Here is a 72,089-nt window from a genome sequence, read left to right as displayed (position 1 = left end):
TTGCAAAAACAAATAAAGATTGTAATTTTACCCATTAAGATATTCAATTCTTGTCCTATTAATTTGTGGAGCCTGAAAATAAGATTATAGATTTTTCTAAGAAACATCGATTTCTACCAAGGATTTGATTATTTCATAGAAATAGTGATCAATAATTCATTGAAAGGGTTACATTCATATTTTATGATTTTAATTTTGAATTGATTAATTTTCTTGTCATGTCTTCACTATTTATGTTTTGACTATATCATTAATTTAATCGAATCATTGTTATCACTCTACATTTGATATTTATTTGTTTAATAATATTGTTTGTCGATATTTGACTTATTATTTGCTTGCTTCGTTGTTTAATCAAGAGATCAAGAAGAGATAGGATCAAGTTTTGTTTCAAAAATATCACAAAAAATTAATATATAGATATACAAATTAAGTCTTATTTGAGACGATCTCATGGAGCTATATCAGTGAGACATGTCGACGTGAAAAACTAATATTATTGTCATAAAAAATAATAGTTTTTAATGAGTTCGAAGATACGTCTTACAAACTTGAACTATGAAATGGTATAATAAGAGATTTTGTTTAATATGAAATATGACTTGATATGGAGTTCGTTTTCTTTTTGTTGCTTTGGGTGTAAACCAAAATTTCAGAATAATCGATTTTTCTATCTAATTAAATTGTAATAGGGATATAATATGAACTTTTACATGAAAATAAATTTTTGGTTGCAAAAAAAAAAAAAAGTAGATATATAATGCCAATCACCACACTTAATTAAAAATCAACAAATCATGACACGTCAAATTTTCCCCACTTCTACACGAAAGTATGCGACCAAGCTGCATGATTCTCGAATGATTAACTTTTACAAGTTTATATTTTGTCGAGGAAAGTAAAAGTGGGATATAATAAAAATACTAACTCATTCAAATCATCAATATGAATTCAATTATTTGCTAGTATTATATATATGTGTGTGTGTGTATATATATAAACACACAAATTTACTAAAATATTAGATGAACATGCAGTATCTTAGTGTGTAGGGATATAAATGAATCAAACCGTTTACGAGCTCTTCGAAGCTCGGTTCGATAAAAAGCTCGTTTGAGTTCGTTTATTAATCATATCAAACCAAGCTCAAACTCGATTTTGAGCTCAAAAATTTAATCAAATCAAGCTCAAGCCTAAAGATATTCTATTCGTGAGCTCGCAAATATGTTTGATAATAGGCTCGCAAGCTCGAGCTCGGCTCGTTTAGGTGGCTCGTAAGCTTGAGCTTGATTCATTTGTTGAGTTGACAAATAAAAATATTATTACTAATGTTAATGAATACAAGACACATAAAAATATTAGTACTAATGTTATTATGGACTTTGCATGATAGTTGACTAGTTTTTATTGGAGATGATTTTGTAATTCCTGATTTTAGTGGATTCTCTAACGTCCTCTCTACTTTCTCACCAGACTTAGTTGAGGTATTAAAGAGGTGAAATTATTTCATTGTTATTTATATGGTGATATTAGTGTATGATGAATAATCTAGATGTATTATTTTGGAATGTTCAATAACATACTGATTTATGTTTTTTAATTCTTATTTGTGTCGTTTTGGTTATTTATGAATGAATTTTCATTTTTATGTCTGATTTAAAATTAGTTTATAGATATATTTAATTTTTAACAAGCTCGAAAACGAGCCGAGCTCAAGCCAGACTTATTAAACATGATAAACGAGCTATTATTGAATCAAGTTCGAGCCCGGCTTGATTAACATGCTAAACAAGATTTTAACGATCCGAGCTCGAGCTTTTCCCGAGCTTCGTAATTTCAAGACAAAACAAGCTCGAGCCTGATAATAAAAGCTCGAATCGTGCTCGAGCTTCAAACAATCTTAAACGAGCCAAGCTCAAGCCTGATACTGTTTGGTTTAGTTTGTATAGTTTATATTTCTATTAGTGTGAAGTGGGTATAGAGGTAGGCATCAGATCAAAATTATACACTTCACACTAAAATATCGCATATTCATCTAATATTTTAGTAAATTTGTATGTTATGTATATCTTTCATATCTTAATAAAATATTTATTTATTTTTATCTATATTGTTTAATTTTAAAATTAAATAATCATAGGCTCGCAATATAAAAAGTTATCATAAGGTTGTTTATCAATCAACAACCCACAAGATGAATTTCCGTAAACATAAAAAATTGAATCAAACCGATCGAGTCTAAAAATAAAAACGAATCGAAGAAACAAAATAATTTTAGCCGTCATGCAATGAATCAAATTACAGTTCTTGGGGAGTTTTTGGAGAGCTTTTGGTTATTTTAAAATGATTATTCTAGAGATTATTTTGAAGTTGGTGTTTTGAAATAAAAGTGTTTAGCTAATAATGTTGGATCTCAATTTTCTCACACCAAACACAACGGAAGTTTAAAATTTTTATTTATTTTGACAATCAAAATATTTGTTTGAGCACTCGTATGATTTTAAAGAACATAACATTCATAGGGTGTTAAAAATTGTACCTTTAGTGAATTAATTCACTTGTCTCCAATTATTCCGGTATTGACGAATATAGCTCTCGTTGAATTTCCCTATGAATTTTCTTTGATATCCGAATTAGGTCCACGATTGGATTACTTATTTCTCTTTTAACTTGCACTAGAAAATTAGAAGAAATTTTACGTAGAGATAAAACATGAAGAAGAAATCGATCAATGCTATTAATTAGGAATTGCCGAAGACTTGTTGCAAAAAGAAAAATGAGAATTTGAGAGCAGCACCTCTTTTTCTTTTTTAAAAAATTTCGGATGCCTTTTTTCAAAATAAGAAACAAAATCTTTATTGTTATTTTTTTAATCTTTTCTTTACTTAATTAATCCAATTAATCAAGTTAATTAAGGATTCTAAATGCATCTCATATCATGGCAAATCTCGATTAATGCATATATTTTGAGAATATCATGCATCAAAATCATTTTGCTTTGTGTGCAAGTTTTAAAATTATGGTATCATGAATATTTCTATATTATATAAATCAATAACATATTTTATAAAAACTTAATGAGCTATATCTTAACGCAATTATAATATAATTTAATCATTAAAGCGCATTTGAACTTTAATAAATCATTATGATGAGCTTATACTCTTACAAGCCCATGTTCCATGCTCCAATTACATTAATCTCATCATAATCCCGATCGATGATCCAATATCATTTATGTGACAATTTCAACTTATTTTTTATTATGATGCACAATTTAATTTCGAGATCACCAATGTCCAAATAAGACAGGTGTACTCCTTTTGACTGTTTTTGTAACGCCCCGAAAATTTTAAGGTCCACGCAAACCACGTGCATGCGATTATTAAATTCTCTTGTATTTTAATTAATTATTTTAATTGTATTAATTAATTATGTTGTGCATAATTATATGTTTAAAATATATTTTTGCTATATGATTGCATTAAAATCGTATTTTTAAGGATTATTCAAGTGACGATCGAGGAACGGGGACCGAGGGCTGTAAAACGTAAAATATTTTTATTAAATAATTATTTTTAATTATTTAAAAGATGATCGATGCTTTTTAGTATTTTTGAAAATGAAGGGTTTTGAGGTGATTTTATACGTCGGGACGTAAATTTTATCGGTGTTGGTTTTTCAACAAAATTACGAACTCTTTGGCAACCCCGGCTATTTAATTCACAAACTTATTTTTACCCAAAACTATTTTGTATTTTAATTAAAAAACTAAATGATCACTAATGGGCCTAATTATATGTTAAAGGGGCATAAGCCTATTTAGTGAAGTAATTAACTATAAAATGCATTAAAAACCCTCCCCAAAACATACAAAACTCACGTCTCACACACTCCATATATTCTGAAACACTTCGGCCAGCCCTACACTGAAGCACACACACTACACTTTTGAAGGAAATATTTCGGTAGAAAGCTAAGGAAGGTGATAGCCGCGGTTCTCGCCCGTTCTTCGCAATCGTCAACAAATTTTCGTGCGTAAATTACGCAAAGGCACGCCATATTTCTTCTTTTACTCATCTATCACACCATAGTATTTATTTAATTGAGTTTTGAATGAAAAACAAGTTGCACCCTTGAATATTTTCGTTCATGCATCTTCATGAACTTTTTAAAAGCTTGATTGTGTTCCAAAACATGATTTATATGTGCTAGAAGGGGCTGCCATGATTAGAATATGTAATAGGAATGTTTTACACGAGTCTAAGGGGTCTTAGAACTACACAACATGCCACAAACAATAATAGAAACAAGTGGGGACCGAAATCGGAACGTATTGATCATGGGGCTCGGTTTAAGGGATTATCGATGCATGGCCTAGCTTGGGTCACAGCTGGGTCTCAGTTAGGGGCTGGGAAGTGGCCAAGGGCTGGGGAGGAGTCCTAGCAAGCTAGGACTCCACCCGTGAGTTTTAGGGGGAAGCATGCGCAGGGTTGCAGGTTTGTGCAGGGAGGAGATGGCTCGGCCTGGGGGCTTTGAGCTGGGCTAGGTCGAGTCATAAGGGTCCTATGGAGAGCCTAGATGGAGTGGTGCAAGGTCTGGTATGGTTTGGTTCAGGGAAAGGCATGAGCGAAACCTGTAAACATGAGAGGGGCATGAGTCGCGCGTTGCTGCCTTCTGATCCAGGTGGCTCACGCGAGAGTTCCAGGGGCTGGGTTGGTCTGGGCTTCGTTTAGGCGTGGTCTAGGGAAGGTTAGAGACGTGTGGGCTCGGTGGTGGCTCGGCTGGGAGAGTCCTAGTTGGGTTAGGAGTCCTAGACATACAAGGAAGCACACACACAACACAGCAGAATATTGGGTTGAGTTTCAAGCAAGTTTTGGTCGGGCTAGGGCTTGTTTTACGGGCTGGGCTTGCACAGTAGGGTCCCTAGATGGGTTGGCTAGGTTTTGGTTCAAGGTGGCTCGGGCGTGGCTCGGGTAAATTAGGAGATGGCTCGGCGTGTTCGTCGAAGGGTCAAAAACGAGACTAATTAAGCCAAAATTGATTCCATGGGTCCACGGGGATGGCTCATGACATGGAATGGTAGAATAAATAATGAAAAGGCTATGTTAAAAATTTGGGATCAAAATAACGAGTTTTCGATTTATTCGGGATTTAATCGCCACATGAAACGCTAATTAAATAACTAATTGAAACACCTAGTTTTATGCCTTATGAAATTATGAAAAATTAGGGTTAAGCTTAAATAATTATTAGAAGTCCAAGTTTTTAATTTGGGAATTTTATGTTAAGGTTTGGTTTAATTCGAGATTAAAACGTGTTAATACATCTTAATTAAAGATTAAATTAAAAGTCATAGATTTAAGCCAAATAAAATTATGGAAAAATTCATGTAAGCTTAAATAATTATTTGGGACATATTAGAGTCATGAAATCAAGGAAAAAGTCGAAATCGTAAAATGTCGAGTCCAGGGGTAAAACGGTCTTTTTACACCTAAAAATTAGTAAAGGTCATGGCAGTGCCCTAAATGCTGTTTTTATGATATTATGATCATTTATAATTGTTTATGAAATGTTCACGATTAACTTATGATTTTTAAATGTCTAAAGGATTTGTATGATTTTAAGAAGACATTTAAAATACATGTTGCATGCTTGGTTTCAAAAATGAAAAACGTAATGATATTCATGATTTTTCTAAAGTGATGTGAATGAAAAATGTTGAAGGATATGAAATAATTGTGACTAATTCGTTAATGTTGGCGACGTCTTGAGGGTTATGGTCCCAGTGGGAGCCCGACGATCGTGTTTCCATCATTGCGAATATGTGGTAACGGTTTTGTGGTAACGGAAGAATGTGAATATCGTGAGGGGAAAAGGCCCCAGAGGGAGCCCCAACGATCGTATTTCTATTCGAATCATGATAGGCCAGGGCCCAGTTGACCTGTGAGAGTGTTGCTGGTGTCCCCCGCCGCCCAGTACTGTGGTTTTATGTAGATGGATCCATCGACCCTCATGAGCATGATCAGGAAAGTCACAATTAACGATCTGAATTCAACAAAAGAAAAGAAAAATGTTCATGATCATGTTAAAGGTTTTATGTCATGTCATGCTGAGGAAAAAGGAAAAAGTTAAGGTTTATGATTGCATGTCATGAAAAAGTATTTTATGAAAATGTTTATGTTTAAAGTTTTATGCATCATGAAAATGTTTACGAAAATGTTTATGTTTATGCATCTTCATGAAAACGATATTTTAAGTACAAGTATTTTTCACCGTTATATGTTGACTGTATTACGTATTACTCGTTATAAAGATTATGGTGTGTTGAGTCTTTAGACTCACTAGGTGTGATGGATGCAGGTGAGTTTGAGGGAGGACTTGACGGGTGATTTGACTGGACTGAAGGCGCACACAACCCGAGGACCAGCGCTTCTACTTTTTCCGCACTATGACTTTTGACTCATGCTTTATGATTAAAGATTTTTAAGATTATTTATTTATGCATTTGAGAGATTTTTGAGAGGTTTAGTATGGGCTATTCTTTTCAAATTATTGCCTTTTAGGTTTGGTAAAATATGCGACGATTTCATTTGATCACTATTGCACTTGGTTTTTAAAATGCTAGTTGGTTAATGTTTAATTTTAAAGGGTAAAATATTTTTTAGAAGGTACATGGCCGAAAATTGAGTGTTAAAATAAAATTTTTCTAGTACTTTTAAAGCAATAAAAAGGGCAGGACGTTTCATTTTTAGTAGTTATGCTCTCAAAAATTTTTATAAGCTTTTATAAACTTTATTTATAAAATTATCGATTGATCATATCAAAATTATTTCTTATAAATTCAACTCATTGAATTTATATCTCAACGGAAATAAGTAAACCAGTGGTTGTGTAACCTCAATGGTTCAGAGAAACAGCTAGCCGTGGGTTCACAGCTCATTGTGATTCAGGATAATTTCCTTTATTCGGGCTTACCTTAATTTGCTCACATTTCATGCACCAAAATTTGATCATGAGAATGTCAGAAATCATATTTCTGATTAAATCTATCGAATCATGGTAAGAGCGTCTAGTAGTATCGCCCCATGATTCTCTAGGTATCACTGATAGTGTCTGCAAGAACCAATCGATTATGATTAACGTACAGTACAGTCCCTTCATCTCATATATCTCGATCGAATCTGAAACAATTGGTTCATCGAAGGTTGGATAATAATTCGATAACTATGTGACACATATCTGCGAATAAATAATGGCATCACATGTACAACTAGAGAACTCATTCTCTAACATACATCTCATACTCTGGCCAGAGATTTCATGCACTATTATTTCATCAGATCACATAGGATATCAACACCCGTAGGTGAGCGGTGAATTCCCGACTACAATGCACTGACTCCTACATGTGTCGCAACTGTATCCAATCTCACCACCTGATGACCCTCATGGAGTCGGTAAACGAGTCAAAGCACAACTCTAGCATGTAGAGCCTCAGTGTTGTACCGGTTCGTAAGGACTAATGGCGTACAATCATAACCAAGGACTTATCCTCTCGATGAATGATAACCACTTGGAAAGTCCGGGGGATGTTTGTTCAGTATAATCATCATATGACTACCCATCTGTATGTTTGGACATCTCTATCCCATTATCAATAAACGCGGTACACAACATCACAGATGCTAATGTCGAGCTCAAGCGACCTTTATCCACGTTTTAGGCGACTGAATCGACTAGGAACGAATTTAGATGATACAATTTTTACAAATGAGTTTCAACATCGAATTACGATTCATTTGTATTAAATTATAATCAAGGTCTTTATCTATGTTGATCACATGGATATAGAGATAAAGAGATAAAAAACCATGAAATAATGAATTATATTAAAATAAAGATTGTTTATTATAACTGAGTCAATAAATTCCCTAGCCAACAGTTGGCTTACAGGGAATCTACTCTTAATTACAAATACAAGCTAAAGTTTGAGTGTTTAGAAAATAATTGCTCCCAAACTTATTTTTTATTTATTAAATGACAACCATATTCTTAAACTATATAAAATTGACCTATTTTAATTATCTAAAATTTGATACTCACACCATAAACAATATGTTTATATAATTATTATTATATTATGAATATTATATGAAAATTAATTTATTTTACACTTCCGCAGCACGTCATCAAGAGCGTGCATTAAAAGCACGCTGCGAATACTATTTTTCACGGCGTGCACCCATATGTGCGCCGTTAATAGTGTTGCACTTGATACTATTAACGGCGTGCATTAAAAGCCCGCTGCGGATATTACTATTGACGGCGTGCATTAAAAACACGCTGCGGATAGTAACTTGATACTATTAACGGCGTGCATTATAAGCACGCTGCGGATATTACTATTGACGGCGTGCATTAAAAGCACGCTGCGGATAGTAATATCCGCAGACTATCCGCAGCACACAATAAATGCACGCTATTAATAATACTATTAACGGCGTGCATGTTTATGTGTGCTGTTAAAAGTAAATCATTTTTTTTAAAAAAAAATTGTGTTCAAACATTAACGGCATACATTAATCGCACGCCGTCAATAGTATTATTCACGGCATGCATATTATTAGCACGCTGCGTAAAATGAGTTTCGAATTTTTAAATTAGCGACGGTTTCGTAAAACCGTCGCTATTATAGCAACGATTTAATTGAACCCGTCGCCGATTTTACATCGGCGACGGTTTACTTTAACCGTCGCTAATAGACATACATAGGCGACGGTTTAATAAAAAACCGTCGCAAAAAATCACAAATTCTTATATCCGATTTTCGATTATTTTACTTCACATCACTTAAAATTTTTCTCTACTTATACGGTTTTAGAGCACTTAAAATTTTTCTCTACTTATACGATTTTAGTTTCGATTTAGATACGTGTTTTTGTTTCAATTTATGGTTAATTTTTTAATTGTTAATTAAGAGAATGAGTATTATTATTATAGTTGTATTGTTAGTTTTTATAAAAAATTATTAAATTATAAAAGTAAATTTTTTTTACGCAAAATTTAGCGACGGTTTTGGAACTGTCGCGAAATTATAAAACTGTCGCTAAATTTAAAGACCGTCGCTAAATTAGCGATGGTTTTGAGGTTTTTTTCCGTCGCCAAGTTGCGACGGTTTTGTCAAAAACTGTCGCTAATATTTTATTTTTTTCCACTATTAACGGCGTACATTGCACGCTGCGGAAAAGTGTATTAACAGCGTACATATGCACGCCGTTGATAATAGTATTAACAGCATGCCCGTATATAATCTTGAGTTTTTAACCGCTTGCAACTTTGCAGCGTGCAATGCGCGCTGCGGAAAGCCCATATGCGCGCTGCGGAAAGCCCATATAAAAAAATTCTGGAAATGCAAATTATATAAAAATGCTAAATATTATTTAAAAAATAAATGTAATATTGTAAATATTTCAAAGATATAAATGTAAACCTATAATTTTAAACTTTAAATAAAAAACAAAAGTAAGAAAAAACATAACTTTTTCACATTCATAAGCACTCAAAAACACTTTCATGCAGCTAAAATTTAGAAAGTGCTTCCTAAAAGCTCACCTAAACACTATTTTAATACGATTACATGTGTTACTTGTGCGCACAAAATAATTTATTCACATACGTCTGATTTAATTGCTTACATAAATCACAGATTTGTTAAGAGTATTAGATTCCTTCGAATGATTTACTCATTTAATGGGATTTTGGTAACACAAAGAAAATAAAAATTATTTTTCATTCACTTTTCGTTCTTCCGAGGTTTTTTTAATGAACAATTTCGAGTTTTGAACTTCCAATGTCTCGAAAACAATTTAGATTTCTGCAATATGTGAATTTATTCAAGTATAAATACCAGGTAAATTTGAATTTTTGATTCTGTATATTTGTGTTTTTTTTTTTGCGATTTTGGTTTTCTGTGTTATCAAATTCAATTTTAGTCATGCATCTATATATATTTTTTTGTCAATTTTAGTTTTTTTCACTATAGTGCTGATGTAAATTAGCATCAAATTAATGTCATATCAACGTCATGTCAGAAAAATGATTGAAACGTCAAAAAAAAAAAAACAAATAACAGAATGTAATTGAAATTGACTACATAAAAAATCAAAATTGCAAAAAAAAACATACAATATAAAATTAAAATGTAATTTTCTCTAAACTTAAGCACCACACAAGACTTGGTTTTATACAAATATTTAATTCTTGGAAGGACGTTGGACGTTGCATCTCCATGAACTTTATAAACAAATAAATAAATAAATAAATATATATATATTTGAATAAATGGGAGACAATGAGTGGCTTCTTGAACCTTCAACATCTCGAGCAAATGATTTTGGCCTTTGATGTTTCTTTCGTATTAAATTCGGTACGTGCATGTGGGTTGGTTTTTGATTACTGTTGAGCATTGAGCAGTATATTCCAATGTCAACTAGGGCTGTAAACGAATCGAATCGAATTTTATGAAATTTTCAGTATTCGAGCTCGAATACGAATAAACATATTCGAAGCTCGATTCGAAACTCGAACTTTTATTATTTTCGATTCGAACTCGATTCGAACTGAGGCTCGAGTTCGAATTCGATTCGAACTCGATTATATATATATATATATATAATATAACTATATATACTTAATAATATTATATATATATATATATAGTTAATAATATTTTATTTATTTTTTAAATATAATGTTAAAGTTTGCGAACAGTTCGCGAACAATCGAACAATATAATTTAAGCTTCGAATTCGATTCGAAAAATATTCGATCATGTTCGAGTTCGGCTCGAATTCGATAATTTCGAATGCGAACCAAATATTATTCGAACCGGCTCGAAAAGTTCGTGAACGTGTTCGGTTCGTTTACACCCCTAATGTCAACAGACAATGGCATGTTTAGATACATGCTAATGGGTTGGGCTATAGAGATTAGTGGGCTGGTTATGTAACGTCCCAGATTCGATGACTGTCCTCACTGTATCAAGACTGGTCTTTCCAGCGTGCTTATGTCCTCACTCACACGCACCCTGGGAAACTTCCCAAGAGGTCACCCATCTCAAAATTGTCCCAAGTCAAGCACGCTTAACTTTTAAGTTCTGATTTGATGAGCTACCGAAAAGAAGATGCACCTTCGTGATATGAGTAGTTGAGTAGTACAAATCAAATCTTTTAAGCCCTCTTCAACTGTACAGTCCATTACATTGAACAGTCTCGGAATCCCTCTCATTCCCGTGTGGGTCGGTTCATTCATGTTCCCTCCACCTAGAAGCCTGCCAGGAGCCGCTCATTGTCCGTGCAACTGATGGCACCGGCGATCACCCCCGGCCCTCTTCGGCCCCAGGCCTCACATGCCCACCAGCTTCCGCTTGGTTCGTCGCCGAACCACACCTTACTAAGAGAGGTCGGCTCTGATACCAACTGTAACGTCCCAGATTCGATGACTGTCCTCACTGTATCAAGACTGATCTTTCCAGCGTGCTTATGTCCTCACTCACACGCACCCTGGGAAACTTCCTAGGAGGTCACCCATCCCAAAATTTTCCCAAGTCAAGCACGCTTAACTTTGGAGTTCTGATGTGATGAGCTACCGAAAAGAAGATGCACCTTCGTGATATGAGTAGTACAAATCAAATCTTTTAAGCCCTCTTCAACTGTACAGTCCATTACATTGAACAGTCTCGGAATCCCTCTCATTCCCGTGTGGGTCGGTTCATTCATGTTCCCTCCACCTAGAAGCCTGCCAGGAGCCGCTCATTGTCCGTGCAACTGATGGCACCGGCGATCACCCCCCTGCCCTCTTCGGCCCCGGGCCTCATAGGTTATTAGATTATATAGTCTTGTATATAATCACCCATTAGTTCCGTTAGATGGACATCATCTTCTTCGTTTTACTTCATACCTGTAAACTTGTTCTGCTCTCTTTGATCGTCAATAAAGGCTTTGCTCCGAGTTCGAAGTGGATGTAGGCATTAAAACCGAACCACTATAAATCCTTGTGTTCTTTGTCTTTATCAATTGATATATGCTTGGCTGCTAATCGCTGTAATTCTTGTATTTACGATTCTTGATTGTGTCTGAGAATTCTTGTGGTTATGGAAGGTCATTTTTCATAACAAATCGATATCAGAGCCAGGTTCTTGGTGTTTCTCGGTGGTAATATTATCAAGAATGGGAATCACTCACGTCGAGATTGAGAGATTTGACGGAAAGACGGACTTCTCGATATGGAGGAAGATGATGAAGAAAATTCTGGTACAATTAAAAGTTGCCAAAGCTCTTGAAGGGGAAAAACATCTGTCAACATCTCTCACACCCGATCAAAAAGCAGAAATCCTGGAGCAAGCATACAACACTCTCATTCTGCATCTAAGTGATCGTGTTCTACATGAAATAGATAAAGAAAACCAGAATAACAGGTGTATGGGTAAAATTAGAATAGCTGTACATGACGAACAATTTTTACTATCGAATACATCTCAAAGGGCAATTATTCAGATTCAAGATGATGGAAGAAAAATCCATTGAAGACAACCTTGATGAATTCAACAAAATCATTATCGCCATGGAGAAACTTGAAATCAACATCGAAGATGAGGACAAAGCGGTTTTGATCATGAATTCTTTACCAAAATCTTATACGATCTCTATTGACACAATGAAATTCTCAAGAGACAATATATCTCTTGATGAGGTGGTGACTGCCATTAAAGCCAAAGAAAATCAGGAAAAGAAAGGAAACAATGATGAAGATGGCGAATGATTGATAATGAGAGGAAGACCAGAAAAGAGATGCAAAACCTACAGGAAAATGAGTAGAACTAGATCAAAATCTCGAACAAAATTGAAGTGCTTTCATTGCCACAAAGAATGGCACTTCAAGAGAGACGGTCCTGAGAGGAAATTCAAAGGAAAAGCAAAGGAAAACGAGCCAAATGATCAAGCAATGATCTTTGATGGGTATGAGAGTTCTGAAGTGCTAACAGTCTCAACATCCCACAATGCAAGCAACTGGATATTAGACTCAAGGTGCACATATCACATGTCTCTAAACAAGGACTGGTTCGAGCAACTAGAAAATTATGAAGGAGGTAAAGTCGTAATGGGAAATGATGCAGAGTGTGCCATTGCTGGATTTGGATCAATAAAGACCAGAATGATAGATGGTACATGTAAAACACTTACTGATGTGCGATATGTCCCTGGACTGAGGAGAAATCTGATATCACTTGGAATTCTAGATGCCGAAGGTTATTCTTACAAGTCTGACGGTGGAGTAATGAAAGTAAGCTCTGGGTCTTTGGTTATCATGAAAGGAATCAAAGAAAGTGGCCTATATGTTTTACAGGGAAACACAATTTTTACACCCTCAAGCTTAGCCATAGAGACTCAACCTGATATGACCAGGTTATGGCACTTAAGGCTAGGCCATGTGAGCCAAAGAGGTATAGATTAATTGAAGAAACAAGGTGCCTTTGGAAGTGGTGATGTTGATAGGCTGAGATTCTGTGAGCACTGTGTGCTTGGCAAAAAAACTAGAGTGAAATTCGATATTGCCAAACACACTAGTAAAGCGACTGTAGACTACATACATTCAGATATTTGGGGGCCTGTAATTGTCAATACACTAGGTGGAGCCAAATACTTCATCACATTCATCGATGATTACTCAAGGAAGGTGTGGTAATATGTCCTGAAACAGAAAAGTGAAGCCTTCAAAACCTTTAGACTTTGGAAAGCTCTAATAGAAAACCAAACAGGAAAGAGAATCAGAAGACTTCGGACTGACAATGGACTTGAATACCTTAGTGAGGAATTCACAGAATACTGCGAGGATCAAGGCATTGCAAGACACCAGACAGTCAAGTACACTCCTCAACAAATGGCATTGCAGAAGGGATGAATAGAACAATCCTCGAAAGAGTCCGGTGTATGCTAAAGTTTTCAAACTTAGGTAAGAATTTTTGGGGAGAGGCTGCCTCTATAGCAGTCTACTTGATCAACAGATCACCATCAACTACTTTAAGTCTCAAAACACCCGAGGAGGTGTGGTCCGAAAGGAAAACTGATTACTCTAATATGAGGATCTTTGGTTGTCCAGTCTATGTGCATGTGAATGAGGGAAAGCTTGAACCAAGATCCAAGAAGTGTATACTCTTGGGATATACTAATGGAACCAAAGGACATAGATGTTGGGCCAAGGATGGAGTCAAATCTAAACTCATTACAAGGAGGGATGTAATCTTTAATGAACAATAGATGTTGGTTGAAAAGCCTGCTCAAATTGTTAAAGAAAATGACAGAGGTACAATTGAAAATGAGGACAATCATGAAGCATCTGGAAATAAGGTGGAAATTACATCTACTATAAAGAAAGAGGCAACACGAGCTCATATTGAAGAAGAAGAAGAGAGTGTTGACCAAGAGGATTTAAGGCATTATCAGCCAGAAAGGGATAGAAAAAGAAGAAATACAAGGCTCCCTAACAAGCTTGGATATGATGAAGTTACTGCCTATGCTCTTATGACGGTAGCAGACTTTATGAGTAATGAACCAAGAACCTACAATGAAGCCATGAGTAGTGACACAAGTCACCTTTGGAAACTTGTTGTGGATGATGAGATGAGATCACCACAGAAAATAACATCTGGGCTCTAGTCCAAAAACCAAAGAATCAAAGGATCATTGGGAGAAATTGGATATATAAACTGAAAGAAGGAATCCCAGGTGTTATGGATCCCAAACACAAAGCTAGACTAGTTGCTAAAGTGTATGCAGCACAATAAGGCATGGACTTTAGAGAAATATTTTCTCCTGTGGTGAAACACATATCGATAATAATCCTTCTGCGAATGGTATTACATTGTGATCTGAACTTGGAGCAAATGGATGTCAAGGTTGCCTTTCTACATGGTAGCTTGGAGGAGACAAACTTCATGACTCAACCCGAAGGATATGTGATGAATAAGGATATAGATAAAGTTTGTCTACTGAAAAAATCGTTATATGGCCTCAAACAAGTACGTAGACAATGGTACTTGAGGTTTGATAAATTCATGACAGAGAATGAGTTTAAAATATAATGATGCATGTTTTATCATAAACACACTCAAGGTGATGGGGCAATTTACCTAATCCTATATGTTGATGATATGCTCACAACAAGCAACAAACAGAGTACCATAAGTAATGTGAAATGAAAGACATGGGTCAAGCATCTAAAATACTGAGAATGGAAATTCAGAGAAACATATTAAAGGGGACTCTACATATTACAAAGAGCAACTACATCAATAAGGTCCTGAATCGGTTTAACATGGCTCAAGCTAAACAAGTTATAACCCCGATAGGAGCCCACATAAAACTATCGGCCATGCAAAGTCCCACAACAGATGATGGCAAACAAGAAATGAAGGCAATACCATACACAAATGTAGTAGGGAGCATAATGTATGGGATGCTGTGTACACGTCTGGATCTTGCATATGCATCAAGCTTAGTAAGCAGATTCATGTCCAACGCGGGTCCAGAGCACTGGCAAGCTGTTAAATGGACACTCAGGTACTTGAATGGCTCTCAAGATATTGGATTTATACGAACAAGTGGAGTGACAGGGAGAAGATTGAAGGGTATGTGGACTCGGACTTTCGTTGGTGATCAAGACAGACAAAAGTCTCAAACAGGCTATGTCTTCACACTATATGGTAATACAATTAGCTGAAAAACAAATATACAACCCATTGTAGACCTATAAACTACTGAAGCAGATTATGTTGTTGCCATTTAAGCTTTCAAGGAGGAATTATGGATCAAAGGCATAATGGAAGAATTAGAAAAGAAGAAGCAGAATCTCTCATTTGGTGTTGATAGACAAGGGGCAGTTCAGTTGGCTAAGAATCCTATACACCATGAGAAGACAAAGCAAATATATGTGAGACTTCATTTCATTCGAGACATAATAGCAAGGGGAGAAGTCAACATTAATAAGGTTGCATCTGAAGACAATCCCTCTGATATGATAACTAAAGTTGTTGTTGGAGATAAGTTTCAATGTTGCCTAGCATTACTTAAAGTTGGTAAACTTCCTTGAAGCAAGGGGTCGGTTAAACTCGAGGAGCAGATGAGATATTGGAATAATGATCAGGTGGGGAATTGTTGACCATTGATCAGTATATTCCAATGTCAAGACAATGAGAAAGAATTAGCCTAATATATGAGTCATTGAAAAGGAGTTATGGGGCCTGTTTAGATACATGGTAATGGGCTGGGCTAAAGGGATTAGTGGGCTGATTATTAGATTATATAGTCTTGTATATAATAACCCATTAGTTCTGTTAGCTGGACATCGTCTTCTTCGTTTTACTTCACACCTGTAAACTAGTTCTGCTCTCTTTGATCGTCAATAAAAGCTTTGCTCCGAGGTCGAAGTGGATGTAGGCATTAAAGCCGAACCACTATAAATCCTTGTGTTCTTTGTATTTATCAATTGTTATATGCTTGGCTGCTGATCACTGTAATTCATGTCTCTATGATTCTTGATTGTGTATGAGAATTCTTCTAGTTGTGGAAGATCATATTTCATAACAATTACTCTGACCTTATATGTTACTTTGCTGATTCCACGTATTCGATAATTAATAAAGCTTACAAAAGAGGATGGTAAATGGGTTTAAAATTTTGGATGCAAGTAGCTAATCTCGTAACCAAATTTATAGCTATCATTGTACATGTAACGTTTTCTTTAACCTAATGATCTATGTACGATACACAATAAATTATTTAATTAAATTCTATTTGATCATAGAATATTTTACAAAGAACTAACACAAAAAGTTTTGAAACATATTTTATCACTCGCATCCAATAAGAATTTCCCGTCTGCTATCTCCTAGCATAGGGGATGAAATATAGGAAATTTATTAAAGACAAGAAGTATAACAAAAGTATTGACCAAGGACTCATGCATCATTCAACAGAACGACATTATACTCTACAATAGCGTCACCGGAAGTAGCATTATACTTCACCCTATTCGGCATCACAGAGCCGCGCGCTATTCAGAAAACACTAGAGCCACCAACAATCTGCAACTAACGATACTCATCCTTGAACAGATTGTGGCCTATCAAAATCAGTGTACTAAATTTAAATTTCCAACTTGTAAACACAAGATTATACGTCATATGGAAGCCAAGCTTTTCCAACACGGCCGACGAGAAAAACCCTTGGGCCCTGCTAGCTCTCTCTGAATCCGGGCTCGATCCTGAAGAGAACATATCGTCTATTGTGGCAATCAGGCCGAAATATGTAGGCGAATGAGTCGTGTAATTGGCCATAGCAATCGAGATATTAGTCGGATTCTGGTTGCTAACGATGTCATGAAGGTAGAAACGAAGGTCACTCACCCTTTGCTTCATGTGAGGGAGTTTTCTGTACCAAGTTTTCATTTCTTCGGGATACCTGCCAACGCCTATAGGCTCATTATGCCCGTGAACAACTGCAACTGTATATAGGTATATAATCGAACAAAGAATTAAAATAGAGCCCATCTTCTCCATTTTCTCCCTATGCTCCTCTCTAAATTTCCTGCCCAGAACCGCTGAAGTGTAGATTTTTTAACAGTGGAAAATGATTCAAATAGAAGCGCGGAATAGAAATTTCTCAGAGAAAATTATAAATCATAAAGAACTACAATTTATAAAGCAGTCAGCAAATGAAAATTACACGTGAAAAATGCCGAAAAATCAGCGAATGAGATCTGAGTCTCAATTCATGGAAGACGCCTCTGCATAAAGGCAAGCGAGTCACTTGCATACCATTCGTAGACCCAAAAACCGGTCAAGATATAAAAATACGAGGGATTCACATTATCGAAGAATAAATGTTTCTTATGTTGAGATGTGTTGATGTTTGAAAGACTCTCGAGACAGTGGAAGAGTTATTTATTCAATTTTTGAAAGTTGTTGAAGCATATGGGGATGTATTTTACAATGAGCTTAAATCTGTTTTGAGAATATTGGAACTTTATTTTAATGACATGTGAGGGGTAGAGTTATGATAATGGTTCAAATATGAAAAAGGCAACAAAAAGGAGTATGCATTAGAGTACTAAAGGAGTATTATAGAGCATTTTACACTCTATTTGGTTCTCATTATCTTAACCTGGCCTTTTATGATATGGCAATGAGTTGTGTTCAAGTCATATAATTTTTTAGTGTGATGCAAATAAATTATTCCCCGATTCAACAAACGGTGGGAGGTTCTTGAATCTTTTGTAAAATGTTGCAATAGAGAAGGACTTACGTTAAAATCATGGTGGGATACATGGTAAGGCCTTCTTAATAGCAAAAAATCTTTAAGATTTCAAGCTCCTCTAGTAAGAAATTCAAAATTTTATTTAGTAGAATATAGTGGTGATGCAAAAACAGTTATGCTGAGCCTTTAGCAAATTATGAATTTGGAAGCTTTGAATTCCTCGTGGGCCTAGTAATATGGTTTGAAGTATTGCACAAGGTAAACAAAGTTAACAAGATTCTCCAAAGAAAAGATATGGTTAATTACAGTAATTGATTTCATGAAATTCCAGATTTTTATGGGAGGAGTTCCGATGTAATTTGGCAACTAAGTATGATTTTTAAATAGAAAGGTTATATAAATCACAATTAAGACTTAGCTAATGACATGCACAATTGCCGATTCAATTAAATGGCAACATGGATATTTAGTTCTAATTCCATTTCAGTATGTGGTCTTGTTTAGAGTTTGGCTAAAGGTATATAATGAAAGTGTCCAGATTCAAGCTTTGTCATTTATATTCTTTTATAAATCGATTTATGATGTCTTGAGGTGAAAGAGTTTTGGTCCAAGTAGGTACTAAGTATAATCTTAAAACTTGATAATATATTCTCAACATTATGAAACTTGGCTAGAATGCTTCGGTCATCTGACTTTCCAATATCTAAGATATCATGTTACAAGGACTTAAACAGCAAGATATAGTTGTGTATGAGCTCTGTATATAGAACAATGATTTAGGACTACTTTCTAATCTAATAACCTTGGTTTATAGATATTGATATTGCTCGAGATTCCTGATTTAATATTCGGAATTAAGCTAAAAATCTCAGGTGCGTACACTCATATTCCGACATTATTTCGCAAATGAATTTGGATGCACATCGTTGTTATCGATGCTTAATGTTCCTTATATGTTGAAATTCTATATTTGGTTATGTTCTGGTGATATTCTGGATGATATGTATGTTATGTGAGCTACCTCTTAGTTCCTGCGAGTCAAAGTGCTGCATATGGGATACATGCGAGCCACCTCTTGTTTCTCTATGGTCAAAGTGCTGCATAATGGGGTCTGTAACGCCCCAGATTCGACGACTATCCTCACTGTACCAAGACGAGTCTTTCCAACGTGCTTATGTACTCACTCACACGCACCCTAGGTAACCTTCCTAGGAGGTCACCCATCCCAGAATTGCCCCAAGTCAAGCACGCTTAACTTTGGAGTTCTAATGTGATGAGCTACCGAAAAGAAGATACATCTTCGTGATATGAGTAGTACATATCAAATATTTTAAGCCATCTTCAACTGTACAATACATTACATTGAACAGTCTCGGAATCCCTCTCATTCCGGTGTGGGATCGGTTCATTCATGTTCCCTCCACTTAGAATCCTGTCCGGAGCCACTCATTGTCCGTGCAACTTCATGGCACTTGGCGATCACCCCCCGCCCTCTTTCGGCCCCGGGCCTCACATGCCCACCAGCTTCCGCTTGGTTCGGTCCTCAAATTACACCATACTAAGAGAGGTCGGCTTTGATACCAACTGTAACGCCTCAGATTCGACGACTATCCTCACTGTACCAAGACGAGTCTTTCCAGCGTGCTTATGTCCTCACTCACACGCACTCTAGGAAAATTCCCAGGAGGTAACCCATCCCAGAATTGCCCCAAGTCAAGCACGCTCAACTTTGGAGTTCTAATGTGATGAGCTACCGAAAAGAAGATGCACATTCGTGATATGAATAGTACATATCAAATCTTTTAAGCCCTCTTCAACTGTACAATCCATTACATTGAACACTCTCGGAATCCCTCTCATTCCGGTGTGGGATCGGTTCATTCATGTTCCCTCCTACCTAGAAGCATGCCAGGAGCAGCTCATTGTCCGTGCAACATCATGGCACCGGCGATCACCTCCCGCCTTCTTCGGCCCCGGGCCGCACAGGGTCCCATTGTGGATGTTGTTCTGTTCTGTTTGTCATGTGAGCCACCTCTTGGTTCCTGCGGGTCAAAGTGCTGCATGCAGGGAAGCATGTGAGCCACCTCTTGTTCCCTATGGTCAAAGTGCTGCATGTAGGGAATTCTTATCTTGGTTCTGTCATTCTAGTTATTATCTCATTCTGACATCATATTTACATGTGTGTTTATTATTTATTTTTTGTGAAAGCTTTTGTCGATATCCTTGAGATCGAATTAGTGGCTGGATACATGAGTGTACTGAATAATTTGTTTTCAGGTAATAATCTGAATGAGGAAGACGAATACATAGAATATATAGAAGAGATCATTGAGGATGGTGATGACATAGAGGATGTTTCGTAGATTTTGAGACTTGAATATTTTTATTGAGTTCTTTTAGGATTCGTGGATTATTATTTTTAAAATATTTTTGCTAGTCCTTTGAAAGACTGATTTATTTACTCATCGATATGATTGAAAGATTGACTCATTGTTTTCTTTTAATAAATAATTTATGATTCTTTATAAATAAGCCTTGTGTTGATTATATGTGCTATCGATACTTTAAATAAGGCATGACCTCTGCAAATATTGTGTGTGTTGGGTGTGCGATACCCTGGCCTTACAATTAGTCTCTTAAAGAGTTTGATTATCTTTTCGAAACAATATAGAAATACTGGTTTTGAAGCCGCAAAGAGTGAAACTGGAAAGATTGCTTTAGAAATATAGGTTGAACTCGTATTTCCTGAAAATCGTATTCGTCATTTATATTTTTTTTATAAAAATGACTGAGATAAACTAATACAAGGAGCTGAAGAATATTTTTGATAAATTTTTTTTTGCATATAGTTGATAATGATATTCTTCACTAAGACAAGATTTGAGAAGTTTAAAAAATATGAAGAGACTTTAGGTTTTTTATATAACTTGAACAAGTTAAAAGATTCAAATGATGAGAGTTTGAACAATTCATGTGCTACACTTGAAGATTTTTTGAAACATTAGGATGATTATGATATTAATGTGCTTGAACTATTTTCTGAATTGTAGTTACTCAAAAAAATATTATCGGATTGTATTACCAAACCACTTTAAGTCTTGAGGCAGCATTTCTCCTAACGATGATACATGTCAGTTGATATTATAATTGTCGCCAACCAATAACAGAATGATCAATAGCTTCTATAATACGAAAAAGTTAGTCAAATGCTTAGGTTCGCTTGTAGAAAAGATTGATTGTTTCATTAAAAATTGAATTATTTTTTGGAATGATGGTATTGAACTTACTGAATGTAAGATGTGCGGCTAACCTCGTTATAGGCCACACAAGAGTGAAATAGGGAAGAATAAAACAAATACATCTCAAGAAATTATGTATTATTTTCCATTAACCCCAAGACTCATGCATCTAGCGCACAACAATACACATGGGGTGGCATCATGAGCATGTGCATGGAGAAGATATAATGTTTCATCGCTCTAACTCTGCTGCATGGAAGCACTTAGACAAGAAAAATCCTTATTTCGTGATGTAACCATGTAATGTGAGCTTAGGACTTTAAGCCGATGAATTCCAGACATCTGGGTAATCGGGGCAACTTGCCCCTCCCCTGCACCAGTTACAACAATCCTGTATATGGCAGGCTATAAGATAGGTATAAGGAAATGTATAAGCTAATCAAATTTAGCCGTTTGGCTAGCGAAGAAGAAAATCTGGTACACAAATCTCGGTAATTACAGTAAAAAAATACGATGTTTATGCGACTTGTGTCCTTTTTTTTAACCTGCGGAAAGCTCCTCAACAAACTCTATATCCATCGTGGCTAGTCATATTAACGCCGTTAACATACCGCCATGGATTTACATTAAAGACGAATACATGTTTCTTATTATGCTTGTATCGGGTCAAAGAACTAGAAAGACAAGATATATGTGTTCCTATAACCTCTGATTGCTGAACTTAAGGACCTATGGTGTATAAGGGTGGAGACTTATGATATTGCAGGTAACCAATTTTTAGTTGCATGCTTTTTGTTATGGACAACTAGCGATATTCCGACATACTCAACATTGTTGGGATGGAGCATGGCAGGTAAGTTAGCACGTACACATTTCATGAACGAGTCTGATACATTTACGCTACCGCGTAATGGGAAGATGCCCATGTTTGATAATCATAGTTTTACCCTTTTGACCACACTTTTAGGCAAAATGAAAAAGCTTTCATAAAGAATCGGGAGGTCACAAAACATCCACCACACATTAATTTAGGAGAAGAAATCATCGAGGAAATAGACAAATATGGGTTGGTATCAGTAACTTAAAAAGAGTTCTAATGAATTTATAAATAAATATATTGTCAAGATATGTAGATGTGTTTGGAGGAAAAGGAGCATATTCGAGTGCCATATTGGAAGGATCTACTCATTAGACATAATATGGTTGAGAAGAATTTTTTTGATAACATTTTCAATTTTGTGATGAATTTTCCATGAAAAAACAAAATACACATCAAAGTCATGTGACTGAATTAAAAGAATTGTGTTATAGACCTAAGTTGCATTAGAATGAAACAACCAAAAATTTTCCATAGGCTTGTTACACATTGGAAAAAGAAAGTAAACAAACATTGTATAGTTGGGTGAAGGAAATAAAATTCCCCGATGGATATGCCTCAAATATGGCTCGATGTGTCTTTATGAAAAGTTGAAAATGTTTTGAATGAAGAGTCGTGATTATCATGTCTGGGAAGACGTATACATGTCATCTGGGAAAGACGAAGAGTTTAAGGCAACATGGAATTTGTATTATCAAGTACAATACAAAAATTATGGCACAAGTGGAGAAAAATGAGTCAGCCTCCAGAACATGTTCCTAATGTTGTGTGGGCTATATGACAGAGTGTTTGTAGCAGAAAAAGTGGAAAAAAAACTTGGGGACAACTAGAAAGAGTAGAAATCTTTCGCAGTACACATCTTCAAAAGGATGACAATTTCGTCGATGTTCGATCTCAGGCATCAAAACTTTATTTATTAGTAAATAACATATTCCATTTTTTGGTATGGAGGTTTGGTGTGTTGTCAATGTTTGGAGGACTAGTTGGAATTATATGTCTCGCTTGTTTTTTATTCTGACTTTGAATTTTTTTATTTTTATTTTTTATTTTTTTGCATTTATAAAATTTGCATTATATAAATTAAAGCTTCTATTGTAAGTTGGTTGAAATACTGATTTATTTTTCTTCATTGAATATAAATTGAATGTTAAGGAACCAATTAGTTCATATATTACATATTAATAGATAATATTTTATTTTACACAGGATAATATGACAACAAAATTTACAGAAACATCTCAGGCTTCTACAGATGGGAGGAGCCACATACTCTATTACATGATGACATAAATAACATATATTATGATGTTGTTGGGTGATGAAGAAGAGTCGCCTCTATGGCCTTGGCTCCCAGGCAAAATTTATGTTTCCTTAATGTCTACTTCAATCGGGTAAGGATCATCCATGCAACTCATACTGTTGCTATATAAGACTTGAGACCAAAAAATGCTGAGTTGAAAGCTCGTATTGTGGAATTTTAGAAGACGGGTGCAAAGAATATGGATTTGAGAGGTCTTATGGTAGACTTAGAGGAAACAATGTGCACATTTTGTCGGCTATTGATTGATGCAAGTTGTGGGCAATCATGGAGGTGCAATTAATAAGCATGCATTTGTTGAAAAGATGACGCATTTTGAAAGACCTCGAAATTTTACTATAAATAGGTGCATCATTCCTTTATTTCAAATCATCATTTCTTCGAGTTTTCTCTCATCATATAACATTTGAGTGCTTAGTTCTATAATATTTGTGAGGTGTTTGTTCTCCTGTATTAAGAGAATGTGTGTTCTCTTTGGAAACACAGTAAGTGAGTTGCCACAAAATATTATAGTGGAAATCTTTTCATCTTGCCCGTGATTTTTACTCTAATAATTTTTAGAGGTTTTTCACGTAAATTTCGGTGTCCAGTTTATTCTTTATTTTCGAATTTATTATCTCAAATTCCGCACGTGGGACCAACAAGTAATATAAGAGCTTTGATTTAAAATTTCTTAAAATTCTGAGTATGCTCTATGGTTGCAGCTTAGACTGATCTTCCACATCAGAAAAGATTTTTTGAATTTTTTTTGTTAAGGCGGGATTATTTTGTCCAGTCTACAAAATTATTGTAGACGTAATGGCGGGCAGGTACGAAATAACAAAGTTCAACGAAAGCAATTTTATGCTATGGAAAATAAAGATACAAGCAGTTTTAAGAAAGGAGAATTGCTTGGCGGCTATTGGAGAAAGACCGGTGGAAATTACGGACGATGGAAAGTGGAATGAGATGAATGACAATGTTGTTGCCAATTTACACTTGGCTATAGCAGACGAAGTATTGTCAAGTATCTCTGAGATAAAAATAGCCAAAGTTATCTGCGATACTCTGACAAAGATGTACGAGGTCAGGTCGTTACACAACATGATTTTTCTAAAGAGAAGGCTTTATACTCTTCGGATGGCGGAATCTTCATCGATGACCAACCATATCAACACAATAATTACTCTATTTGTCCAACTCACTTCCATGGGGCATAAAATAGGGGAAAATAAACGTGCGGAGCTTTTACTTCAAAGTCTACCAGATTCATATGATCAACTTATCATCAACATTACGAACAATATTCTTATGGGCTTTCTAAGATTCGACGATGTCTTAACTGCGGTTATCGGAGAAGCAAGCCGGCGCAAGAATAAGGAAGATAGGTTGGTAACCTCGAAGCAGGCAGAGGCTTTACCGATGATAAGAGGAAGATTTACGGACCGTGACTCCAGTGGGAGCCAAAGACGAGGTAGATCAAAGTCGAGAAGTAAGAAGAAAAATATTTACTGCTTTGAATGTGGCAGTAAATGGCACTTCAAGAAAGAGTGTATGAGTATCGATAAAAGTTCTCAAGGAAATGTGGCCAGTACTTTCAGGCAGTGGTGAAATATTATTCAGCGAAGCAACAACAGTTACAGAAGACAGACACAAATTTTATGACATGTGGATTATGGATTCAGGAGCAACGTGGCACATGACGTCTCAGAGAGAATGGTTCGATCATTATGAACCAGTCTCAGGAGGATCTGTATTCATGGTAAATGATCATGCCTTGGAAATCACTGGGGTCGGTACTATCAAAATTAAAATGTTTGATGGCACCATTCGCACCATACAAGAGGTACGACATGCGAAAGGACTGACGAAGAATCTTTTGTCCTTGGGGGAATTGGATGATATCGGGTGCAAAACACGGATCGAGAACGGGAACATGAAAATTGTGAAGGGTGCGCTTGTGGTTATGAAGGCGGAAAAATTTGCTGCAAATCTGTATGTACTTTTGGGAGAAACACACAAAGAGGCAGAAATAGTTGTTGCATCAATTGGTTCAGGAGAAGAATTAACAGTGTTATGGCATAGAAAGCTCGGGCATATGTCAGAACCGAGGTTGAAATTCTCTCAGAATGAAAGCTGCTGCCGAGACTTACAAAAGTGTCACTACTCTTTTGTGAGCACTGTGTTATCAGTAAACAACACAGATTAAAGTTTGGCACTTCTACTGCCAGAAGCGAAAACATATTGGAGCTGATTCATTCGGATGTCTGGCAAGCACCGGTTGTATCCCTAGGAGGAGCGAGATACTTTGTCTCGTTCATTGATAATTTTTCTAGGAGATGTTGGATGTATCCAATCAAGAAGAAATCAGATGTTTTCCAGATCTTCAAAGATTTCAAAGCGCGGGTTGAACTTGATTCAGAAATGAAAATTAAGTGTTTGAGGACTGACAATGGAGGAGAATATACCAGTGATGAATTTGATGTATATTGTCAACATGAGGGCATCAAAAGACAGTTTACGACGGCTTACACACCTCAACAGAATAGAGTGGTGGAGCGGATGAACAGAACCTTGTTGGACAGAACAAGAGCTATGTTGAGGACTGCAGGTCTAGAAAAGTCATTTTGAGCAGAAGCAGTCAAAACCGCTTGTTATATTATCAATCGTTCTCCTTCAGTGGTGATTGATCTGAAGACTCCGATGGAGATATGGACTGGAAAGCCGACATATGATTCTCGTTTGCATAGATTTGGAAGTCCTGTGTACGTTCTGTACAATGAGAGAGAAAGATCGAAGTTGGATTCGAAATTTAGAAAATATATCTTCTTGGGTTATGCTGATGGAGTGAAGGGATTTCGCTTGTAGGATCCTACTGTTCACAAGCTTGTCATCAGCAGGAATGTTATTTTCGAGAAAGATAAAGTAAAGGGAGACAAAGGCATGCTGAATACATAAACTACTATATTTCAGGTGGAAAATAAGACGGACTGAAGGTCTAGTTTCTTGTGAAACAGTACCAGAGCACGAAGAACAAAAACATGTTGAGTCTGAAGTTTCCAATGTGAGGCAGTCAACTCGAGACAAAAGACCACCTGGTTGGCTTTCAGATTATGTCACTAAAAGCAATATTGCATATTGTCTATTATTAGAGGATGGTGAGCCATCGAGTTTTCATGAGGCTACTCAAATATCGGATGTATCCTTGTGGATGATAGCCAAGAAGAATTGGAGGCATTGGACAAGAATAAAATTTGGGATCTTATTACATTACCACGAGGGAGGAAAGCCATTGGAAATAGATGGATTTATAAGATCAAGCATGATGGAAATAACCAAGTGGAGCGGTATCGTGCTAGATTGGTGGCAAAAGGGTGTGCTAAGAAAGAATGTATTGACTTCAATGAGATATTTTCTCCTGTGATTCGGCTTAAAACAGTCAGAGTAGTGTTGGCAATGTGTGCAGTGTTTGAGTACTGTATGCATCAGCAGTGGGAAGTTTGATGTTCTCTATGATCTGTACAAGACCAGACATTGCTCAAGCAGTGGGAGCACTTAGTTGGTATATGGAGAAACCTGGACGAGAGCATTGGAACACTGTCAAGAGCACTGTCAAGAGGATCCTTATACATTAAGGGTACCTCAAATGCTGTATTATGTTGGAGGATCAGATTTTACACTAAGGGGTTATGTCTATTCAGATTATGCATGTGATCATGATAAAAGAAAATCTACTACTGGTTATGTGTTTACACTTGCAGGGGGAGCAGTAAGCGGGTTTCAAAACTGCAAAAAGTTGTGGCGTTATCTACAACAGAGGCAGAATACATGGCAGCTACTCAAGCTTGCAAGGAATCAATATGGATTAAAAGGTTATTGGATGAGATCAGACACAAACAAGAGAATGTTCCTTTGTTTTGTGACAGTCAGAGTGCCTTGCACATCGCAAGAAATCCAGCCTTTCATTCCAGGACGAAACACATTGGAGTTCAATTACACTTTGTTCGAGAAGTAATAGAAGAAGGAAGTGTGATATGCAGAAGATCATCCATACAAAAGATAACATAGTTGATTTTCTGACCAAGCCAGTGAACACTGATAAGTTTGAGTGGTGTAGATCCTCAAGTGGCCTAGCGAAAACGTAAGCAGCAGAGAATGGCAAGATTAAAAGGTTGTGTGGAGATGTGTTTGATTCTCAATCAAATCTCCAAGTGGGAGAAATGTCGGCAATTGATTGATGCAAGTGGTGGGCAATCATGGAGGTGCAATTAATAAGCATGTATTTGTTGAAAAGATGACGCGTTTTGAAAATTGCAGACGGAACGCGTTTTATACGCGGTTTCACACCTCGAAATTTTACTATAAATATGTGCCTCATTCCTTCATTTCAAATAATCCCTTTTTCGAGTTTTCTCTCATCCTATAACATTTGAGTGCTTAGTTCTATAATGTTTGTAAGGTGTTTGTTCTCTTGTATTAAGAGAGTGTGTGTTCTCTTTGGAAATACAGTGAGTGAGTTGTACACCACAAAATATTATAGTGGAAATCTTTTCATCTTGCTCGTGGTTTTTACCCTAATAATTTTTAGGGGTTTTCCACGTAAATCTCGGTGTCCAGTTTATTCTTTATTTTCGGGTTTATTATCTCAAATTCCGCACGTGGGACCAACACATTTATGTCTCGTATGGTGTTTTCTCAAACATTAGATCGTTTTTATGCCTTTTCAGTTTATTCTTTACTTATAATTGATTCTGATGAGACTCAACCCTGGTCGCCACCGTATTAGCAGTTCAAGTTCTAGTTTTTCAATGGATGGACTTAGAAACATTTGGATGGTTATGCATGTTTTGTAGAATGACATGTTTTTGGTATGTTTCATACTTAAATAGTTTGTATAAATATTTGTTTTGATCTGGTGTTGTGGTTAAGATTAATTATATTATGTTTTGGTTGTCTTTATTTGCTTTATTGATTATCATATTGCGTTGTAATTGATTGATAGAGATAGGAGAAGGGTGCGGCAGGAAGGTTAGGACCCTAATCTTGAGACCTAATTGGAAACTTGATTCGTAATTAGAGACCGAAATTAATAAATCCGTAATTTAGAGATGAAATAAAACACATCAGTCCCTAAATTAGATACCGAATTTATCATATCGATCCCTAAACTAGAAACCGATGTTGTAAATTCAGTCGCTAAATTAGAGATTGACTAGTTAAACCTAAACCGGTCTCTAAGTACTAGCGACCCATGCTCATAGTCATATAATTAAGAAAATAAAAAATCTAAAATAGAATAAAGGGAAAAAGAAAAGTTGACGAAATACATGATTAAGATGCCTGAATTGGAGTTTCAGTACTTCATTCTCTACTTCATTTTTTATGGCCTAAGACTACGTCTTTTAACTTTATTTGACAATCAACAAGTGTAGTATTTTCTAAATATTGAAATTGCATTACAAAACACGTAGTCGTCACATTTGGTAATAAAGAACAAAAATTGCATAACACCAATTGAAAAGATGTGCAAATAAATGAAACACAATACTAACATAACCGTACATCCAAGCATGGTTTTTACATATTGTCGAGCTCAAATTTATTCGATTTTCCAGCAAGCATGCGTATGTGGGAGTAATCAGACGTAAGAAACATAAATAGTATATTCCAAAACACCGTAGAGTGTAGCAGGGTCGAAAGAGTAAGTGCTGGTGATCGCGAATCCACGTGCCATGCGGAATACTCCGGTGCCGCCAACCACCGGCAGCTCACGTGTGGCATTCAATATCTGATTTCTTCCTGAAATAGACACTGTACTTCCATTATACTGACCGGACGTAAAAACAAAGTTAAGGTTCATGGTTAATGCCGGTATCTCCAAGTCCGAGGAAGTGATCAACCCTTGAACCCTGCCCAGTTCCTCCGAATCTCTTTCAGGCCGGACTGTCAGCAGATCATCCACTACGCTAACTTGGCCGAACGTGGTGGGAGAACTGGAAGAGATGGAAGATCTTGCTACCTCGTATACAGTTTGATTTGGACCAGCTAAAATGTCTTGGATGAAGAAATGAAGCTTGGCTACCTTTTCCTTTTGATGGATTAGGCTTCGAAACCATTCCAAATCGTCATCCGGCCATCGTTTTCTGGCGAACGAATTCGGTATCGATATCAGTCAATGAGGAAAGCATCAAGATCACAACTATTTGGTTGGCCATGCATGCAATATAGAATTTACTAGCTAGGAAAGATTACAAGTGATTTGGGTGGATGATAATTAAAGGGATTATATAGCAACTGGGAAAATTTTAAATGGATTAATTAATTTTCACGCAAAGAAACGTTCAAGCCGGCATTGGTTCCGTACCCACAAGTACTTTGAGACTTTTTCCTACGAGAAATTAAAGAAACTGCGGCAACGAGATCTTACTCATTAAGATATTCAATTTTTATCCCATTGATTTGTGGAGCCTGAAAATAAGATTATAGATTTTTCTAAGAAACGTCGATTTCTACCAAGGATTTGACTATTTCATAGAAATAGTGATCAATAATTCATTGAAAGGGTAATTTTAAATTCTTTTTTTATGATTTTGTTTTTGAGAATGGGTTTTTTTTTTTTTTTGATTTAAACAAGATTAGCTGTTTGTTTTAACGTTTCAACACTGACGTAGATCTCTTTATCTTTCAATTGAATTGATTAATTTTATTGTCATGTCTTCACTATTCATGTTTTGACTATATCATTAATTTAATCGAATATTCATTGTTATCACTCTAATTTGATATTTATATTTGTTTGTTTAATAATATTGTTTGTCGATATTTGACATATCATTTGCTTAATTGCTTCGTTGTTTCATCAAGAAGATATAGATCAAGTTTTATTTCAAAAATATCACAACACATTAACATATAGATATATAAAGTAAGTTTCATTTGAGACCGTTTCATGGAACAATATCAATGAGACATGTCGACTTTGTCCATATATGTGATGAAAAGTAATATTATTGTAGTAAAAAGTAATAGTTTTTTATGAATTCAGAGATACGTATCGTAGAGTTGAATTGTAAAACGGTCTAATAAGAGCTTTTGTGTAATATGAAATCTGACTTGAGATGGAGTTCGTTTTCTTCTTGTTGCTTTGGGTGTAAACCAAAATTTCAGAATAATCGACGCTTTTCTATCTAATTAAATTGTAATAGGGATATAATTATGAACTTTTATATGAAAATAAATTTTTGGTTGCCTTAAAAAAAAAATAGATAAATAATGCCAACCACCGCACATAATTAATAATCAACAAATCATGACACGTCAAATTTTGATTAATTGCATGCTGATTTTTCATTCGTCTTGAGTTGTTTAAAGTCCTCACTCACTTTTTTCCATCACCTAGTTTGAATATGTTAAAATATAATAAAATCAACGGTCTTGTTTGTAGGAGCGAGCGCTTGACGCTGTACCAAAAACTATAGTCGATGGTAATGGTGTAACTCAAATTTTTTAAAATCATACAAAAGTTCAAGCACCACTTATCAATTACTCTACTCAGTAAGGAAAATTATTGCACCAAACAATCTACCTTCCCAATAATTGTACATCTTGCAATAAATGAGAATCAAATATATGATCTCGGCTCTTATACCAATTGTGAGACCGAGCGCTTATCGCTTTACCAAAAGTTATATCTAGTGAAAATAGTTCAAATAAAATATTTTTAAATCGTACAACAGCTTAAATACTACGTTTCGATTGTTTTATCCAATAAAAACAATTATTACACTCAACAATGTTTCTTTATTTTGTCTAACTCAAGGTCTAAGTAATAAATTTTATAGCATTTGAAAAATTGCCCCTAGAAAATGAATTCGACACGTTAAACGTATATAATAATGTATCACTAATTGACCAAGTACATCTTCCAGCCTCATGTAGCAAAATTTCTAAAGATGCCATATGTTTCAAAATAATACTACCATTTGGATCGTGAGATAAGATCATCGACGAAAGACGTATGATGAGATGATAAATCAATATGTGGATACCATAATAAATTATAACTCTACGTCTTCGCAAAACTTGAACTAAATGTCAGATAAAATAAAGATGTATAAAATGAATCAAATTATTTTGAATAAGGTATATAATAACTAGTGTCTTATCTTTTAACACTTTCTCCTATTGTTCGACGGGATGCTTTGACTTCCCCAGATATATTATTTATTTGATAATAAAGAAAGTGTCGAAGAAGTCGACGAGTTTGACATATCAAATTTCTGGGTTTTCTTTATAACATTAAAATTTCACAACAAATGTCAAATAGACGTCACATTTTGTAACAAAGTACAAGAAATTGCACGACACCAAATGAAAATATACACAAATGAATTGTATCGAATTAAGTTTCTACTGGTTCAAATCAAAGGCAAAGTTTAAATTTAATCTTATACCGAGTCAATGTCACACCCACAATGCAGGCTAAAATGCTCTGTCAAACCTTCCACCGTTAGAAATGGCGATTGTTTTTGTTGTTGTTTTTTATTTTTATTTTTTAAAAAATAACAATGCTTGCTAAAGTGTTAATTCCAAGTGATAAAAAAATATTCAGTCCATTGCCTCCAACTTTTTTTCACCTCAACATGTCTTTCATTGAAAAAATTGTCAGAAGAATATATCAGAGTTTTATCTTGACACTTTTAATCGTATTTATGAGGCATTTATAATCTCATCTTCGATGTTAACTCATTTGTTTCACATATTTATAACGTTTGAAGTGTTTGATGTGTGTTAGAATCGATGAAGTGTTTAGAGATGATTGAATAAACACTTTACAAGTTCAAAAATTCTTACTTTTGAAAAGTGTGCTTTTGAAATGTTTTAAGAAGTCAGAAGCTAGTCTAGTTTTTGGAAAGTGGAGCAAATTATTTGATAACTGCGGAAATACTCCACAACATTTTAATGAAATTGAATGCAGTAGAAGGCAATAAGACCTAAAATTGTTTATGGAAAAGATCAAATGACAAAAAATTTCTACGCCTCTCCTTCTTCTGTTTCCAGAAGGTATCACTAGAAGACTCTGATAAGTACATACTTGTAGAAACCCAACTCAACATGTCTTACATTTGGCTACTGAAACTCCTAGTATTACTGTCACGTCCCGATACCGGGGTGAGTTGACATCCGGCGTTGTTTTACAATTATTCAATCGTAATTCAACAAGCCTCGTAGTACAGTGTACAACCAAACCAGTCTTTTTCATAAAACATACATTGTCTTTACAACGTAATCAACTTAATAAACGAGTGCGGAAGCGAACAACGTAAAAATAAAAGATAGTCCAAATTCCAAAGTATGTCTTGATCAACTGAAACATTGTTACCATCCCCAGAAATGCATTTACTCTTCTTCTTCAACTTGTTTTTCATTCTTATCTGGGAGAGAGATGTCTAAGGGTGAGTATTTTGTGAAATACTCAGCAAGTGGGGGCCGATCGATCACAATAACACAAGGATATACATATATAGATCTTAACAATTCGAAATTTTCCGTGTCTCAACAAACATCGGAACAATAAATAGACAAAATGATAGATACGACATAATTTATATATATTTATGTAAATATTAAATGAATTTCATGTCACAATAATAATTCATAACAAAATCAAGACATAGTATTAACAATGAGCAAACATAACTTATCATATGCATATAGACATATCATATATTATTCGTATTGCACTGTTATTTCATCTTATTATCTATGGTGTTACTGATCAGTCCCCTATATGTAATTCCTCTAAGGGGTGAGGCCATATATCGGTTATTATTACCCACCGCATCAGGGCCATAAACTTGTCATATCTTATCATGTTTTAGAAAAATTTTCCTTTTTACTATTTCTAACTTGAATCATAACAGTGCCTTTAAACATAATTCTTAAAATACACTAATTTGGTGTTTAAGAATATATATTAGAATATAACATGAAACGAAGACAACATAATTTTGAAACGAAAGGAACATGCACTTGAAATTGATTTAAATATGCTTAACAATTATCGAAACGAAATATTCATATATCAAATCGAATGATTATATCATGTCGATCGAATTTTTCGAAAACATACTTAAATACTTTAAAACATAAGCCCACTTACTGAAAGGTGCTCCAAAATTACGGAAGAAACAAAGCTGGAATTTATCGTCCGAAAATCCGTAAATTAGCTAAACTCGTTTGAAATCCGAGCAGTTTTCTTGCCGAAGTGTTTCACAAAATTTGACCGTATGGATGAGGCTGAAATTTTGATATGATGTTTAAAACATATGAAAGTGTAATATGAATGCTGTCGATTAGATTTGAATAAACCGTTGGACTGGAAGTTTCTCTCGAAAATGAACAGAATTTCTAGCTCGAAAATATCACTCAAGAAAATGTTGATGGTGTTCAAGCTTCATTCATGCTCTAGTTTGAGAGGTTTATGGTGTGTCTTCCCTCATTCTCAAAACATATATTTATAGGTAAGATTGGAGAATAATTCTTATAATTTAATGCATGCTTTAAAATATTTTAATTATTTTAGTCAAAAATTTGGGCACAATTGTTTTTCAATGTTTTGGACTCTTGTTTTTCAATGTTTTGAACTCCATAAAAGCTAATAAATATAATACTAATAATTAATAATAATAAATCATAATCTTACATTCCTCCCTCCTTATTGGAAGTTTCGTCTCAGAAACTTGAGTTTTCTTGATTTTCGAACAGATAGGGATATTGCTCGAACATCTTCTCTTTTAGTTCCAAGTAGCTTCTCTTTCGATATGATTAGACCACTGTATCTTAACATAGGAAATGTTGCGTCGCCTTAATACTTGTTCTTTGGTGTCCAAAATTCGAATTGGAACTTCTTCATATCTTAGTTTTTCATTCAGATTACTTTCCATCAGGAGCGGTCCAGTTTCAAGAACATGACTTGGATCTGGGATGTCCTCAATTGTGAAACATGAAATACATTATGAATTCTTGACATATCTGGTGGCAATGCTAGTCTGTATGTCAATGTTTCGATTCTTTCTAAAATTTCAAAAGGTCCTATGTATCGAGGATGTAATTTCCCAGCTTTATTGAATCGAACAACTCCTTTCATGGGAGAAACTTTTACGTAAGCTTTTTCTCCAAGGGTGAACTCCACTGGTCTCTTCTTTAGATCAGCCCAACTTTTCTGTCGATCTTGAGCAATTTCGAGTCTTTCTTAATGATTGTTACTTTGTCCACGGTTTCTTGGACAAGTTCAGGTCCAGTTATGGATTTCTCTCCTACCTCATCCCAGTATAGAGGTGATCGACATTTTCGGCCGTACAGAGCTTCGTATGGAGCCATTCCAATACTGCTATGATAACTGTTATTGTAAGCGAACTCAATTAAAGGTAGATATTCACTCCAATTACCACTGAATTCTAAAACACATGTTCGTAGCATATATTCAAGGGTTTGTATTGTTCTCTCTGTTTGGCCATCAGTTTGAGGGTGATAAGCTGTACTGAGAGTAACCTTAGTCCCCATAGCTTGTTGAAAACTTTTCCAGAACCGAGACACAAATCTTGGATCTCTATCAGACAGAATGCATGCCGGAACTCCATGTAATCGCACAATATTGTCCATATATATGGTAGCCAATTTTTCCAGATTATAATTCATGTAGACAGGTAGAAAATGTGCAGATTTTGTGAGTCTATCTACGATTACTCATATTCCATTATGACTTTGCCTAGACTTTGGTAAACCTACTACAAAATCCATGGAAATATGTTCTCCATTTCCATTCTGGAATTTCCAAGGGTTGAAGAAGTCCTCCAGGCCGTTGATGTTCAGCTTTAACTTGTTGAAAGACCTGGCATCTAGAGATGTATTCTGCTACATCCTTCTTCATTCCGCTCCACCAAAAATTTTTCTTTAAATCTCTGTACATCTTTGTACTGCCGGGGTGGACCGAAAAATTTTGATTTATGTGCTTCAGACATTACTTCCTGTCGAAGATTCTCGATGTTTGGTACACACAATCGTCCTTTCATCCATAAAACTCCCTTCTCGTCTATATGAAGATCTTGTGACTTCTTTTCTTTGACTTGTTCTTTAAGTTTTGTCAAAATAGGATCTTGATTCTGTCTTAACTTGATTGTTTCTTGAAGGCATGGTTGTGCAGAAAGTGAAGCTAGGATCACTTTACCCATGTTTTTCTTACTTAAAGCATCAGCTACCTTATTTGCCTTGCCCGGGTGATAGCTTATTGTTAAATCATAATCTTTTAACAATTCAATCCATCTTCTCTGCCTCATGTTCAATTCTTTCTGTGTGAACAAATACTTGAGACTTTGATGATCTGTGAAGATCTCGCATTTGGCGCCATAAAGTTAATGCCTCCAAATTTTTAAGGCAAAAACTACCGCAGCTAGTTCGAGGTCGTGAGTAGGATAATTTTTCTCGTACGGCTTCAATTGTCTTGATGCATATGCGATTACTCTTCCTTCTTGCATGAGTACGCATCCTAAACCCTCTTTTGATGCGTCACTGTAATTGGTAAAGCTTTTGTCCTCAGGTGGGTAGAACCAGTACTGGTGTAGATGCAAGCTTTTCCTTGAGCGTTTGGAAGCTCTTTTCACACTCCTCACTCCAGTTAAATTTTGAGTTCTTTTGTGTGAGTTTTGTAAGAGGCGTAGCTATTGAAGAGAAACCTTCAACAAGTTTTCGATAGTAACCTGCCAATCCCAGAAAGCTTCGAATTTCAGTTACTGTCTTAGGTCTCGGCCAGCCAGTGATTGCTTCCACCTTTTTAGGATCCACAGATACTCCTTCTTTTGAAATGATATGGCCTAAGAAAGTCACATTTTTTAGCCAGAATTCGCATTTCTTGAATTTCGCGTATAACTCTTTTTCTCTTAACATCTGAAGAGTCAGTTAAAGATGTTCTTTGTGATCCTCTTCACTTGGGGAATATACGAGAATGTCATCGATAAATACCACCACAAATTTGTCGAGAAATGGCTTGAATACTCTGTTCATGAGATCCATGAAAGCTGCTGGAGCATTTGTCAATCCAAATGGCATTACCGTAAACTCATAATGGCCATATCTTGTTCTGAAAGTTGTCTTTGGAACTGTCTTCTTGTTTGACCTTCAGTTGATGATATCCTGTCCTCAAATCAAGCTTGGAAAATACTGTGGCTCCTTTGAGTTGATCGAAAAGATCATCTATCCTTGGAAGAGGATATCTGTTTTTGATTGTGATCTTGTTGAGTTCTCTATAATCGATACACAATCTCATACTTCCATCTTTTTTCTTTACTAATAAGACTGGAGCTCCCCAAGGAAAGACACTTGGTCTGATTTGTTTCTTGTCTAACAACTCTTGGAGTTGTTCTTTTAGCTCATTGAATTCTGCTGGAGCCATTCGATAGGGTGCCTTTGATATTGGTGTAGCACCTGGTACCAAATTAATCTCGAATTCTATCTCACGGTCCGGGACCATTCCAGGTAGCTCTTTTGGAAAGACATCCGAAAATTCTTGTACCACTGGAATATCTTCTATCTTGAGCTCGACTCCTTTTTTTACTTCATTTACCATTGCTAGATAGACTATTTCTCCAGACTTCATGGCTTTCCAGGTTTGAGATGCAGAAAGGAGGGATTTACGTTTCTTAGCCTTGCCATGGTATGTGATTTCTTTTTGGCTGGAGTTCGGAGTTTGATAATCTTACGCCAACAATCTACTATTGCATGACTCTTGGATAACCAATCCATTCCCAGAATAACGTCGAACTCCACCATGTTGACTTGAATCAATTCAGCCTTGAATGTGTGTTCATTGATATATACTATGCAGTTCCGATGTATCTTATGTGTTTCAATTGTTTTACTGGTGGGAGTAGCAATTCTAAAAGGTTCAACAAGTATCTCTGGTATAAGCCCTAACTTCTTAGTGAATCTCTTAGAAATAAATGAATGAGTGGCACCACAGTCAAACAACACATAAGCTGAAATTTTATTGATTATAATGGTACCTGCCACGACATCGTTTGCATCATCTGCCTCTTCTTGAGTTATGGCAAACATACGAGCATTGGTCTTATTCTCCTTTGGCTTGTTGGGGGTAGCATTAGTGTTTGACCATGTCATTTTCTTTAATGGTTCAGGACAATTAGCAATTCGGTGTCTCATCTTCCCACAATTGAAGCAAGCACCAGTGTTCCTTCGACATTTTCCAATGTGTCGGTAGTTGCATAATGGACACGGTTTTATGCTTGATAATGTCGTAGTTGAATTGGAAGGAGTTCCCTTGAATGGTCCACTCGATTGGTTTGACCTTTTAACTGGTTGTTTACCTTGAAAAGATTGTCCAGTGAGAGGTCGTTTATTTTTATTTTCATCTTCTCGTCGCTTGATATCAGTCTCAGCTCTAATGGCTGCTCCCATTAAATCATCAAAACCTGTGGGTTGGTAAACTGTCAGAGCTGATTGGATATGGCTGTTCAGACCACGTTTGAAATGATGCATCTTCAGGATATCATCTGCCATGATGGCAGGAGCATAGGTTCCAAGGGAGTTGAATTTAGAAGTGTACTCCACAACAGACATATCCGGGGTTTGAGTAAAATTCTCGAATTCATTCAACAATTTTAATCTCAACTCTGCTGGATAGTATTGTTTCAAGAATGCTTCTCGAAATCTTTGCCATGTGATTGGTCCGACTTCTGTCATATTTGCTGAGATTGTCTCCCACCATTTGGCCGCCTTTTCTTCTAGGAATGGTGTCACCACAGTCACTTTTAGTTCATTTGGCACTTCAAGCAATTGGAGTTGTGTCTCAATATTCTTGATCCAGCCTTGACCAACTTCTGGGTCAGGGTTGCCGTCAAACGTTGGGACTCGATTCCTCCGAAGAGATTCATAATGGTGTTTGATTCCATTCGGCGGTGGAGGTGGTGGTGGCTGATTAGTGTTGGTATTTAAATGGCTCATTCCTTGGAGGGTTGTTTCCACAATGGTTGCTATGGCCATTAAATCTTCTCTGCTAAGGACAACTCTTGCTGGTGGTGGTGTATCTTCGTTGTTATTGTTGTTGCAAACATTGTTGCGATTGACATATCGCGGGTTGCGGTTGCTACGATGGGGTCTCTCTGCCATTTCCTACACGCATGAGAATTTCTAAGAGGTTTGAATAATTATGTACAAAATATTGAAGATTATCTCAAATATGAATCAATCAAGGAATCGATCAAATAAACTTTTTATTAATTCCAATGAAAGGAAAAGCAATACAAATCAAAGTTTTCAGAAGTGCAATGATAAGAAGTAAAAGAAAGGAAATGGATTATCAATCCTTATTACAAATAGTCACGACAATAATACTCAATCATCTAAAATCTCGCCATCTCCTAGTACTTCATCTTCCAATCTGTTCTTCTACGGTTCTACTTCCGGCTCCAATGCCATAATGATGGCATCCTCAAGATGATGACCATGATTCGTGTAATTGTTCATTTTGCATAGTCAAATTCTGCACCGAATTCTGCAGTTCTTGAATGGTTGCATCATCTTGCTGACGGCGTTGTTTTTCCATTAGCAACATTTGTTGAATCTGAGACTGTAGTGCTTGGGATTCCATTAACATTCGTTGACGTAATCCATCCATTTCAAGGGCTATTGTTTGGGAAGCCTCTAGTTTGTTCTTGGTCATTTCGTGCTGTTTTTCTTCTGAGTTAAGATAATAAGCAAACCTTTGCACGTCAGCCTGAAGATGATCTTTGATATCTTCTAGTTCTTGTTTTTCCTTCTTCAAGTTTTCATATACCAAATCTTTGGCTAACAATTGATCGTGATATTTTTGTTGTTCCTCGTAAAGTTGCGCTCTAAGATGTGCCATTGCAATTTCGTGGTCGCTAAGGGCGAGTTCACGCATACGTTTGGGTATTTCAGCACGAGTACGGGGAGCCATTTCCTGAAATAAAACAAATGGAAAGGCTTAGAACAAGGAGTTATGATATTCACGATTATTACCAAAAACAGCAAAACGTGATTTTTGGATGCTTCAACAATAGAATTTTGCGATTTTCAAATGTCACGATAAGAATAGTGAATATTGTTCATTGGTAGGAAGTCGCTAGGGTCTTGCCAAAAACTGACTTTGTCAAATTTCCTATGGCAATTTCCCAGCCGGATTATGAACCTGGAGGGCTCTGAAACCACTTAAATGTCACGTCCCGATACCGGGGTGAGTTGACATCCGACGTTGTTTTACAATTATTCAATCGTAATTCAACAAGCCTCGTAGTACAGTGTACAATCAAACCAGTCTTTTTCATAAAACATACATTGTCTTTACAACGTAATCAACTTAATAAACGAGTGCGGAAGCAAACAACGTAAAAATAAAAGATAGCCAAATTCCAAAGTATGTCTTGATCAACTGAAACATTGTTACCATCCCCATAAATGCATTTGCTCTTCTTCTTCAACTTGTTTTTCATTCTTATCTGGGATAGAGAGGTGTAAGGGTGAGTATTTTGTGAAATACTCAGCAAGTGGGGGCCGATCGATCACAATAACACAAGGATATATATATATAGATCTTAACAATTCGAAATTTTCCGTGTCTCAACAAACATCGGAACAATAAATAGACAAAATGATAGATACGACATAATTTATATATATTTATGTAAATATTAAATGAATTTCATGTCACAATAATAATTCATAACAAAATCAAGACATGGTATTAACAATGAGCAAACATAACTTATCATATGCATATAGACATATCATATATTATTCGTATTGCACTGTTATTTCATCTTATTATCCATGGTGTTACTGATCAGTCCCCTATATGTAATTCCTCTAAGGGGTGAGGCCATATATCGGTTATTATTACCCACCGCATCAGGGCCATAAACTTGTCATATCTTATCATGTTTTAGGAAAATTTTCCTTTTTACCATTTCTAACTTGAATCATAACAGTGCCTTTAAACATAATTCTTAAAATACACCAATTTGGTGTTTAAGAATATATATTAGAATATAACATGAAACGAAGACAACATAATTTTGAAACGAAAGGAACATGCACTTGAAATTGATTTAAATATGCTTAACAATTTATCGAAACGAAATATTCATATATCAAATCGAATGATTATATCATGTCGATCGAATTTTCGAAAACATACTTAAATACTTTAAAACATAAGCCCACTTACTGAAAGATGCTCCAAAATTACGGAAGAAACAAAGCTGGAATTTATCGTCCGAAAATCTGTAAATTAGCTAAACTCGTTTGAAATCCGAGCAGTTTTCTTGCCGAAGTGTTTCACAAAATTTGACCGTATGGATGAGGCTGAAATTTCTATATGATGTTTAAAACATATGAAAGTGTAATATGAACGGTGTAGATTAGATTTGAATAAACCGTTGGACTGTAAGTTTCTCTCGAAAATGAACAGAATTTCTAGCTCGAAAATATCGCTCAAGAAAATGTTGATGGTGTTCAAGCTTCATTCATGCTCTAGTTTGAGAGGTTTATGGTGTGTCTTCCCTCATTCTCAAAACATCTATTTATAGGTAAGATTGGAGAATAATTCTTATAATTTAATGCATGCTTTAAAATATTTTAATTATTTTAGTCAAAAATTTGGGCACAATTGTTTTTCAATGTTTTGAACTCCATAAAAGCTAATAAATATAATACTAATAATTAATAATAATAAATCATATTCTTACAATTACAACAAAACATTTAATAGATTTAATTTTGAGAAATACTCATTCCTCATATTACAAAATACTTCACATTTTACAGTAGTTGAAACAATGAATGGGTGTGAATAAAGACAGCACATTTGATCTTCTGAATCTGATAAGTATTTAAAGCGTGTGATGATTTTCCGAGGCTTTAAAAAGTTTGAGTTTTTTTAAAAATTGTTCACAGTAAATTCAGAGTTCAAGATTCGGAGAGATTTTGTGAATCTTTGAGAGACTTTTATATAGTTGATATTTAACGTCCAAGAAAGAAATACTCTTTTTCCTGTTAAGAGCACATGAATCCAAGAATAGACTTTGTTAAAGAGAGTAATAAATAATCTTGTGCGGTTCATTTAATATCATTAAATAAAGTGTACTTTTGTAGAGAACTTCATATTAAGTAGGGACATCCTCTTATGAAAGCTACAAACAAAACAGATATAACAGTCCCATATTAAAGATTATATGATTTTATGTTAGTCTGACTTGTTATCACAACTCAAGAGAGACTTAGCACGAAGTCTACTGTTTCTAGTTATGAAGTTCTGTAATTTAGTTTGGCTTAATGTCCAATATTGACTGTCTACTTGAATTTCTTCTTATTAAGTGTTTTGGTTTTCTTAGACTCTAGTTTTCTCTAAGGGGGGTGTATTCAATATAGGAGATTTATTGACTTTTAATTATTTTTGTAGATTTTAAAAGTCTAGATGTATTCAATTAAGACTTTTACATATTCTATAGAAGTCTAGTGGTATTCAAAATTGACTTTCATAAAGATTTAAAAAGTCAAGTGATATTCAACATTAACTTTTAAAAACTCTATAAAAGTCTATAGGTATTCAAATTTTCCACAGACTTTTAATAACTTCGTGGAATTCATTAACATACAAACATTAGACAAAAACTTGTGTGAGACGGTCTCACGGATTGTATTTTGTGAGACTGATATCTTTTTTGGGTCGTTCATTAAAAATATTAATTTTTATGCTAAGAGTATTACTTTTTATTTTGAATATCGGTAGGGTTGACTTGTCTCACAGATAAAAATTTGTGAGACCGTCTCACAGATAAAAATTTGTGAGACCATCTCACAAGAAACCTACTCCAAACATTAAAGCCTAAGGTACAAATATAAATTGTAAAAAATTGTATTTGGTTCAACCCAAAGATTTGGATGGATTTTTAAAAATTTTAACGCATACACAAGTTATTTATTTTTATTTCTGTCGCTTCACACCACCTTTCTTCTTATGTTCTCTCCTCTCATCTATTTCTATCACTCTCTCAAATTTTCAAAGTGTAGCTTTATATATATTTTCATATTTCCTTTTCAAATTTTTTATTTTTTGGCTGATTGTTCATTTAATAATTTTTTATTTTAATATCACAGGAAATTTTGAATTCTATAATTGATTTTGTGATTTTTAATTTATGATTTATTCAAATTAATATTATATTCAATAATAATAAAAGATGATCCAAAAAATGTTGCTTAATTCTTAATAATTGAATAATCTCGTAACAACTATGATTTTTTTAATTCATTTTAGCATTTTCAATTAATATGTAAGCTATGATATTTTTATACAAAATTATATTCACACAATACTAAATAATATTCTTTTCACATGTATATTATCAATTTAAAAACAAGGTTACATGTTAATCAATTGATGTATTTTAAAAAATTTACAAGCATGCATATAAACCCACATATATTAACATGTAAAGATTAAATAATTTAACTTTTAAATAAGTAAATTTATTTATTAATATCAATATTAAAAATAATTTCAAACTGAATATGTTATATATGTCAATTAATTATTGGTTCAAAGAAATTAATAAAAAATAATATGTTATAATTAAGTACAAAATTTATAAAATTATATATAAAAAAGTCCACAAATGTCTATAAAAATCTTGTAAAAAAGTCTATATAAATCCACATAAATCTGTTTATAAATATATGAAATTCCATAAAAGTCAATAAAAATCTATCAAATCCATAAAAGTCTATCATCTGAAAAAGTCATTAAGGCTGTGTTTGGTTCATGGGATTATTTGGGTTTATGATTATTAAACCCACCTAATCAAGCGTTTGTTACGATTTTTATTTAACCAACTCATTCCCTCTTATAAATGATTAGGTTATATTAGGTAGTTTAAAATAATACCTTCCTCACCCCCTAGGATTATTTATTTCACTCTTAATCCATCATATTTTTCCAATTTTACCCTTCTCCTAAATCCAAACTCACCACCACTTCCTTCCACCGACCGCCGACCGCCAACCCCTGCCGCTGGCCGACCGCCGTCGCCTCCTCCGGCCGACCGCCGCCTCCTCCTCCGGCCGATCGCCGCCTCCTCCGACCGTCGACGCCACTTCCGGCCTACCACCGTCGTCGCTTCCGGGAGACCACCCCCGCCGCTTACGGCCGACCGCCGCCACCGCTTCTGGCCGACCGCCGACGCTTCCGACCGACCGGCCGACCGCCGCCCCCCGCCGACACACAAATAGAAGGGCAATTTTGTCAATTTATCAAAAATTATTGATTATCACATTCTTATTCATCAGTACCAAACATAATATTATTTTATCATTATATATTATATTTCTACTTTAATAATTCTTTTTAGCATTTCTCTTTTAATCATTTCATTATCATATCCTTCAAACCAAACGCAGCCTAAAAATCATCAAAACTCTGAATTGAATACACCCCACTAAGTTCTGATTTTTGTACATCACCACAATTAAGATTATCTTAACAATTTTTCCCTTTATGGTGATGTCAAAACCTAGAAATTTATAAAACACGAAATATACGGTAAGAATATAAACAAGCAAGGTATGAATATCGAGATTAAAATAATGAATATAGTAATTAAAGTAAAAAAATCCTGATATCCAGTCTATTCCTCTCTTTTATTTCCTCACCTTCACTCGCAACCTGATATAGTGCGGGTTCTGCTTCTGCTTATGCCTTTTTCTGGCATTTTCTTCCCTTTTTAAGCAACACTGGCTTTGGCCCGATGAATAAATTCAAATAAGTGCTCAGAAAGGTTGCCAACCGATTATCCAAAGACTGAAGAGATTGAGATTGATCACTAAGGTTAGCATATATAGAGCTTCGACTTTGGATTCAAGTGAACGGAGAGAATTAATATGAGCATTAACGGAAGATGAAAGATAAGTCTGAGCAAGTAGAACATCTGCTTGAGTTTTGAAAAAGTTTGAATTGAGACCGAAAAGCTGAAAAGCCATCATAGTCACATCTTCCCTGATAGACAACATTTGTTTGGCAAGACAATATTTGAAAAGGTCAAAAGCAGATTTAGCAGCAGGTTGCTCAAAAGTAATGCATTTGACAACTTCCATGATTTTATTTTAGCTATGCTTAACATCCTCCATCTCAGTTTCTAGGGCAATCTGATAATCAACAAATGGAGATTCTGCATCCACACGTTGTTTAATCTCGGCTAAGAGAGCAACACACATTGATTGTTAAAAAAATGTATACCGGATGTCCAGAATGCTTCATTCAGGGAACAAGTCTAAAAAAAAGGAAAGAAAGACAGAAGAAAATAGATCATGAGCTCCTTATTATAACGTGTGGATTTTAAGGAACATTAATATAATGCGATAAAAAAAAAGTTTTATAAAACTGAACCTGTAGACTCATCAAATACTTCATGAATTTTTGTTTCACCGCCTGTCAAATTGTATTAAAGTTTAACTCTAACGCATCGCTTGATTTGTGGATGAGACGATAAATGATGCATTATGTAAAGATGATAGATTAATATATTTAGATAAGGTAATAGCGCATCACAAAATTCTACGTAAAACTTGAACCAAACATTTGACAAAACAAAAATGTTTAATCAATCAACTTATCTCTTTCCCTCATTGAACAAATTTTGTAGGACCCGTAATGCCTACCACTACGTCTTTTACTTCGTTCTTAATTATGATATTCGAATGGATGCTTTGACTTGTCCGACGTATGTTATAACTTTATCAATCGAGAAAGTGTCGAAGTAAACAAGTGTAACATATCAGATTTCTGGGTTCTCATAATATTCAAATTGCAATTGTAAAAAAGTAATATTCAAATTGCACAAAAATGAAAGTAGAAGAAATTGCAGGACACCGAATCGAAAAGTTACGCAAAAACAAGAAACACAATGCAGATCCCATACATATATCTAAGCATGGTTTTTATTTGTTGAGCCCGAATTTATTCGATATGCCAGCAAGCATATGCCGAAGTTATCAATGGTGAGAAACATAGATAGTATATTCCAAAACGTCAGAGCCGGTAGCAGCGTTGAAAGAGCTATAAATGCTGGCGATCGCAAATCCACGTGCCATGCGGAATACTCCGGTGCCGCCAACCACAGACAGCTCATGTACTGTGGCATCTTGTAACTGATTTCTTCCGAAAATAGACAGCGTACTTCCATTATATTTACCCGATGTAAAAACTATGTTAATGTTTATGGTTATAGCCACAGTCTTCAAGTCCGAGGAAGTGATCAGCCCTTGAAACCTGCCAAGTTCCCCCGAATCTTCTTCATGCCCGACTGTCAGCAGATCATCCACTACCACAACTAGGCCGAAGCTGGTCGGCGAACTGGAAGTGATGGAAGAATTTGCTACCTGATACACAGTTCTATTTTCACCAGCTAGTTTGTTTTGAACAAAGAAATGGAGCTTGGTTACTTTTTCTTTTTCTTGGTATAGCTTCTGAAACCATTCTAAATCTTCATCTTTCCCGTGTTCTTTGGCAGACGAATTTGGTATTGATATCATCAATGAGGAAAGCATCAAGATCACAACTACTGTTAGGTTGGACATATTTGGTTTCTAAACAAAATAAATTTGAGAATTTACTAGGAAAGATTGGGTTATGGCAAGTGATCGGTGGATGATAATGGGATATATAGTGAAAAATCAAATGTGACAGCTAGAATTCACCTATTATTTATTAATATTCAATTATTATACTTACATCGGAAAAATAAATTAGGAACGACGAATGAGTTCAAGACTTGCATTACTACCAACTTGTTCATGAACTCCTTATTGGTCCGTCATGCCAAGGATTTGACTATTTCGCATAAGAATAAATAAAAAATGTGTAATACCCTTTTTGCATGTGAGAAAAATTAAAGATTTCAAAGGGTTTATAATAAGATACAATTGATTTCTATAATTTGGTTAACTATTTCTGTAAAACGATGACAAAAGCGAAGTAGCAGTTATAAGAGCTCATTGTGTAGTCGCACTTACGTGAGCATGGGCTCATGAGGTGACGGAATATTATCAAAGTCGATCATCAGCAGAAACACCGGGCAATAAGTATTATGAAAGGCAAAGTACTATATCACGAGAGTCAAACCTCTTGAACCTATAGGAGCTAGATTCAGGCCGCGACGAGAACATCACGTTCTGAAAAAGAGATGATTGTAATACCCTTTTTCCCAAATGGGAAAAACTGAAGATTTTACATGAGTTTATAGTCGGGTACAATTTACTTCTATAATAACTTGAGTTAATTATTTTTGTAAAATGAGGACATATACGAAGTAGTGGTTACAATGATCCATTATACATCACGCTTTCGCGAGCCTCAACCATGGGCGTGTCAAACGTTGAATTCATTAAATGTGGTTGCATTTTTTTGTTACACTGAGGGGTGGAGGCTGAGTGAGGATATTTCGCTTTTACTTGGAAATGAACTCAGGACTCTCCCTTATTGAGAAAAGTTTGTGTCACTGTATCATCAAAGATGATGAAAAAATGTCGCTTTTTTTTTAAATAGGAGGAAATTGTTTTTGATAAATTGGCTAGTCTTTTGACACATTATTACAAATGTTTTTTTTTTTTTTTTTTTTTGCAGTCTCTTTTTTCTTAATTTTAGTTTTCAATTTACTTGTCAATTCTTCCTATAATTTATAGAGTTTTATTTTGGATTTATATATATATATATATATATATATATAATAAAAAGAATCATGTTTATTTATTTTGTCTGACTTAAGGTTGAAGTAATAAAATTATATTATTTAAATAATAGCCTCTACGAAATGAATTTGGTCTCTTAAACATATTTATATCGCTAATTGACATAGTACATTTGCCAACCTCATTGCAATCTGTCAATCATGTTTTGGGAGTCGCTTCCACGAGGTATAGAATATATTATGTACTTAAAATTATAATTTTTTGTTTTTTTATTTTAATTTTGACATTTTTCTCAGTTTATTTTTAGGTACCATTCTAATTGGTCGATGATTTCAAGTTCAAGCAGTAATTGAGAAATTTAAATTCATTATATTAATGTGTAAATAATGCGTAAACAAATAAGATATGAATTTAAAATTCCATTTATTGTTTCACTATTAACGATAAAACAATAATCGAAATCTATGTATTTCAAATTCGTCTATCCAAATACAACATAAGGTTTCATATATAATACTTTTTACTTTTTAAATTTTTACATGCAAACCTTCATAAATATATATATATAAAAAGGCACGATACCATGTGAGTGTGATTATTTTTTGCTTCATGTGTATCACGATTAATTTTCTGTTTTTAAAAAATTGCAAATGGATGAAACTTGCTACTTAAAAAATTTATCTTTGGAAATGTCAATGTACAAGTAATTTAAATATATTTATTTACATAGACATGTTAACAAAGCTATACATTATTTATTTATTTCACTAATTGATGACATATTTTTTAATTTTTACAAAATTTAAATAATATTTTACCAGACTAGCTTCAGAGTAAAATAATTATCCAAAGTAAAAATGTGTACAATCCAATAATGTGCATATTGTAGTTATGAAAAAGGTTCTAAATGATCAGTAGGGAAAAAATTTAAATAACAAGAATTATGTTGGGATCGAGAAAGATTTTAGAGGAGGGTGAATGAACTCTTTCAAATTTTTGCTTTTTAAAATCTGTTTTCAACCGTTTTAAGGCGGTTGAAAATTCTTCTCAAGCTATTAGAAATGTGAATCACTGTTAAATGCGAAAAACAGTTCACAATTTCCAATGATAGCTTAAAATTGTTGGCATGCTTATTAACAAAATATAGCTAGAAAAGTAAGTGCTTGCGAGAAATAAAAAACACAAGGTTTTTTATAAATGTTCGGAGATTGAAGACTCTTACGTCACCCCTTCTTCCTCTTTAGGAAAGATTCCACTAAAAGACTTTGGCTTTACAAAACTCTTTGCAACAGCCCACTCCAATCAGGACTTATCAAACTGCATGTGTTTTGGATTCTTAGTGATCACTTTACACTTCTGGATTTTAAGAACACTTAGTTCACTAGACACCACGACCTAATCAAATAACCAAAAGGTTACTGATGTAAATAAACAATCCGATGTAGGTAGCAAGAGGATGATCCTTGAATGATCGAGTATCTTTCTGTTTTGAGCGTGCTGAATGAGCGATGAAGTATATAGACTTTGATAGCGCTCTAAATCTGTGGAGTATGCAAGCTTTTGAAAATTTCACTTTCGTGAGTTGAATGGTTTTTCGCGTTGTTCGTTCTTGCATACTACCTTCTCTGTTAATATAGACGTTATTTTCAACGGTCGGTGTGAGTAACGTTAACCTGCAACAGAGGTAAGTTGTGTCACTATCAGATGCAGCAGCATTGAATGTTCTTCAGATGAGCATTTAATGTTCTTTCTGCTAGTGAGCCCTTGAATCTCGTTGCTTGATGAGTTGCTTCAGAGTTACCGTTTGTAGCATCTGTTTTTTACTCACGGATTCTTGTAAGGTATAAATGATCTTTCTTTTTCTGGGGTGGTTATAAATACTGATCATTCTCGGGACTGATGCATAAACTAGTTGACTTTGAATCGGTGCAAATCATTAAATGTACTGGGCCGGTCAGAGAATGTCTTGTATTAAGTGAGCAATAAGTAGCTCTCTTTAAAGACGTCCTCGAATCAGCTGGATCTTCTTTTACAACAAATGGTTGATCGCTTATTTTCTGTAAACTGGTTGCGGTTAGACTCTCTATGCTTTAGCCAGTTGAGAAGTAGATTGGTTGTTTGAACTAGGCTGTTGAACTGATACCTGTTACACAGACAATGTGCAGCTGTTTCCTGAAACAGTGAAGTGCTGTTTTGATTTTGTCACTCACCAAAATTCTTGGGTAATAATAATTTATTAACAAATTATCATGCAAAATATCTATTAATACTTGTTAAATAATTAGAATTTTTTTAAGCTTTATTGTACAACGTAACGCAGCTCTCGATCGATCAATCTCCAAAATAATTACAAATTTATATTTTCTTGATTATGTTTGATTGGATATTAATTAAGTTTTGATGTAAACAAAAAATTGATAAACCAAGAACACTAAGAGGACTCATCACCATTAGCATAATGCACCATTGTTATATGATCACTCTATTGTCCATCGTATGAAGCAATGATGCATCCATATACATGCTCACACTTCGAAGTCATATATGCTCAACTTAGGAGCACCTTCGAGTATTAAAGCACGATTTCAACGTCGTCAACATCATATCATTCAAGAATCAATGTGCGCATCCTACAACAACATGTTATTGCACCCTGAATCAACCTTCAATACCAATTCTGCTTGGTAGCGATGAAGAACAGTAGTTGTCGAAGTCAGATTTGATTTCCAAGCTTGCCATTTGGTATATCAGTTGTGTTGTTTAGTACATGTTTTCCAAGCTGCCTGAGAATGCTAGGAGTTTTAGATTGAGTGTGTGACATCAACTGATATATGTTTGTACAACTTGATTGTATAAATCTAAATCTTTTAATGAAATTAACCTTCTTTAAACAGAAGAATGAGAATATAGACAAATTTGGTTCTCGAATTTCCAAAAACAAGTCCGTGTGTTCATTCATATTTGTTTTTATATACTTAGTTCTAACACAATTTATGTTTCAATATAATTAACTTTTAAAATATATTTGTTATCATTGTTAATATGCAAAAACTATTTAATAGAACTGCCTTTTGAATTACAAATTCTATCAAAAGTACGATGTTCATCCCTAAAAAAATAAATAAATAATTCACGATGTTACATGATGCTTGTATTAAATTAATAGAACTGCCTTTAAAAAATGTAGGCTGGATCCTTGACAATGGTTGCATTAGTTGTTATTGTTATTATTATTATTATTATTATTATTATTATTATTATTGTCATATGAATATGAAAGCACATTCATAAGTCAGATGTAGAGTCATTCTAACAAAACTTATCAAGAACCAAAAGTAATTGCCTTTTTCACAAGCGAGTATTACACAAAATAATCGTAAAATTGTGACATATACAAAATAATTGTTATAAGAGTCCATTATGCATCGCAGTTGCTGCAAACCTAGACCTGGGGCGTGTCAAAGAGTGAATTAATTAAAAGTAGTTGCATTTTTTTTAATTACACAGAGAGGTGGAGGATGGGTGATGATTCTTAATTCGCTTCTACGTGGAAGTGAACTCATCACTCTCTCTTATTGAGAGAAGTTTATATCACTATATCACTGAAGATGATTAAAAAGTGTCGCATTTTTTTTTATTTGGAGGAAAGTATTTTTGATAAATTGGCTAGTCTTTTGACACAATATTACAAATGGGTTTTTTTGGAGATTAATGTTTCAACACTCCAGTCTCATTTATTTTACTTTTCAATTTCCTTGTCAGGTCTTCCTATAAACGAATGGATCTTGTAGGATTCCCAAGAAATTCTTCGTAACTATAACTGACAAATCGGAAGGTGTAGCCGCAATAGCACCAGGTTTTATATGTCTATTGGCTTTACCGTTTTTTAAAAATATGTATATACGTAGTTCAAGTTTTCGCCCGATTCACCAAAGAATATTTTTTAGAGTTTTTTTTTTTTTTTTGGATTTATGAAGTAAATTCGCTGTATTAAGGCCATGTTTGGTGCTAGCTATGTTCAAATCCCCATGTTCAATGCATAAAAAATTAAATTTCTCATTTACTTTATTTAAAATTGTATTTTACATCAACTAGTTTGAGTATGTTAAACATAAGAAAATCCTAGGCAATATATATATAAAATGAAAAGAATCATGTTTATTTATTTTGTCAAACTTAGGGTTGAAGCAATAAAATTATAGTATTTAAATAATAACCTCTACGAAATGAATTTGGTATCTTAAACATATTTATATCACTAATTGACCTAATACATTTGCCAGCCTCGTTACAATTTGTCGATCCTGTTTTGGGAGTCGCTTCAGGAGCTATAGAATATATTACGTACTTAAAATTATAATTTTTTGTTTCTTATTTTAATTTTGACATTTTTTCTCGGTTTATTTTCAGGTATCATTCGAGTTGGTTGAGGATTTCAAGTTCACGCAATAATCGGGACATTTGAAATTCATTATATTTTGTGTAAATAATGTGTATATAAGTAAGATATAAATTTAAAATTTCATCTGTTATTTCTTTGTTAACTAGTAAATAATATTCAAATTTTGAAATCTATGTACTTCAAATTCGCCTATCTAAACACAATCTAAGATTTCGTGTATAATACTTTTGACTTTTTATTTTTACATGCATAACCTTCACAAATATATAAAAAAGACATGATACCATGTGAGTGTGATTAATTTTTGCTTCATGTGTATCACGATTAATTTTCAGTTTTAAAAAATTACAAGTGCATGAAAGTTGCTACTTAAAAAATTTATATTTGGAAATGTCAACGTACAAGTAACTTAAATAAATTATTTATTTATTTCGCTAATTGATGACATTTTTTAAAAAAAAGTTAAATAATATTTTACAAGACTGGCTTCAGAATAATTATCCAAAATAAAAATGCGTAAATCCAATAATTTTCATATTGTAGTTGTGAAAAATGTTGTAAATTATATATAGGGAAAAAAACTAAATAACAAGAATTATCATGCAAAATATCTATTAATACTTGTAAATGATTTGAATTTTTTTTAGCTTACAAAGTAGCACGAATCTTGATCGATCTCCAAAATGTAACAAATTTATATTTTCTTGATTATGTTTGATTGGATATTAATTAAGTTTTGACGTAAACAAAGAGCTGATAAATAAGATATCAATATTGGACATACATCTGTTCTGTTGGGTTTAAACTTTCTAACAATCTTGATTTTGATGATAACAAAATGTGTTATTGTGTTTCTAATATATTTACTCAAGTGTGAAGTTGTTAATTCAAGATCGAAACTGAAACTCGAATCCAGCCAAACTGAAAATATGGCGAACTGCAATGTTTTGATGATATCTCATATTTGTGTAATGCAAATGACCAGCAGTTAAAGTATCGGTTAGACTTGCTAAACTGGTTTGGTTAGGTTTCCAGTTTGGTTTAGTATTGGAATTCTCATACACGTAACCAACACCAAAATTTCTATTTTTACTTATATTTTCAACAGACTTAGCAACTTGAGGGATGAGTTCTTGATGTTCGTTTAATAAACTGGATCTAACAAAATGAATGCATTTCTCATTGCACATATCCCGTTTTGGTCGAGTACTTGTATCAAGAATGTTTTCATTGTTGCTTAAATCGAGATCATTGTTGTCCCCAATAGGCTTTTACAACTCTTGAATTTAAGTTAAAGTAACTAAAGATTTGTTCTAGGATGAAACTTGTTCAATTACCTTTTTATTCTCATATTTAAACCTCTATTTCTCATCCTGTATACTTTCATTCTCAATTTTCAGTTTAGCAGACTCTCCATTTAGACTCAATATTACACTAGACTGTTCTCAGCTTATTTTCATTCTTGTTGTCTGGCAGGTCAATTTCTTTGCTTTAATTTCCTCGAATGATTGAGACAGTGTTTGGTATTTATTGACCATGTCATAAAGTGAATTGACAAGGTCCTATCGTGAAAAATTTGTTGAGCTAAAATTAAATACCTGCTCACTGGCAGATTCATGCTCAGCATCAATGGCCATCAAGCACTTCACTTCTTCATCATCACTGAAACTACTTGAATTTTCTGAGTCAGATGACCCAGGTTGTGAGTTAGCTCACTTTGACTTGCTTTCCTCGACCACCAGCAGCTTCTTGTCATGCTTCTTCTTGAAGAATTTTGTAACGACCATGGGCTATCCGATCTTTGGCTCTCTCTGGGGTCTTGTCTCATCTTGGGTTCCCTCTGGGGCCTTTTCCCTCACGGGGTTTCCCATGCGTCATTACTCATAGGACTCTCCACACCATGATGGTGAGGTATCACTCCACCAACCTGGTGTGGAGAATCCTATGAGTAATGACGCATGGGAAAGCCCGTGAGAGAAAATGCCCCAGTGGGAACCCAAGATGGGACAAGGCCTCCGAGGGAGCCTAAGATCGGGATAGCCCATGGTCGTTACAAATTTCTTTTCATCATTGAATCTCCATCTGTCAAAGGATCTTTTCCCTTCTCAGATGACCCTCTGTCATCATTTATTGGTTTATAACAGTCTGCTGTGAAATGATTAGTCTTTCAACAATTAAAACGGGCATTGGAGTCATACGTTGACTCTCTATTTTAATAGGATCTTCGGTTGTAGTTTTGAAAATTGCCTTGATTTTTCCTTAAACACTTGCCAAACTTTTTCACAAACAATGAAATGACATCGTTGCTCAATTGTTCAGCTGATTTTTCATTCGAAACTTTTGGTTCCAGTTTCATAGCAATTAGAGTCTTAGTCAACTGAGAGGTAGATTGGTCATCTTCTCTTATTTGTAATTTGAATTCATAAGCTTTTAAGTCCTAAAACAAATCATAGAGTTCCATCATGCTCAAATATTTGGATTCATGCATTTCTATAGTCTTGATATCTCATTCTTTTGGGAGTTCTCTTATTACCTTCAGAATCACTTCTCGATTGTTGTAAAACTTCAAGTAAACTGAGTTCTATCACGATTCCACTTACCACTCTCTCATAAAAATCAGACATTGATTCTCCAGACTTTATCTTGATATTTTCAAACTTTTGTATAGCCATTGATGGTTTGTTTTCTTTGGTTTGTTCATTATCTTCGCACAACTGAATCAATTTTGCCCAAATTTCTTTAGCAGTCTACACATTTTATTTTGCTAAAAGTGTTTTGTCAAGACTTTTGTACAGAATGTCATTAGCCATATTATCAAGATTGGCTTTTTCTTGTCATCATTCGTCCATTCACTACTTGTTATTTCCGTCATTTAAGGAGCAGCGTCAGTGATGGCTATTGTTGTATTGGCTTTCAGTATCTTCATTTGTTCATCCGTGATAACGAATCACATATTATCATCATGAGCAGCTAAATAATCCTGCATTTTTATCTTCTAGTCATCAAAATCTTCCTTGAAAAACATCGGGATTTTGCTTAATGAAGTCATTTGAAAAGAAATTTTCAAAGTCGAGAATAAGTCTCGCTGTGATACCACTTGATAAGATCGGTTTTAGTCTTTAGAAGGGTGGATTGAATAAACATTAGACACAATTTAATTTTTTAAAATTAATTTAGTTGGGTTGGAAACTGAATTATATATTATGAATTGTCAATGTCAGTTGACTAACAAATGAATGAGAAAAGAAGTCAAACTGACATATTAGAACAAATCAAATAATGGTTTGGCTATGTAAATTGAAAGTGAAGAGCACGCGGGTTTGTTTTTGGATGTCGGAGAACTCAAGCTTCTGCGTCACCCCTTCTTCTTTCTGGAAGGCTCAGACTAGAAGGCTTTGGATAGAACAAGTAATTTGCAAAATCTTAGTTCGGTTTGGACTTAAACTGTAAGGCCCAGGAATTTAATTCACGTAACCTGAATGCATGCAATCTAGGATTTTATTTAATTATGTGTTTAATTATTTTTATGTATAATTACTGCATGATAGATTTTATTTCATGAAATTTTAAAAGTTCATGCATTAGGGTTTTTGGATACATTTTGCGCTCGAACGAGAAACGGAGACCAGGAAATTATGAAAAAATTATTTTTATTACAGGATTAATTTTTATTAATTAATATAAGATGTTTTAAATGTATTTTTCAAGAAATGAGCTTTGTTGGGTATTTTTACCGGTCAGAGCATATTTTTTCAGCGGTACGCAAATTTTATCGAAACAGATGACTTTTTGAGGATTCTGCTAATATTTTCAAAAAACTTATCAAAACAAAATATTTTTCGGGAGTGTGTTTGGACTTAAAGGGCCTACTTTTAAGCTTATTGGGCTTGGTACCTCTTTTAAAAAATTCCTAGGGCCCACTAGTGCATACTTATCATTTTTAATTACCCCTTAAACTCACCCTAAACCTAATATTCTTTACACCAGCCGACACCCCCTCCATTCAGCTCTCATTCTCTAGGTTTCAGCAACTCCCACAACTAAAAAGCTTCGGCCAAGCACCATTCTTTCAAGAAAAATCCTCCGGCGCTCCCCCGACACTCGTTCTTCGATCTTCTTGCGTATATAACATCAAGGCACGCTTTGTAACATTGTTTTTGCATCATTCACGTTCTATATTACTGTTGTGTGTGCATTTGTGCATGAAAACTTTCGATCCAGCCGTGAGCATGAAAGGTTCTCGGTTTTACATGTGTTTCTCGCACTTCCTTGGTTGTTACTCACGTTTCTTCTTATGTTGTACAAGGGGCTGCGGTTTTCGGTTTTTAATGGGCTGAACAAGGTGACAAGATGTTGCTTTGTGGATTAGAATCGTTGCTTGTGGTTGTAGGTTGAAGGGCCGAGAAGGTGGTGAATGTGTTGGTGAGTCGATCGAGAGAGTTGTAGTCGCAGCGATGCATGGTTCGATCCTGGCCATGAAGCTGACCCTCTTGGGTCCGTGACAGGTCAAGGGAAGTGTCGTGAGTTGCTGGTCAGGGCTCGGTAGCAGATCGAGGAGAATTAGGGCGAGCAGCAACTCTGTTTGTTGGGGTGGCTCCGGGTGTGAGTGCGGGTGTGCGTGAGTTTGGGTTATGCTAGGAGCTGAGTCCTTGTCATGGTTCGCTCTAGAAGAGTCTTAGAGTGGCCTAGGAGCGTGGGGTTCGAATCTGGTCCGTTGTTCCCGAGCTAAGGTCGAATTAGTGAGGGTTTTGCACCTAAGGTCCCGATTGAGGGTCAGTAGAATTTACAACCGTATTCAGGAGGTCGCCGAGAGTTTAGGGGCTTAGTCTTTATGGTTTTAGGGCCTTTTAAGTGTTTATAAGGTGTTGTAAAGAGCTGAGAAAGATTGGGTTAAGTTTCGGGTCGATTCGGGTTAAAATCGGGACCCCGGTTTAAGTTTTAAAACGAATCGATTAAGTTTTGAAACAGGCTCGAGTTTACGTCTAATAATGCTTATAAATATGTTTTGGGATGTTGTAAGGAGTTTAGTAAGCTTCGGGTCAAATTTTAGAGGTCCAGGGGTAAAACGGTTATTTTGGGTTTCCAGGGCAAAATGGTCATTTTGCACCCGGGATGAGATTTTTGTCCTGGCAGCGCCCTGAGCACATTTTATCATGTTTTAAATGTTTATGATTTTTATGAAATCATGATAAATACGGTGCATGCTTGGTTTTAAAGAAAAGTTACGTATATGCATGTTTTTATTAAGTGGTGAATATGATGATGTTTTGAAGGATAGGAATTTGTCGTGACTGATGATGTATATGTATACGATGACATGAGATATGATGAGCTAAGGCCAAGGCTCAGTGGACGGGTAATGTTGTCGCTGATGTCTCCTCCGCCGGGCACCACGGTTTTATAGATGGATCCATCGAATAGAGCTGATACGAAAGTCACTACTAATGAACTGAATTCAATTAAAAAGAAAATGTATACGTTTATGTTCATGCTTTTAAGTTCACGAAGTATACGTTGATTATGATATTTTTCACTGATGTGTGCAATGTATATGTACTTGTTATTCCTGGTACAGGTGTGTTGAGTCTTTAGACTCACTAGGCGTGTGTGATGCAGGTGAGCATGATATTGAGGGGACTGGAGGTGTCGAACTCTGAGTTGGCAGACCTGGTGGGGAGACACGATCCCAGGACCACATGTTTTCCGTACATTTATTGAGAGGCTCATTTACTCTAATGACAATTAATGATCAAACAATAATGATTTGACTTAAAACTGCAGCGGAAAAAGGTTTAAAATACTTTCAAACGGACCTCAGGGCCTAGAAAAATTTCGGCATGGCCTCCCCGTAAATAGGACATCCCGAAAAACTCAAGCAGAAATTTATATCAAAATATACTCCCACTAGAGTCATTAAAAAAAAAAACCGAAATTAAACAACCTATAGCCGCACTGGCCAGGACTAAATAGAAATTAAAACTTACCAAATACTCACCAGATCATAAACATCACAGAGTCGACTCAGAACATCACAAAACAACCAAATACTACTATAGATACACGAGGCATCTCCCCGGCAAATAAACTAATACAAGACTGAAACAACTCAAGACATACATATAGACTAACTGGGAGACTCCACTGAACAGAACCAAGCAATCCAACCTCAATCCCGAGCTCTACTGGCGGAACCCCGGCCTGATGCTGCAAAACGACTCGAGAGATCTACCATGGTGTCCAAAAGCAACCACAGCAGCCCCCCCAGTAAAACAACTGAGGTTAGGATTCTGGTATGAAACAGTCCAACAATAACAACAATAACATAAATCATGCATAATCATATAATGAAATGTAATATGCAATGCATGAAAGGCTCAACGAATAACCGGGATAACAGGAGCCAACAAACGGTACGATAACAACTGGAATAATGCTCGAGCAACGATACAGGGGAGCTACATCGTCGTGCAGCTAAACCGCCCTGCCAAGTATGCGAGTTATGCCAAGTTGTGCTGAAATAACACCCCTGACTCGGCCTCCATACAGCTGATACGATATAACAGGATGGCACAACATAACGAACTAGATGACACAACCCCAGCGCTCACCTCAAAAGGCTGCACTAACCACGGGATTGTTCAATCACATCTACGATCTCATGTGTATAGGCCTATCAGCCACACGATGATCCCGAGATAAACAACAGTGCCAGATAACAACGGATATCAACAATGGGCTAACAAGAACGATAGGCTCAACATGAATGTCATAACTATATACCCGATGCTAAATGCCAATAATATGTCATAATAATAAATATAGATCCCAACGAAGTCATTTAACAATTTACAACAGTCAACAAATCATAAACACGATCCATGTAACACAGAATGACAATTAAACATAATTTATGTTTTACCGTCGTATATTACCGAGCTGTAACATACCTATACCGACTTGATATCGAGCAACAAGCTTAACTTTGATCTCCTCGGCCTAACAATAAGATAATATAACAAGTCGAGTAAATTTCCAATTCAATAACAATATTTCCAAATTTTCAGCTTGTACCTATGCTAAGTTTTAAGATCAAAACTTAATCAAAACTTAACCAAAGTATATTTATCATACATGGTTGGAATCCTAACTCAAAAACCCATATTTCATCAGAAGATGTCAACAAGAAATTCAATCATCTTGACACAGATAAACACCCACAACCAGAAATCTAGAAAAACGAATTCTGTTACAGTTTCAGATTCGGCACCTATGACCATAAAATTTATATCTAATTCATTTTTGACCCAAATCAATATCCGCCAAATGGAAATGAAAGACAACTTAAATATCTAAGTTTTTCTAGAAGAAACCAATTCCAGAATCTGAGTATATTAATGCCATAATTAACAAGAACACGCTGCTACTCACACAATTCGCGGACAGAACTATAATACTGCGTAGTTTCAGTAAACAAGCATAACTCTCTCAATTCTTAATGGAAATTAATGATTCAAGTCTCATTTTGAAGAAAAGACATAGCTCTACAACTTTCATTTTAACCAAAAACCCAGAATCCGAGTGCATATATGCCATAAACCCGAATTACAGTGGGTGTTGTACACAGCTCCAACACAGAACTCCATTTTGACACGTTTTGGTAGAAAAATCATATCAAATCCGTTTCTTATCCAAATTCAATGATTCCAGTGGCTATAGAGAGCTAACAAACAGAGCTACACGTTTTATTTGAACCACAAGTCGAGATTCTTAACGTACAATACACAAAACTTCGAATTTCAGAAGCACAAAAACCGAACTCACCAAAATACTGCACAGAAACAGGGTCACGAAATGGAGCGTTGATCTGCTCACCTCCTTGCTCAAAATTCGCGATTTCTGTCTTGAATCAAAGCCTAAGATTTTAGGAAGACATTCCTTCAGACCGATCGAGATTTCGACGCTGGACGGAGGAGATATCGTGATTCTTCCACAGCTGCTCCAAGGGTTGCGAGAATTGGGTTGAGGGAAATGGGTTTTCTTCTTCTCTCTTTCCTTTTTCCTTCTTTTAAAGGTAAGTTGTGTGTATGTATATGTGTGTGTGTGTATATATATATATATATATATATTGTGTATTTGGTTACTAAAATAGTAACTCAAGCCCATCTATCCCGGTCTGTATTTATTTTGCTCTCGTGTGTTATTTAAACTCTATATGTATTTTATATCGTTAAATTCTCCGATATTCTAAAATACATATTTTTAACACACTTCTTGAATTTATTTGGCATAAATAATTATTTTAATTTACAACTCAATAATTATTCTAATTATGCCAAATTACCGGATAATTGATTACAGGGCCTTACATTTCTCCACCCTTTAAAACAAATTTCGTCCTCGAAATTTCTGTTTATACACATACATCTTACACACGATACGAAACCAACAATACATTACTAAGAACTAAACAGATATGGATAAGATGCTCTTATCTTCTCTTCTGTTTCCCACGTTGATTCTTCTACACCATGCCTCGACCACTGAACACGTACAAGTGGTATAACTTTATTGCGTAAAACTTTATCTTTATGATCCAAGATACAAACAGGATACTCAGTATACGATAGAGAAGGGTTGAGTTCAACCTCATCAGGCTGAATCACATGAGACGGATCGGGCTCATACTTACGCAACATAGAAACATGGAAAACATCGTGGATGGCAGACAATGACTGGGGCAAATCCAAACGATAAGCGCAAGTACCAATACGCTCAACAATCTCGTAGGGACCAACGAAACGAGATGACGACTTACCTCTCATACCAAAACGAACAACACCTCTAAACGGAGAGATTCTCGAAAACACAAAATCTCCAACTTGAAATTCTAGAGGTCGACGACGTCTGTTAGCATAACTAGCTTTACGATCTTGGGCAGCTTTCATTCTATGACGAATCAACTGGACTTTATCATGCATTTCCTGAACAATGTCAGGTCCAGTCAACTGCTTCTCACCAAATTCATCCCAACAAAGAGGTGATCGACACCGTCTGCCATACAAAGCTTCAAAAGGAGTCATACCAATAGTTACCTGGAAACTGTTGTTATATGAAAATTCTACCAGTGGTAAAGCTTCCTGCCAACTGTCTTTAAAATCCATGACTACAGCTCGAAGCAGATCCTCGAGTGTCTGGATTGTGCGTTCTGTCTGACCATCTGTCTGAGGATGGTACGCAGTACTCATCGCAAGTCGTGTACCCATTTCTTTTTGGAAACTAGTCCAAAATTTTGATGTGAATCTAGGGTCACGATCTGAGACTATTGCAACTGGAACTCCATGAAGTCTCACAACATTTTCAATATACAGACGAGCCATTTTCTTGTACGAATACGTCATCTCATACGGAAAAAATGTGCCGATTTAGATAATCTGTCGACAATCACTCAAATGGCATCGAAATGACGAGAAGTACGTGGCAAATGCGTGACAAAATCCATAGCCATGTGCTCCCAGTTCCACCGAGGAACCTCAAGACTATGCAGTAATCCTCCATGTCTCATTCGTTCTGCTTTGACTTGCTGACAGATCATACAACGAGACACAAACTCAGCCACATCCTTTTTCATATTCTTCCACCAAAACTGAGGCCGTAGAATATGATACATTTTCCTTCCTCCTGGGTGGATACTATATCGAGTACAATGAGCTTCTTTAAGGATGGCTGTACGCAATTCAGGAATATCTGGGTCAACCAATCTACCATTCAACCGAAGAGAATCATCTGAGTGAATTGAGAAACCAGATTGGTGTCCTTGAGATACTAACTCATAAGATTTTAGAACTTGATCATCAGTTTTCTGAGCTGACTTTACAATCTGAATCAACTCTGGCTCAATAGAAATCTGAGATACACAAACAGCATTACCTTGGATTTGAAAATCCAACCCAGAAGTGCAAATATCCTCTCGTAACTTAGAAACATGAATCGAGGATAAAAATATCAACAACCTTACGACTCAAAGCATCGGCAATGACATTCACTTTTCCCGGTTGATACTGGATCTCACAATCATAATCTTTCAAAAGATCCATCCAACGTCTCTGTCTCATATTCAGATCTGACTGAGAGAACAGATACTTCAAGCATTTATGATCAGAATAGATTACAAATTGCTCCCCAAACAAATAATGTCTCCAAATCTTGAGAGTAAAAACAATAGCAGCCAATTCTAAGTCATGAACAGAATACTTAGACTCATGCGGTTTCAACTGACGAGAACCATAGGCCACTACTCTGCCATGCTGCATCAGAACACAACCTAGACCTCGATTAGACGTGTCGATACAAACAACAAATCCTCCAGAACCACTTGGAATGGTAAGAACTGGTGCAGAAGTCAATCTCTTCTTCAACTCGACAAAACTTGACTCACATTCATCAGACCAAATGAATCTCTGATTTTTCAGAGTCAGTTGAGTGATAGGTCTAGCAATCTTTGAGAAATTTTCGATAAATCCTCCGGTAATAACCAGCTAAACCCATGAAACTACGAATCTCTGGCACGTTGGTCGGTCGTGCCCAATTTAGAACTGCTTCCACTTTACTTGGATCGACAGAAATACCATGTTGAGATATGACATGGCCAAGAAATACAACTCTATATAACCAAAACTCACACTTGGATAGCTTGGCGTACAACTGCTTCTTTTGAAGAATTCGAAGAACTATCCTCAAGTGTTTGGCATTGTAAGGCCCGAGATTTTAATTACTGTAATCCGAGATTAATCTGAAATGATTTATTTATTAATTGAGATGATTATGGATGAAACGGATTAGATCGGGAGAGCCGAAAGAAGATTTGACATGAGGTGCAAGAAGATTCCCCGCGCACATGCGCGGCTTGAATGCGCGCACATGCGCGGAACGTCCAGAGAGTTGGGCGCACATGCGCGTCATAATGCGCGCACATGCGCAAGATGGACAGAAGGCCCCGCGCATATGCGCGAAGTGAGTGCGCGCATATGCGCGAGCATTTGTTACCAACGTCCAGAGAGCCTCGCGCATATGCGCCGAAGGCGTCGCGCATATGCGCGAGCTGCCGAGAAGTGATGTGCGATGACCAGTAGGTCTCGCGCATATGCGCCGGTTGATGTCGCGCATATGCGCGAGACGTGTTTTATGAAGAATGATCCACTTGGCTTCAACATGCATCGTTGATGTATATATATATATACAATGCAATTCCCTTCAGAATTTGGCAAGAAAACCGAGAAAAGGGTAAGGGGAAGTGATAGAAAATCCTTACGCCTTTTGTGAGAAATTCGTCCGTCCGATTTTAAATCCGACTTCAGTACTGTGTTCCTATCGACGTAGGCTACAACTGGACGTAAGTTTTACTACGTTTTGATATGATTTGAAATTATGATGTTGTCAGAATTGAATAGGAATCATATATGGTATTTCTGATACAGTGAACATCGTATAATCGAAGTCAGATTAAAGAACAGACTGGTTATGTAATTGTTATGAATTTTAGAGTCGATTTGATTGAGAATCGATATAAGATTTATATCATCGTTGAGATTATGATTTCTACCAATATTAATTATGAGTTCTGGTATTATAGCTGTGGTGTTGGAATTGACGGGGTTATCGAGACTGTATTGTTATACCGTCGAAACATCATTTGATTGATATTGATTAGATTCGGTATTGATTGAGATGGTATTGTGGTATCATATGTCGATTGGCATTGATCAGATTATGTTTTGATTTGAGTATTAATCAGAACAGGTTTTGAACTGAGTTATATACTGATATTGTATCTATTCGATTGTCAATATCAGATTGGGTATGGACAGAGTTGACTTTAATACTTCGTCTTCGTCGGACCGAGAAGATAAATGTATAAAATATTGTTGAGTTGGGATTGCACAACTCGAGTGAGGTTTGGCTCGAGTTTCCCTAAATCACATACTTTGCCTTATTGTATTGATTTGATTGATATACTTGTTTTCTTGATTGATAGATAGCAGGTATTAGATGAGTATCTTGGGACAGAAGTGCCTGATAGTGGTGGGATCGCCACGGGCACATTGCACGATGTCACAAGATAGTGTATTGGCGATAGTGCCAAAGTCTGTCACCGGATGATTGGCTATCGATGTGGATAGAAATGTGGCTTCTTCTATTACTGGTGATCGGTACTGTATCGATGTGGATAGAATGTAACTCTTCTATTACTGATGATCGATATCATATCGATGTGGATAGAATTGGAGTTTTTTCTATTACTGGTGATCGATACTATATCGATGTGGATAGAATCAGATCTTCTTCTATTACTGGTGATCGATACCCTATCGACGTGGATAGAACTGGAGTCTTTTCTATTACTGTTGGTCGATATGGGAATGCTAACATCTGGAACCGGGATCCCTAGACTAGGATTGAGTCTAGTCTTAAATGTGGAGTCATGAGTCTAATTGACAGTTATATTGATTTATGTTGATTATGTTCCTGAATATGGTACATGTGTAGAATAGGATTTATTCTTGATATGGATTTATATTCTGATTTGAATACATGTTAGACATATCTGTTATATGCTTTTATATTGTTTTTATGATTGCATGTATACATGATTTATACTAAGAATGTAATTCTCACCGGAGTTATCCGGCTGTTGTCTTGTTTGTATGTATGCATGGCAACAGGTGGGATAGGATCAGGGTCAAGGAAAGAACGAGGCTGGACTAGATAGCGTGGAGATCCGGGCTTCGAAGCAACTTAGGATTCAGCACTGAGATATAGTTGAACCTAGTTGAATTCTTGTAGATAATACAAGATTTGTATGTTTATGGTTAATATGTAATTTGAATTGAATTACATTACGTTTCCGCTTTGTATTTTAAAAAAAAAAAACTAGACCCTGTTTATTATAATTGTTTGAATTATTCCTAAAGACGATTAAGGAATGAATTAGCGTCCGGGTCCCCACAGGCATGCTCTTCCTCGGACTTGGAATAAACAAGAATATCATCGATGAATACAATCACAAAACGATCGAGATATTTACGAAATACTCGATTTATCAAGTCCATAAACACAGCAGGAGCATTGGTCAAACCAAAAGGCATAACCAAAAATTCAAAGTGCCCGTATCTCGTGCGAAAAGCTGTTTTCGGCACATCTTCTTGTCTAACTCGCACTTGATGTTACCCAGAACGGAGATCAATCTTAGAGTACACCGAAGTACCTTGCAATTGATCAAATAAGTCATCAATCCTAGGGAGTTGATATTTATTCTTGATAGTAAACTTATTCAGTTGCCGATAATCAATACACATCCGCATCGTTCTATCTTTCTTCTTGACAAATATAATCAGGTGCACCCCACGGTGAAGAACTCAGACGAATATAACCTTTACTCAATAAATCTTGTAATTGCTCTTTCAGTTCTTTTAGCTCAACAGGAGCTAAACGATATGGTGCTCGAGATATGGGTTCCGTTCCTGGCATTAATTCGATACTGAACTCAACTTCTCGTTCTGGTGGAAAACCAGGAATCTCTTCTGGAAACACATCAGGAAACTCACGGACTACAGGAATATCATAAATTCGTCGCTCATCTTGCGATAGATCAACAGCATAAACCAGAAAACCTTCATGACCAGAATCTAACAATCGGTTCATCTCAATGGCAGAAACTAGAGGAATTTTGGCTTGAGAACCACGGCCATAGAAATTCCATTTAGGAGCAAAGCTAGGCCTGAAACGAACTATTCCTTGATAACAATCAACAGTGGCACGATTTGCTGTCAAAACATCCATACCAACGATACAATCAAAGTCATGCATAGGTAGGACTATGAGATTCAGATATAGAATATTTTCCTCATGAAACAAAACCGCATTGAACAGCACATTATCAGTGATAATCATTTTGCCCATCGGAGTAGCAACAGATAGATTGGAATTCATACTAGTGGTGCGAAGATCATGCGAAATAACAAATGCATGAGAAACAAAGGAATGAGATGCTCCGGTATCAAATAACACTCGTGCTATAAAACCACATAGAGTACAGTTACCAGCAATGACAGTACCTGGAGCTGCCTGAGCCTCATCCTCAGTCAAGGCAAATACATGAACAGATGACTGATTCTGTGGACCACCTTGCCCTCTGCTCTGATGCGAAGGGCGACTAGGCTGATGGGAAGACTGGGACGCAGCTGGAATTATATTACTTTGAGCTCCACTACCTGCCTGGTCTGATTTCCCCATTTTACTAGGACAAACTCTAGAAAAATGACCCGGACGACCACAATTATTACAAACCCCTTGAACTCCAATACTGGAATGCTTGCCTCCACAGTGATCACAGTAAGGTCCACTATAGCGATATCCACCACGGTTCCCTGAACTCCCTAAACTCGAAGAACTAGAACCAGGCTTCTTAAATTGTTTTCCACGTGGACGAAGAGATACAGAACCAGATGAACTGAATTGTTGCCTCCCCGACTGATGATGTTGGGTAGGCACTCGATTGCCACTCCTCTTAAGACTAGCTTGAGCCCTTTTTGCTATTTCCACCGCTTCAAGATAATTCAGTGGCTTACCGGTAGAAACAAAAGGGTGCAGATGATCGTTCAATCCTTCAATGAAACTTTCGACGACAACAACCTGACTCGCAGCAACATGAGGAGCATATCTGAGCATAGCATAAAAAGTATCCGCATAATCCGCAACTGACATATCGCCCTGCTTCAAGTTATGAAACTCTGAAGCCTTAGAACTGTAGAATGATGGAGGACAATAACTTTCCTTAAATTTCAGCTTGAATATATCTCACGATGGAACAATCCTCTGAGCATCTAAAGTCATCAATGTAGTAGACCACCACATTTTAGCACGATCTTTCAACTGATGCACAGCTAATCTCAATCGACACTCTGGAGGATACTCAATCAAATCAAACAATTCCTCGATCTCAGAAATCCACAGTTCTGCTTTCTCAGCTCCCTCCGAAACACTGAATCGAGGTGGATGCATAGAATGGAAACGCGCAACTAATTCATCCATCCTAAGCTACTGTAGCTGATCAGCAGCTTGCTCAACAAAAGTATCATCAAAAACACAGACACGAGGTATACCATGTCCACGACCTCGACCTCGAGCTAGAGGAATCTCATCAACAGGAATTTCTCCACCTCCTTCCATTCTATACGATAAAACACCAAAACAATTAGAATGGAAGTAAACAAATCATATAATCACATAAGCATGTTGTCAAGTAGCATACACAGGCGCAACAACCATTTTAGTGCCAAGACTCAAGTGTCCTAGACTCTAGTTCGAGCGTATCCCAGTTTACGTTCTGATACCAAGATGTGAGGCTCATTTACTCTAATGACAATTAATGATCAAGCAATAATGATTTGACTAAAACTGCAGCGGAAAAAGGTTTAAAATAATTTCAAACGGACCTCAGGGCCTAGAAAAATTTCGGCATGACCTCCCCATAAATAGGACATCCCGAAAAACTCAAGCAGCAATTTATATCAAAATATACTCCCACTAGAGTCATTAAAACAAAACCGAAATTAAACAACTTATAGCCGCACTGGCCATGATTAAACAGAAATTAAAACTTACCAAATACTCACCAGATCATAAACATCACAGAGTCGACTCAGAACATCACAAAACAACCAAATACTACTATAGATACACGGGACATCTCCCCGACAAATAAACCACAATACAAGACTGAAACAACTCAAGACATACATATAGACTAACTGGGAGACTCCACTGAACAGAACCAAGCAATCCAACCTCAATCACGAGCTCCACTGGCGGAACCCCGGCCTGATGCTGCAAAACGACTCAGGAGATCTACCATGGTACCCAAAAGCAACCACAGCAGCCCCCCCAGTAAAACAACTGAGGTTAGGATTCTGGTATGAAACAGTCCAACAATTAACAACAATAACATAAATCATGCATAATCATATAATGAAATGTAATATGCAATGCATGAAAGGCTCAACGAATAACCGGGATAACAGGAGCCAACAAACGGTACGATAACAACTGGAATAATGCTCGAGCAACGACACAGGGGAGCTACATCGTCGTGCAGCTAAACCGCCCTGCCAAGTATGCAAGTTATGCCAAGTTGTGCTGAAATAACACCCCTGACTCGGCCTCCATACAGCTGATACGATATAACAGGATGGCACAACATAACGAACTAGATGACACAACACCAGCGCTCACCTCAAAAGGCTGCACTAACCACGGGATTGTTCAATCACATCTACGATCTCATGTGTATAGGCCTATCAGCCACACGATGATCCCGAGATAAACAACAGTGCCAGATAACAACGGATATCAACAATGGGCTAACAAGAACGATAGGCTCAACATGAATGTCATAACTATATACCGATGCTAAATGCCAATAATATGTCATAATAATAAATATAGATCCCAACGAAGTCATTTAACAATTTACAACAGTCAACAAATCATAAACACGATCCATGTAACACAGAATGACAATTAAACATAATTTATGTTTTACCGTCGTATATTACCGAGCTGTAACATACCTATACCGACTGATATCGACAACAAGCTTAACTTTGATCTCCTCGGCCTAACAATAAGATAATATAACAAGTCGAGTAAATTTCCAATTCAATAACAATATTTCCAAATTTTCAGCTTGTACCTATGCTAAGTTTTAAGATCAAAACTTAACCAAAGTATATTTATCATACATGGTTGGAATCCTAACTCAAAAACCCATATTTCATCATAAGATGTCAACAAGAAATTCAATCATCTTGACACAGATAAACACCCACAACCAGAAATCTAGAAAAACGAATTCTGTTACAGTTTCAGATTCGGCACCTATGACCATAAAATTCATATCTAATTCATTTTTGACCCAAATCAATATCCGCCAAATGGAAATGAAAGATAACTTAAATATCTAAGTTTTTCTAGAAGAAACCAATTCCAGAATCTGAGTAGATTAATGCCATAATTAACAAGAACACGCTGCTACTCACACAATTCGCGGACAGAACTCTAATACTGCGTAGTTTTAGTAAAACAAGCATAACTCTCTCAATTCTTAATGGAAATTAATGATTCAAGTCTCATTTCGAAGAAAAGACATAGCTCTACAACTTTTATTTTAACCAAAAACCCAGAATCCGAGTGCATATATGCCATAAACCCGAATTACAGTGGGTGTTGTACACAGCTCCAACACAGAATTCCATTTTGACACGTTTTGGTAGAAAAATCATATCAAATCCGTTTCTTATCCAAATTCAATGATTCCAGTGGCTATAGAGAGCTAACAAACAGAGCTACACGTTTTATTTGAACACAAGTCGAGATTCTTAACGGACAATACACAAAACTTCCGAATTTCAGAAGCACAAAAACTGAACTCACCAAAATACTGCACAGAAATAGGGTCACGAAATGGAGCTTCGATCTGCTCGCCTCCTTGCTCAAAATTCGCGATTTTTGTCTTGAATCAAAGCCTAAGATGTTAGAAGACACCCTTTAGACCGATCGAGATTTCGACACCGGACGGACGAGATATCGTGATTCTTCCACAGCTGCTCCAAGGGTTGCGAGAATTGGGTTGAGGGAAATGGGTTTTCTTCTTCTCTCGTTCCTTTTTCCTTTTTTTAAAGGTAAGTTGTGTGTATGTGTATATATATATATATATATTGTGTATTTGGTTACTAAAATAGTAACTCAAGACCATCTATCCCGGTCTGTATTTATTTTGCTCTTGTATGTTATTTAAACTCTATATGTATTTTATATCGTTAAATTCTCCGATATTCTAAAATACATATTTTTAACACACTTCTTGAATTTATTTGGCATAAATAATTATTTTAATTTACAACTCAATAATTTTTCCAATTATGCCAAATTACCGGATAATTGATTACAGGGCCTTACATTTATGTTTTTATGAGATTGAGAGGATATGAACATTTTTATACGCTGGTTTTGATACGCTGATGATTTTAGAATTTTTACTCGTTTATGTTTACGTATGTTTCTGGATGAGTTTGATCATTTTAAATTGCACTATTTTTACTGTCAAATACTTGTGATTATTTTTAAATGTTTTATTTTCAGTAGAACGCATGTGTGCCAAACATGTAAATTTTATTTTGAAAATGCGAGCTTTTTAAATATATATATATATTTCCGCACTTTTAAATAAGCAGACGTTACATAAACTCTGTCAAGCTAAAACTCGTAGTAAACCTCAACTGAAGATAGACGGTATACAGACGGTTATTTAAATTCAATGAGTTATGATACTGATATATCCTAACACTTAATGATCCTCAATGATCATATGTAATTCCTTGTAAAGTGTGCTCGACTAATTGAGTTTTAATTCAGATACGTCGAAAGTTTGATTGCTTGAATCTCTGTAAAAGTCGTAGAGTGTTATTAAACTGAATCCCTTCTCTATATATAGATTCTGAATCCAACGGTCTCGAGTTTCAAAAAGGATTCGTTCCAAAAACGAAAGTGTTTGTTGGCTTTTCTTTTGTTCATATCAACATTATCTAACAATTGTACACTACTGCGGTCAGTTTTGTACAGAAAAACTTATTCAATTATCAGTTTAGTCTTTTGGTAAACTGGTATCTTTGTCACGCCCCGAGACCGGAGTGAGTCGACAACGGCGTTGTTTTACAACCACACAATCGAAAAACAACAATTCTCAGTAATACAACATAAATCAAAACCAGTTTATATCGTAAATTTCAAAGAAATAACATTGACTTTACAACCGAATAACTTAAACTGATAGAATTAATGCGGAAGCATTTTACAACAAAAATAAAGAATAATTCGAAACTAATGTTCTCGTGAATCACCAATCTCAAAACTGTTCTGACTCCTCTTCTTCGATATGTTCATCATATTTATCTGAGAAATGTAGAGTAAGGGGCGAGTGATATGATCGTCACTCAGAAAAAGGGGCCGTTTGATCACATACATAACAAAAATGCACAAATCTCAAAACACATAACATGCATAACCTGACTCATATCACAAGCATATCATTGACTAGACATTAAGATTCATCTACTTTCCATGATTTACTGATATCAATCCCTAATTGATAAGACCTTTGTCGAATATCCCAGTTGTATCTATCTTCCGCACTAAGACAATATGTACATCACCTGGTACAGCTAATGATGGCATCATACCTTACAACCAAGTCTAAAACAAAAACACTACACATAAACTAATTGAAAACATAATATCGCGATAACTAATAAAAATAAATCTTCGCCATTAACCCAATTGTGCAATCATCCATGCAAGTTTTACTTCCTCGATTATGTAATTCTTGATAAAGAAACCGAAAGGCACCATATGCCTCAGCAAACTTAAAAAATGTGTTAAGATCATCCATATAAGGAAAGATAAAACTATGAAAAATATAAATATCAGTGAAAAATATTATACAATTGATTCTGAACAATATAAACAATTTAACAAAATCATCAATGTCGGTTTCGGCATCAGTACTTTCAAGTGAGAAAGTTTCTTCTTGATAGAAATCATGTTAGCAACGCTTACTTTCCCTCCAAAATGTCGACCCAAGAATCTTGACTCCATCTTAAAGTTCATGACAATTTCAACAGAAGAAGAAATTATGGGCAAAAAAGATATTTAACATATTTATTCAAGCATTTCAGACGAATATTTATTCCACTTAAGCGGACAAGTTTATAAACATAAACCACATAACAAATTCAAAAACAGCATAAAAATTGGTGATAAAAAAATTAACACCACGAAATAAAAAAAGAATTTATGAACTTACAAATACTATTGAAGCATTTCAAATACATACTCTATCGCAACAGCAAAAAAAATTAATAAGTAAATTCTTATCAAATTAAAGAACGAAACCCTACGATGTAGGATAAACGAACTAAACTCAAAAATTATAACAAAAAATTATGAACTTAAGAATATTCATTCAAGAATTTCAAAAAAAAAAAAATCAAATAGAACAGTCAAAGAATGTAAACAAGAAAAGCAGCAATACGACCGGTGAAAACTCTCCGACGCTTAAGTCAGAGCTACCTCA

General features: G+C 35.6%; 3 protein-coding genes and 2 pseudogenes across 3 annotated transcripts; all 5 read right to left on the bottom strand.

Annotated features, from left to right (window-relative positions):
• Positions 1 to 16,834: 16,834 nt before the first annotated feature.
• Positions 16,835 to 17,710, bottom strand: LOC142517661 (dirigent protein 21-like; annotated as a pseudogene).
• Positions 17,711 to 29,258: 11,548 nt separating this feature from the next.
• LOC142518747 (dirigent protein 21-like) lies at positions 29,259 to 29,957 on the bottom strand (annotated as a pseudogene).
• Positions 29,958 to 37,377: 7,420 nt separating this feature from the next.
• On the bottom strand, positions 37,378 to 38,910 carry LOC142519800 (uncharacterized). The gene has a single exon (XM_075622824.1). The coding sequence runs from the start codon at positions 38,908 to 38,910 to the stop codon at positions 37,378 to 37,380; it is 1,533 nt and encodes a 510-aa protein (XP_075478939.1).
• A 22,439-nt stretch (positions 38,911 to 61,349) lies between these two features.
• LOC142519798 (uncharacterized) lies at positions 61,350 to 62,214 on the bottom strand. Its single transcript, XM_075622823.1, has 3 exons — positions 62,074 to 62,214; positions 61,659 to 61,808; positions 61,350 to 61,484 (listed from the first exon to the last, which is right to left on the bottom strand). Exons 1-3 carry the CDS (start codon positions 62,212 to 62,214, stop codon positions 61,350 to 61,352), a joined length of 426 nt encoding a protein of 141 aa, XP_075478938.1.
• Positions 62,215 to 65,266: 3,052 nt separating this feature from the next.
• On the bottom strand, positions 65,267 to 66,991 carry LOC142519797 (uncharacterized). The gene is made up of 2 exons (XM_075622822.1): positions 66,762 to 66,991; positions 65,267 to 66,704 (listed from the first exon to the last, which is right to left on the bottom strand). The coding sequence occupies exons 1-2, from the start codon at positions 66,989 to 66,991 to the stop codon at positions 65,267 to 65,269; spliced, it is 1,668 nt and encodes a 555-aa protein (XP_075478937.1).
• Positions 66,992 to 72,089: the final 5,098 nt, after the last annotated feature.

This window comes from Primulina tabacum, chromosome 11, assembly GCF_025594145.1.
Source record: "Primulina tabacum isolate GXHZ01 chromosome 11, ASM2559414v2, whole genome shotgun sequence".
Lineage (NCBI taxonomy): Eukaryota > Viridiplantae > Streptophyta > Magnoliopsida > Lamiales > Gesneriaceae > Primulina > Primulina tabacum.
Note: the sequence above shows the minus strand (reverse complement) of the source record. Positions and strands in the feature narration are given on the sequence as shown.

What these genes read in the sequence shown, in the direction of transcription:
- LOC142519800 (XM_075622824.1), bottom strand. Translation starts at nt 38,910, where the DNA reads ATGGCAGAGAGACCCCATCGTAGCAACCGCAACCCGCGATATGTCAAT.
- LOC142519798 (XM_075622823.1), bottom strand. Translation starts at nt 62,214, where the DNA reads ATGCAGCATGGCAGAGTAGTGGCCTATGGTTCTCGTCAGTTGAAACCG. An exon ending in ATTTGTTTGGGGAGCAATTT is followed by an intron (nt 61,809 to 62,073) that starts GTAATCTATTCT and finishes TGTGTATCTCAG; the next exon opens with ATTTCTATTGAGCCAGAGTT. An exon ending in TTCGGTTGAATGGTAGATTG is followed by an intron (nt 61,485 to 61,658) that starts GTTGACCCAGAT and finishes ATGATCTGTCAG; the next exon opens with CAAGTCAAAGCAGAACGAAT.
- LOC142519797 (XM_075622822.1), bottom strand. Translation starts at nt 66,991, where the DNA reads ATGGATGAATTAGTTGCGCGTTTCCATTCTATGCATCCACCTCGATTC. An exon ending in GCTCAGAGGATTGTTCCATC is followed by an intron (nt 66,705 to 66,761) that starts GTGAGATATATT and finishes ATCATTCTACAG; the next exon opens with TTCTAAGGCTTCAGAGTTTC.